Below are 72,089 nucleotides of genomic sequence, written 5' to 3' on the forward strand. Positions count from 1 at the left end.
TCTGACTTCTTAAGTATAAAAGAAATACTAACAGAATGTGCTCAAATAAATGACCCGGTGCAGAAAATCATTGAGGATTTGGAAACTTTTGAAGACACACCTTAGGGTATGGAAGACAAAATACTGAACATTCATGGTGGTACACTGGAATGTAAGATCACTGAAAGCAAGAAAGCAAAATCTGGTGAAATTAATAGATGAATATAGATCTGAACTTTTATGTTTATCGGAAGTCTCTGTGAACTCAAACAAATTATTTTAAAGTAAACCATTATCACACGATTTATGAAAAGATTAAAGGGGATAGTAAAGGAGTCGCAATTATGATTCATGAAAGTATTCCATTTGAACCTATATCTTTTGATTATAAATTGTCCATATATGATACATACAAAATCGAAGTCCTATGAATTAAAATTGCTTTTAAGTACCATAAAGTTAGTATTATATCTATACAGGGTAAGTCAAAATGATGGACCCGATTACAGAAATTTATTCTGTGAAATCTAATAAACATATGTTATTGTGAGACATGTGCTTCGAAAGGTTAACTTTCAAAGTTTAGTTTCCACGCAGTGTTTCCACTTTCTACCGCTAGGACTCAGCAGGGAGCAGGAAAATGGCGTTGACTGGACAACAGAGATCTTTGTGTGTGCTTGATTATCATGTGAACAAGTCTGTGATTAGTGTGCAATGGCATTTCCGTACCAAATATCGGAGAGAACCACCTACGAGGAAGGACATTCGTAAGTGGTATAAACATTTCAGAGATTCAGGCTGCATCTGTAAACTAAAATCGACTGGCCGTCCATCGACTGGGGAAGAGACAGGGGAACGAGTGTGCACATGTTTTGTGCGGAGTCCACAGAAGTCCACCTACCGGGCAGCGAGAGAACTTCAACTTCCACAGAAAACTGTCTGGCGGGTTCTCCGGAAACGTTTACAAATGAAACCCTACCGCTTGCAACTAGTTCAAGCCTTAAAAGACACTGATTATGCTTTGCGCACGTCCTGTGTTGATTTCCTCGCATTAATGGAAACGGATGGATTCTCTGAGAGGTTAATTTACAGTGATAAAGCAACATTTCACCTTTCAGGGAAAGTGAATAGACACAATGTAAGGATTTGGGGAACTGCTAACCCCCATGAATTTGTGGAACACGAATGCGATTCTCCCAAAGTGGATGCATTTTGTGCCATTTCCCATGAAAATATTTATGGGCCTTTTTTCTTCCATGAACATACTGTGACAGGACTTGTTTTCCTTGATATGCTGCAACTATGGCTCCTTCCACAGCTTGCAGAGGATAGCGCAGATTTCATTCTCCAATTGGATGGTGCCCCTGCAGCTTTCGGGACCATCTCAATGGGGCATTGGAACAACGTTGGATAGGCCGTGCATCTCCGGAGGATCAACCTCTTCTTCATGTTTACGTACCACTACTTCCAACAACATTGGATGACCTGCGTACCTGCATCACAGCAGCCATTGCTGATATTGACCGCAACATGCTACACAAGGTTTGGCAGGAGATAGAATAACGGCTTGATGTGTGGCGTGTTACGCGAGGTGCTCACATAGAACACTTGTGATTTGTTTGAAAAAAAACTGACAGTTTACCTTCTTAGCACATGTCTCACAATAACATTTGTTCATTAAATTTCACAGAATAAATGTCTGAAATCGGGTCCACCATTTTACTTACCCTGTATACATACCTACAGGTGCAGAGTCACAGAAACTAAAGACAAATACATTATCGCAAATTCAATGCATAGACGAGCTGTTTATAATAGCAGGGGATTTCAATTCCCATCACACAATATGGAGAGATCAGCAAGGAGATAAGCTGGGTGAAGTGTTAGTAGAATGTATGGATTTGTACAACTTTACTGTAATTAATGACGGGTCTGCTACGTATATAGGAAGATTAGGTAGTCAACCAACAGCTATAGATTTAACATTAATGTCAAATGATATATGTGAACAATTTCAGTAGGAAACAGATAGTGATCAAAGAACCAGTGACCAATATCCATGTTTCTTTTACACTGATACCAATACAGTGAGATCTTTCATCATTCCAATCAGAAAATGGAAAGTTAAAGAAACTGATTGGAATAAATATTCTAAATTACTTACAATCTTATTTAAAAATACAGATTTAAATAATATTGATAAGAGTACATATGATTATTTTTTAGATTCTGTGAGTATAGTTATGGACAGATCATGTACAAGGGCAAAAGAGGATGTTCTAAAAAAGTATCCAATAGTACACTGGTGGAATAAAGATTGCTAAAAATTTAAAATACATAGAATCGAAGCTACAAAAGTTTATAAAACAATACCAAATCAAGAAACTTGGATTAAATATAAGAAAGCAATTGCTCAGGCCAAGAAAAGTTATATCAGCACAAAAAGACAATCGTGGGCAAAGTATTGTGAAGACATAAATAACAAAGGGTCTATCAGTACTGTGTGGGCTAAATTTAAATCAATCCGCAAACCACATACCCCTCGATTAACACCACTCAAGGAAACTTGGAAAGATGAATTTATTATGAAGGTAACATGTAATAACAAACATGAACCTGCAGATGCCCCTGATGAAATTCTCTCTTTTAGTCCTAAAGATATCCCAAGCATTATATAACCAATTCACGATCAATGAAATAAGAGACAATAATTACAGCCGATGACACAACTCCCAACAACTCCAGGAAAAGATGGAATATACTCAATGATACAACATTTGCCGGAATGTGGTATAATATACCTTTGCATCATATACAACTATATAATGAAATCAGGAAATGTACCGCAATTGTGGTACACTCAAATAATTTTACCAATATTTAAAAACGGGAAAAGCCCACATAGAGGAGAATTTTATAGACTGATAGCTTTGACTTCAGTACTGGGGAAAATTTTTGAAAAATTAATTCTAAAGACAATAAGTTGGCATATAGACTGACAGGGATTATTTTAATGGCAACCTCATGTTAAACAGTTAGTGAAAAAGGCAGAAGCAATTTACAACGTCTTTCGTTCTATGGCTACAACAAAATGGGGATGTCATCCAAGTACCATGATGATTTTTTACAAAAACTATTACAAACCAACAATAGAATACGGAATGATAGCCTTTAATACAGCCTCGGAATGCGTATTTCGACCTTTGGAAGAAATGCAGGAGAGTTCTTCAGATGTGTAAGCCTGGTGAAGAGTACTCCCAATGTTGCAGTATACATGGAAGCATGCGAATGGAACTTATGTTATAGGAAAAGAGAAATATCCACTAAATATCTGTTAAAAACAATGTCAGAAGTTAATCATCCGTTTAACTACATTCTATTCGACTTGGTTGAATTATATGATACAGGCAAAATTAACAACTGTGAAGATATAGGATGGGTGCAATTATATAATGAATACTATGAGGATCATCAAAAATTATTGAAAGTTGTAATGCACAGATTGGCAAAGAAGAGACATTTAAACCCACAATTGGTAAAGGAAGTCTTCATGAATTAAGTAATGATAATGGTATAAGATTGATTACTTTTGCAACCTCAAAGAATTTAATTGTGAAAAGTACCACTTTTAAACATAAAGATATCCATAAATATACCTGGTCTTCTCCAGATGGTAAAACTCATAATCAGATAGATCATATTCTCATTGATAAGAGAAGGCATACTAGTATAATTGACGTTCGTACACATAGAGGTGCTGACTGTGCCAGTGACCATTATTTAGTAATTGCTAAATTAAGAGAAAGACTCTCAGTGATAAATCATAAGCAACAAAATCTAAAAGTTATAAAATTTGATACAGGGAAGTTTACTGATGAAAGAATTAAGAAAGATTACCAAATTAAACTGTCAAATAGATTTGATGTTTTGCAGGATTTAAATGATGATGAAAATATAAATGAAACAGACGTAAATAAGAATTGGGAGCACATACGTAATGCAATAGAATCAGCAGCTAAAGAAAGAATAGGATACCATAAACCGAGAAAAAGTAAGCCATGGTTTGATAATGAATGTCATAATCTAATAGAAATAAGAAATCAGGCTAGACTTAGGTGGTTAAATAACTCTGATGATACAAATCTAAACAATTATAATAGAATAAAGCGAGAAGTTAACCGCACGTTTAGAAGTAAAAAAAGAGATTACTTGTAAAGCAAAATTAACGAAATTGAAACAAACAGCAAAAATAAAAATATCAGGGAATTATATAAAGGTGTAAATGAGTTTAGAAAGGGGTGGCAACCTAAAGTAAACTTGATAAAAGATAAAGATGGTGATTTTCTAGCTGACCCAAGCGATATTCTAAATAGATGGAAGAACTACTTTAATGACCTTTTAAATGTTCATGTAGGAGGTAAATCAGAAGCAAATGAAGTACACACAGCAGAACCTTTAGTTCCAGAACCTAACTTGACTGAAGTTAAAGATGCTATTAAAAGGCTAAAGAATAACAAAGCACCTGGCATTGATTTAATACCAGCTGAGTTAATTAAATATGGTGGAAATTCATTAATATGTCAAATTCATAAATTAATTTGTTTAATATGGAATAAAGAAGAAATACCTCAACAGTGGAAAGAATCCATAATTGTTCCTGTGTTTAAAAAAGGTGATAAAATGAACTGCAATAATTACCGTGGAATTTCTCTACTCTCAACAACATATAAAATATTATCTAACATTCTTTTAACAAGACTAACCCCATATGCTAATGAAATTATAGGTGATTATCAATGTGGATTTAAACGTAATAGATCAACTACAGATCAAATTTTTCACATCAGACAGACACTTGAAAAAAAGTGGGAATATAATCAAAATGTCCATCAGCTATTCATCGATTTCAAAAAAGCATATGATTCGGTCAAAAGAGATAAATTATATAATATATTAGGAGAGTTTGGAATACCTAAGAAGCTTGTTAGCATGATAAAAATATACACCAGTGAAACAGAAAGTAAAATTCGTGTGGTTATTAATATGTCTGACAAATTTACAATTCATGATGGGTTAAAACAAGGGGATGCATTATCCCCATTGCTCTTTAATTTTGCCTTAGAATATGCTGTAAGGATGGTAAAAGAAACTAACGAAGGACTAAAATTAAATGGTGTGACTCAGTTGTTAGCATATGCAGATGATGTAGACTTACTGGGGGATGATGTGAATACAATTAAGAATAATGCTAAAATATTTTTCAAAACTGCTAAAGAGATGGGTTTGGAAATTAACAAAGAGAAAACTAAATATATGCTTACAGGCCGAAACCAAGTGTTAGGAAATAATCAAAATCTAATTATCGATAACAACTCGTTTGAACCAGTTTCCAAATTCAAATACTTAGGAGTAATATTAACAAATGAAAATTATATTAAAGAGGAAATAAAAAGTAGGCTTAATTCAGGAAATGCATGTTACTTCTCTCTCCATAAACTTTTGTCTTCTAGTTTAATATCTAAGAAACTAAAAGTTAAAATATACAAAACAGTAATTTTGCCTGTAGTATTATATGGGTGTGAAACTTGGTCCCTTACATTGAAAGAGGAACATAAATTGAGAGTATTTGAAAATAAGATCCTTAGGAAAATATTTGGACCTAAAAGGGATGAGGAGACGGGCGAGTGGAGAAGGTTACATAATTTAGAACTACATAATTTGTATTCATGTCCAGATATTATTAGAACCATTAAATCAAGAAGACTTAGGTGGGCAGGCCATGTGGCACGAATGGGAGAGGAAAGAGGAGTTTACAGGATTCTTGTTGGGAAACCTGATGGTAAGAGACCTGTAGGAAGGCCAAGAAGAAGATGGAGGGACAACGTTGAGATGGACCTAAGGGAAATCGGTAGGGATGGAAAAGAGTATATAGAACTTGCTCAAGATAGGGAAAGATGGAAGGCCTGTGTTGCTGCAGCTATGAACCTTCGGGTTTAAGAAGGCTAGGGAGTTAGTTAGGAGTAAACCCATTTATACTCGTTTATACCCATTTTATTTTCCTGTTTGTGAATATAAAGATATTTATTTTCCTGAACAATATACAAAATATGATGACATGGAAAGATTATTATTTTATATACAGATGGATCAAAAAGTAGTCAAAATGTAGGATGTGCTATTTATGATGTAGACAAGAAAGAATCAATTATGATACATTTACCGGAAGATTTATCCATTTTTACTGCTGAGGCTTATGCGATTTATAAAGCACTAGTTTATATATATATAAATTGCAAGATAAAAATATATTAATATTAACAGATTCCAAAGTGGATTACATTCAATTCAGTCCAATTACAATTTATTATTTAAATGCTCCCCATACATTATAAACTGTGTAAAAGCTTTACAAAATTCAAGGAACAGAGGAAAGATAATTCATTAAAACTCATTATCAAAATTTAGAAAATGAAATGGCAGATGTGTATGCAAAACAAGCTAGGGAAATTCAACCTGTCCTGGAGCTGAAAACATGGTACACACCTATTACCGAGGGTAAAGAAAAAGTTGAAGGGAAACTGGAAGGAATGGTGCAAAGGTGAATTTCAAAATGCAGGAAGCTTTTATCAGAGGATAGCTAATTTCAATAGAATCAGGCCCTAGTTTACAAAAGTTCAAGGTACAAGGAATGTGATAGTATTGCTAAATCGTATTAGGTCAGATCATACAACTACTAAAAGTCATTTACAAAATATTCAGATTGTTCAAAACCCAAACTGTACATGTGGCAATAAGGAAGTTATACACCATATTATATTCGAGTGTAATAGATGCACACAAGAAAGAGAGAGATTCTACAAAACACTTATAAACTGTGCAATTCCTCTTCCACAGTGTTTGAAATCTTTGATTTGTGAACCTAACCTTACAGTTGGATATATATCATCATTTTTTAGAAAATGTGCCATAACAATTTAGTAGGAAAATTTCTATTAATAGTGTTTTTTTAAATAATAATGTACTCAAATTAATAAAGAAATGCAAGTTTATGTACAGTACATAGATATGGGAAAAATTGCTAATAGCGGTAATACCAAATAAAAGTAAATAAAAAATAAAACACTGCACTACTACGCCAGAGGTCCCAGGTTCAAATCCTGACCTGGGCACCTGTTAGCCTCATCAATTTCATCACTTATCCTGATCATTGTGACTAGCCAAAAATTGGCAGAAATGCTAAGTGAAATAAACCAAATCAAGCAATTAATCCATACTTCCATGTAGTGTAAGAGAAAGCTTACATGAATGTAAAGATTATTAATGATTTCGTTCACACTGAAAAAAAATAATAATATGTATATATACCGTGCGTTCATTTCGATCTTCAGCTGAGAGATCGGGAGAAGCGTGGCGGGCAGCGCTGACGGAGATGCCAACATGCCTGCTTATTTTTATGAACATATGCAGACATTTATATAAATATTGCAAAACGAGCACTAACCTGTATTATAACATGCAAAAGTTCTTCTGTAATTCATCCAAGTTTTGCCCTTATATACACAAATAAATACGCTTTAGAAACGATGTTAAGAGCCACAGATAATAAAACATTTTAATCATAGTTTTGACCAGTAACGTCCTGCTTAAGTTTATATCCTTGAAAGAGTTTTGTGTCGATGGGGATCGTTTAGAGGTTTCGAATGTGCAACACTGTAACAAGATTACGCTGCAGACGAAACCGTTAAAAGTCAATGGTTTTCGTGAGCTTCCTTGCAATCCGAAATCTCCGAGCTCAAGTTTTTTTGTTCCTTCGCGACTAGATGAAGACAGAGCTGTGAATATAGTGGCGAGCAGATGTAAACCAAGAGCGTGTTAATTTCGTACTGTGTGCAAGAGTGTTATTCTTGGTTACTTGCCATTACTTGTTTGTGTTATTGCAGTGTGTATGTGTTGTCAGTGAGACGATTGGAATGCCAGCCGCAAGCTTCACGTTAGGAGGGTGGGCTGATAAGTTCTTGGCCAGACCCAGAAGGACTTTAGCTACAGGCACGAAAGTTTCAGGCTATTCAACGTATTCTCCCCGAAGGTATACACACTTGGCACTTTGTTGCTCCAACTTCTCTAACCCCTCCAAAAAAGAAAAGGTTTCTCCTGGTCTGCAAAAAACTGTTCGGCAGCTGCTATAACCTCGTTATCACTTCTAAATTTCTGTCCTTTCAGAACTTTTTTCAGTCTAGGGAAGAGATAATAATCAGAGGGCGCAAGGTCTGGTGAGTAAGGTGGGTGGTCAATGCACTGAAACCCTAGGCCCTTCAGAAAATCCGTTGTTCTTTCAGATCCTTGTGAACGGGAGCATTGTCCTGCAGAAACAACACACTTCTTCTCAATTTTCCCCGGCGCTTTTCTTTAATAGCGTCTTTAACTTAGCCAGAACACTGCAGTAATACTCTGATGTTATGGTTTGTCCCTTTGGAAGGTAGTCTGATAACAAAACACCACCCTTATTCCAGAATATTGAGGCAAGCAGACCTGCGGACCTCTGTGCTTTGAATTTCTTTGGCCTGGAAGATCCTGAGTGGCGCCACTCCCATGATTGCTGTTTGGTCTCAGGATCAAAGTAGTGGAACCAACTTTCATTCTGAGTAACAAGCAGATTCATAAAATCGTCCTTAGAGTTCGCAAAATACCGCAAAATCACCTGAGAAGATGCCACATGTTTGAGTTTCTCATCGGCGTTCAAATGTTTGGGCACCCATTTCGCAAAAAGCTTGTGCATGTCCAACTGATCATGGATTATTGACCAGACACATTCTTTGGATATGTGCAAGGTCTCAGCTATCACTTGAAGTCAAATTCGTCTTACTCAAAATCAGGTCATGAAACTCATCCACTTTTTCCAGAGTTGACACTAACACTGCCCTCCCACACCTTTCACCATCTGTGAAAAAATTACCACGCTTAAAGTTTGAGCACCATCTCTTCACAGTGGAATGTGAAGGGCAATGCACACCCAATGTGTCTAGCATGCAACCATGGATTTCCTTCGGCGACTTCTGTTACAGGAAGAAGAACTTCATGACACCTCGCAACTCCTCCTTGGTAAATTCCACACTTGGCTGCACCATGCTTCAATCAATGGCCTGTAAAGAAAAAATCGTTAGTGATACGATCATCCCAGCTGGCACTTAAACTTCCAAAAGATCAATGGTTCAAATGCAATGCATGATTTCAGGATGACATGTGCTGAAGGGGGTCAGGTCGAGAACTTATCAACCCCCTCGTAGAACAAAGAATTTTTATGTATGACACTTACGTGAAAACAGACGCATGTCGAGACGTGTGTAGGCAATTTGTACAGAAATTCCCAGGCGTATTACCTCCACATAGAGATATGGTTAGACATCTTGTCCTTAAATTACGAGAAACTGGATCGTTAAATTGTAAAAAACCTAAGCAAAAACGACGGATTCTAACTGAAGCAAAACTCGATGAAATTGGTGCAGCGTTAGAACGTTCTCCAAACAAACCTCTACGCCGTGTTTCACAGGAGATGGGCAGCACATACAGCCACTAAGCTACTAAAATTAAAACCGTACAGAGTTTATATAGTGCAAGAATTACGGCCCCCTGACAACGTAAGTAGAGTAAATTTCTGTAATTGGGTTTTGCAGAATATTGTAGATGGTATTGTTGATCCACAGTTAATAATTTTTTCGGATGAGGCATGGTTTCACTTGCGTGGTCATGTTTGTTCAGAGCACTGGATAGATACTGGAGCACTGAAAATCCCCGAATAATACACGAAGTTGCAAAAATTGGTGTGTGGTGTGCAAAAAGATATAGAAATAAGATATAGGAAATAGAATAGAAATAGGGCCTATATTTTTTGAAGAGACAATAAATTCAGAGAGGTACCGCACACAAATACTCGTGCAGTTTTTTCAGTTATCAGATAATGAGAGTCAATATGGGTATTTTCAACGAGATTCGGCCACCGCTGATTCTTTGGATGCTATAAGGGAGGTGTTTGATGACAGAATAATTTCTAGAGCTTTATGGCCTTCACGTTCGCCAGATCTTACCGTATGTGACTTTTATTTGTGGGGAACCTTAAAAAATAGAGTCTACCGAAATAACCCTCATAGCATCGACGAACTAAAAGACAATATAAGGGCAGAACTTGGAAGAAGAACTTACGCGTGTGTATCAAAATTTCATCAAACGATGCCAGGAATGTGTGAATATAAGTGGACATCACTTTGAACCACTCTTGTAACACAGGTTATTGCTTGTTTTGCAATATTTATATAAATGTCTGCATATGTCCATAAAAATAAGCGGGCATTACAGGCTGCAAATGTCGGCATCTCCGTCAACACCGCCCGCCACGCTTCTCCCGATCTCTCGGCTGAAGATCGAAATGAACGCACGGTGTATATATATATATTATATATAAACGAGCGGGAACAGTCTGTTGCCATTTCTCAAGAGACTGAACGGAATGGTTCCAGGTATTCAAGAACCGGAACACCGCTCCGCCGGCCCATTTCGAGCCCTGGTTATTGTTATTATGACATTCTTAATCTGATAAATTGATAACGTGAATAAGTATAATTTGGCCATATACATATTTTTCGCCGCAAGATACGCATTCAAATTTCCACAATGTTCAAGAACATTCTCATTGAATGAACAAAATGGTTTGTTGGCCAAAAAAATAAAATTTACATTTTAACACAACAATACATCATTTCTTAAAGAAATAATAAGTGCTTCTGTTTTACGTGTCAATGTGATGCACAGTAACTTTTCCAAGAATCAGCAGCAGTGAAGGACAAAATAATTTTCAATGTGAATTTTGCTGCTTAGTATTAAGGGCGTTCAGAAATGAATTGGACAAGCGTTATATAATCCACATTTGTTATATTTTACCTGCAATACAAAGATATACATTACGAATAATCTCCCCCTGACTGAATGCACTGCTCCGATTTATCGGGAAGTTTCCTGATGGCTGCAGAGAACCACTCCCTTGGAGTAGAGTTGCACCACTCACGGACAGCGGTCTGGAGTTCTTCATTAGATTGAAAGTGTCCACCACGAAATGCATCCTTCATTTTGTCGAACAATGCATAATCCGAGGGGGGCTAAATCCGGTGAATATGCAGGATGTGGGAGCACCGAAAATCCCATTGTTGCCAATGCCTCCTGTGTTTGGCGGCTCGTATGCGGCTTCGCATTGTCATGCTGAAGAATCACCCCAAGAGCCCATTTTTCTTGCTGCCTCTGCTGAATTCTGCGTCGCAGCTTTCGTCGAGTTTCACAGTAGCTGTCGTTGTTTACAGTTTGGGTAGTGGGAAGCCAGTCCACCAGCAAAATTCCATCTTCATCCCAGAAAACTGTACCCATTTGCTTCTTGGGAGTGAGAGTCGATCGAGGCTTTTTGGAGTGTGGACTTCCAGTATGATTCCATTCCATGGATTGCCTTTTTTCTCTGGAGTTTCGAAGATAAACCAAGATTTGTCAAAAGTCACCAGTCTTTCGAAAAAACGTCCTCTGTCTTGGTTGTAACGACCCAACAATTCTCTGCACATGTCCACTAGCTGTTGTTTCTGTTGATCCGTCAGATCGCGAGACACCCACTGAGCACAAATTTTCCTCATTTGCAGATCCTCATGAATGATTGCATGCAGAGTTGCTCGCCTAAAACCAGTTTCACGTTGCAGTTGTTTAATTGTTACATGTCGATCTCCCATAATCAAGTTAGAAACACTTTGGATTGCTGCTGGGGTACGCGTTGACCTTGGGCAACCACTGCTGATGCCTTTGTCCACACTTTCGTTTCCCCTTTTGAAATTTTGAACCCAGTGAAACACTGTACTCCGTGAAGGCTCTGACCCACCACAAACGGCCACAAGTCGGCGATAACTTTCAGATGCCGAAACACCCTCTTTAAACAGGAACCACGTAGTCCACCTCTGACCATGAGAATCACCTTCCATTTTGTAGCTTGTCCACGTATTCACTCACACCCGTTCACGTTATGAGTCAGCAATTCTCTGGTAGACCCATCTTGTGGTGGAATGTAGAACTATGTCCGACCGTTAAGCAAAACAAAGTTCGCTTGACAGATGTTAATTGCAACAATGCAGTGTTGCCAATCCAATTCATTTCCGAATGACCCATATATGAGATGAAGTGAAAGGTGATGGCAGAGGCACAACCTCATTTTTTTTATAGGGGGCAAGTGTCAGGATAAACGTGCGAATAATAATAATGCAATTACATTATTATTATTATTATTAGCAGCAGTAGTAGTAGTATCAAAGACGTTATTATCCTCGTAAATCATGCAAAAGTGGGGTAGAAGTGTGTGCTAAAGCATTTGTGTTGGACAATCGATTTGAAAAATTTTTTCAACACGTTCAATTTCACATTACCAAATAATGGAAAAAAAGCACTCAAGCTGTATTTTTTAAAGACAGAAAATGCACGACAAATATAATTATTTTTGTACATACGACATTAACTTTCACGTACAATATATGTTTTATACATATGCAACATGTTAACGCTAAATTCAGAGGCAGATGCAGTGATAAGTGATGACTAGGGCTCGGAAGTTGAGGAAAAATCCTTTTCTTTCCTAGTGTAAGTCATCACCTCTTCAATGTCCTTTCTGTAGTAAAGATATAAAAATATATATATACGAGGGTCACTATTTATATTTTGAGCCTAACAATGAAAAAACAGGAATTTGGCATTGAAAACTGCTTTATTGTTTTTCGAAGTATTCTCCTTTATGGTCAATACACTTCTTTTGCATTCGTTCGAACCATTTGTCATAGCAGTTTTTCCAATCTTCTTGAGACACCTCCATAATATGGTTTTTGAACGCATCAACGGCGTCTTCCGCCGACGAAAATCGTTGTCCACGCAATTTATTCTTGACATTCGGGAACAAGAAGAAGTCATTGGGTGCCAAATCAGGACTGTACGGTGGATGACCCATCAATTCGATTTTTTGACTGTTCATAAAGTCGGTTGTTAGACGAAATGTGTGACAGCTGGCATTGTCTTGATGAAGAATGATCCGACGGAGTTTGTTTGTTTTCCGTATTTGACCGAAGACCTCTGGCAAACAAATTGTTGTGTACCATTCAGAGTTGACCGTTCTACGTTCCTCCAAAGGCACAGTTGCCACATGACCAGTTTTCCCGAAAAAACAGGCGACCATTTGTTTCAATGTGCTTCGAGCACAAACAACTTTTGTTGGATTGGGTTCATCTTGAAACACCCATACAGTCGACTGCTGTTTACGTTCCGGCTCATATGCATATATCCATGATTCGTCACCTGTTACAATCTTATATACGTCTTTTGAAGCACCACGATTGTATTTATTGAGCATTTGTTTGCACCAATTGACGCAAGCGTCTTTTTGAGTTTTTGTCAAATTGTGTGGGATCCAACGAGAACATACCTTTCTCACAGCTAAATGATCATGTAATATTTTATATATGCTGGTGGAACTAATGCCTATGGTTGCCTCAATCTCACAGTATGTCACATGACGATCTTGCAGTATTAGGTTTTGCACAGCATCAATGTTTTCTTGAACAACAACTGATTTTGGACGACCTTCGCGAATCTCGTCGGTGAGCGAATGGCGGCCACGATTAAATTCGTTATACCAGCGTTTCACAGTGGCAAAGGATGGGGCTTCATCGCCAAATGTGGAAGTAAGTTGATCGATGCACTCTTGTCTTGATAATCCACGTCGAAAATCGTAAAAAATCATCGCACGAAAATGTTCACGAGTTAATTCCATTTTATTGTTGTCGCGCAATTTCCAAGGCAACATAAAACATAAACAACACAAATGAAGCTATTGACAAAACATTTGAAGTACGTTATGGTCAATAATGCCAGACGATTCCGTGCAAACGTCAAATCGCGCCCAACTTCAATCAGTGTTGCCAAGGCTCAAAATATAGTAACCCTTGTATATATATATATATATATATATATATATTAGGGATGTGACGAAGCTGAAAATTTACCGATGCCGATGTACTCACCGATAATTTTTGGAACCGATACCGATGCCGATATTTAACCGATTCCGATACATAAGATTATTAAACAGAAATGGGATGTTATTTTCAGCATGACAAATATAAATTTGCTATGTACATTTCTATTACATATCATATGTATATGCATATATATTCTCAAGAGATGCGAATGTACATTTGCATCTACAAAATGTTATGTGAACCTTTAAGAAGAACATGGATTCTCAAGAGATTAAACATTAGTACACAGGCAATTCTTTGAAATGCAAAATGAATTCCTGTTCTGCCAGATTCAACTTCAGAAATACGAGATTTGGAAACACTTCAAGAAGTAACCTACTTCTTCTCTTATCACAAATCTGTTCAGCAACACTGAACACTCAATCACTGAATACTGATGCAGCAGGTATGCCCAAGTATTTTCTCAGGACTTGCTTCAGGTTTGAATATTCATTTTTGAATTTCCAATACAACTTCAGATCCTGGTTCAGCAATGTACTGTTTAATTTCCGATTTATAGTTAGGTTGATCCTCTGAATGAGTTTGCAATAATTTTATTACAAAAACTCCACAATAATGACGAATCATAACCAAATTTTCAATAAATCTTACAAAACTAGAATATAAAACTTATTAGAAGGTAAAAACACTAGTATAATCTGTTCCGGTTTAAATATCGGATTTTTGCCGATTCCGATACCGATGTGTCAATTTCGGCCGATTTTCATACATCTGTAATCGGCTTCGGCACATCCCTAATATATATATATATATATATATATATATATATATATATATATATATATATATATATATATATATATATACATATATATATATATATATATTTGAACCTTCCCTGAAAAGAGCGAAACACATTTTTGGACAACTGAAATAGGATCCGAAGTCCTATTTCTGTAACCCGTGTGTGGTTAGGCCAAATATGATTCTTCAAATATGATTTTTCAAATTATGTTAATCTAAAAAATATATAATGTCTGGAAGAAGATGCATTCCATTCATATAGTTTTTTTTCGCACTGTGTTTTCCATACCTCCAGAATTTTGAATTTTTTTATTCATTAAATATGTAATTAAAACTGAAGTTATTAATTAATTTGGATCACATTTATACGTCCTTTTTTCTGTTTTTAGATCCTTTTTTTTTATATTTTTAGGTCTTTTTATAGGTCCTTTTTTGGCAATTTATAGGTCTTCAACTTCCGAGCCCTAGTGATGACTCAGCAAAATAATAAAAATACTGCATCTTAAATATTTTAGAGAAGAAGTAAAAAATAAGTCAGAATATTCTCATTTATGTGTGAAATAAGCCAAGTGACATCATGAAACAGCTAGAAATACACAAGGGATTCGCTAAGTTTAGCACATCGGAATGAGAGCCCAGCACTATTTCCCACGACCAACACTCGTGCTACGTTTCCTATTGAAGGCAATGGTATTCGCTGGCCCAGGTTATCACAGAAAATCTGCGAATCTCTCTACCTGCTCAGAAGAGACCCAACAACCGCTTGAAGGTCTGGTCACCTTTTTTTTTTTTTTTTTTCCAGCTCCCATGTTTACAGCAGCATTTCTCTGATATCATCAGGAATGAATTTTTTCTATTTCAATCATTGTAAAGCTTGCAATGCAATGATCTAAAAACTCACTTTCTTTAAATTATGTTAAGACGAACCATCTAATGTTAACAACAGGTCTCAATTGTCAAATGTCTTGAGATCTGTGCATAAGGAGGAGGTTTTATTGGTTTTACTGATGTGAGTGCCGATTGTATATCTGACGGGTTATTTGTTCATGTACCTAGTCATATCATAAATTCTGTTCCCAAGTTAATAATGAACTACAGGCACAGTTATCAAGCTAATGTATTAATATTTGAATGTTACAAAGGTACAGGTCTTGCCAACACAGAGCACCAATCACTGTTCAAAATTGCCACCTCTGGCCTTCACACACGCCCAAAGTCTCCGAAGCCAGTCATCGTTCGTAGCATGCACGGTCTCAAGGGAAATTCCACCACTGCCTTCACAAGAGAACGCTTGAGACTCACAAGGTTTGCATGGCTCTTCCTACAGACCATATCCTCCAAAACGGACCACAACCTGTAGTCCAATGGTCTGAGGTTGGGGCTGCTGAAGAGCCAATCAGCCGGAGAAATGAAATCAAGCACATTCCTCTAAAGCCACTCCTGTGTGGTCTTTGCCTTGTGGGCCAGTGCTGAGTCCTGCTGGGAGCTCCACGGCTCGTTGTTGAACATGGTGCAGGTCAACGATTTCACAACGATTTGACAAGTGGCTCCAACACTGTCTCTTGGTACACTTTTGCAGATGTTTTCACACCATGTTAACAGAAGTGGAGGTCAGTTGTGCCATCGTACAAAACCACCCACCAAACCATCACTGAGGTGGGATGATGGCCTCTGAGGAGATCCGTGGCGTGTTTTCACGAGCTTCCTGGGATGTCTAGGCATAAACACAGTCGTCTTGGCGATTGTAAGACTCCTCAATTGTGAAGATTTTTTCGTCCCTGAAAAGGATCCTCCTGTGGCCACCATTTGCGTAACGCTGAAGGAGTCTTTGTTTTCTGCTTCCTCTGGACCGTAAGCTGTGGAGTGAGGAAGTGACCAGTACTTCGCCGATAAGCACGGAGTCCTAGGTCACTTCGGAGCACACGCGACATCGACATTTTCGAAAATATTCAGCTCTAGCATCACTGCTTGTTTCCTGACTGGATTTCATCAAATCTGAACCGCCACTGGTTTCACGAGCTTCTGGCTCCTCACGCTGCGAGGTCTACCTTTCCTGGGGCAGTCCTCAATTGTCCATGTGTCACAGTTGAAACGTTCTATGCAATCAGACGTACGCGTCGTATTATTATACTATTAATATTAACTTAATAATACTCAGCGGTGAACGATGAGACTCGGTGAAGTACACAGACTCCTCTCAGGTACAGGGATAGTGTTAGGCAAAGACAATATTCACAGCACAGAGAAATAAAATCACATTATTGCAGTATATATAAACTGAAAGGTTTTATTCTTTATTCATTGCAATTATAATGCAAATATACTTGAGACGAAAGCGAGGATTTCGCTTTGTCGATGAATTGACTCAACTAAAACGCATAAACTCAATGCGTGGCTATCGGCAAGCCTATGATCACATAGACCTAGCTTGCGCCCCGAACTACCATACCAGGATGTATGCACAATACCGAGGAGTTCTTTTTAAGTTTAAAAGCTTCGACGATCCGTGGCGAAAGTGTGATGATCCTTACGCGATATCCTCGCTTTTATACTATTTTTGAGAACACAGATTAAAGTACAGATGAATCACTCACTATCTACAAAAGGATACTACAACAAAACTGACATCTATACATGTTTAGAAATACAAATTCGTATAGTGAACTCTCGCAAACATGAAGATACATTAAATTACCCATAATGTAGCATAAAATACAATAAACATTAAACAAAAGATATAAATTACTAATAAGGTGCAATATTACATAGAATAACAAGGAAGTTACGCTTTCTTTCACAAAATAAATATATTAGTGACACATTTTCTACTGATGACGTCACACAAAAAATATGGATCATATCACAGTATCTGTTGATGGTCCCATGCACGAACATCCTGCTGATATCCAGCTTTTCCAAGGGGTTGAAAATGTCAATTGGTGATTTGCCAACTTTGTGCAGTGCGATTACTGCCACACGGTTCTCGTATACACCCCGCTCCATTCGACTCTCAGTGTCATTCACCTTTCCACTACCACAGCCAAACACCAAATGATACTGATTGTTGTTTGTTCCAGCATTGCGGGGTTACCTTGCCAACCAGTGTTGCCATCCCTGACTAAGCTTTGTAACAGAATTTATTATATGTCAATAAGTAGAAACTGGAGGATAAATTTATTATTGCTCAAACTTACGATGGGTTGGCAGTTATGTCGGGGTATTTAGTATATTTGCACAAGAAGGCCCAGGACGAGTACCCGAAAGCGTTAGTTACGCATTGCTACGCTCAAGTATAGATTTAGTGCTGTCCCAGGGAATGAATGAAATATCATGTATTCTTAACCAGAGATGGCCATTTGACATCGGCCTCACACGACCTTAGCCTCCGATCTCCATCTCTGCCTCCGGCCTTAGCATCCGAACTCCAACTCAGCCTCAGCCTCGCAAGGCTTCTGGAGGACGAGGCTGAGGCCGGGCTTCATACTGGACTGACAAGAAGTTGGCCAATTTCTTCTACAGTTCATGGGAAATCCTGTGTGTGTTAAGAGAAGGGGCTAATGATTACACAATATTAATAATCATGTTAGATTTAACATAGAATTTCACGAGGCATGGAACATGTCTATATTTTCTCTTTTTTCAGAACGTAAGCACCTCAGTTATAGTCTGCTGTCCTCGCATTTCCTAACAAAGGTGTTCAACAGGAGCATACTTTCCTTCTCAGGAGGCATGCGACAAAGACTGCACAATTTCTAAATGTGGTTTCTAGATAGTCCAGCAGTTACGGACTTTATCCAGAACACCCTCGACAACATCTGACAAAAGTAAAACTCTGAAAAAGGAACAGACTGCACCCTAAGAAAAAGAGAGATGCCAAATAAAGGAATGCAACCTACTCTCGAGGCCAAAAATCACCTCTGACATGGCTCATATCAACAACAGGTAGAAGGCGGGCTTCCTTTCTGAAGGACAAAGACAGTTTCACAAAGTTTGAACTTCTTAAAAACTCCCGTAGTACAATCCATTGCAAGACAGATGCAGATCGGATTGTGTTGTCGTGTAGTGATAGCTGTTCATTTGATTTGCTTGTGAGGCTCAACCTCCAGCCTCACACAGCCTCAGCCTCCAAGGTCAAGGTCAGCCTCCGAATTCCAACTTTGCCTCTGCCTCACACAGCCTCAGGAGGCTGAACATCTCTGTTCTTAACCACTTTACTACACAAGAACGTTAAAAGAAAACCATCCCATCCTTTTCACAAACCAGGGGCGCAATTCACGAAAATTTACTACATAACTGAGTCCACAACGATGTTGTAGTTTTTTGTGTAGTAAAAGATTTAGTAAAGTGCGATTCACGAAACAGTCTACTAAGAATCGACTATATCTTTAATTGTCTACAGCGCACGGCTACAAGGAAAGTGGTAAACATGCAAAACTAAGCTATATCTATGGAAAGAATCAATATTTTTATCAATTGTTGTGCTATTTCCTTAACTTTATTGATATATCCTGTACTTAGAGATTGCGAGAGTTGTTTGTTTACGCAGAATGCATTGAAAACTGTACAGCTGAGTTGCTTGTTAAAACTGCAAAGTAATCGTAATGTATGCGTAACCGTAAAGTAATTTGTATAAAATGAAAATACTTGTCGAATGAAAGCAATTGTGTGTAAATACATGAAAACTAATAACAGATTCTGTTTTACCTTCTACTGTATGTCACTGTTGAAACTTACACGGCAGTACTAGGGAATACTATTTTTGATATTTGCAATTGAATGATACAACAAAAGTGTAAAGCCAGCTGATTTTTCATGTATGTAAAAAGTGGAGGATAATATGTGGTTCACTTCAACAGAATTCCAGTTTTTAAAGCAACATATGACATACTATTATTTATGCTCTTGACTGTACATTAGGTCTACTGTAGGTGTTTTGTAGGAAACCATTCAGTTTCAGTAGATTTCCAAGAAAACAGAAGAGTACAATTGATAACAGTTGTAAATAGAAATTTCCAGCTAATCGAGCCACTATGTACCTCCACTGGGTATCGAACTCAGCAAAGTAGAATCTGAACCATTGGAATCCCTAGCGAAAATTAAGTTCAAGGTTTACGGATGAGAAGTGTCAATTATTAGAATGCACTTTTGAATGTTTTTGTGCTCAAAAATTGTTCATGCCTTGAATTTGCCCCAACTTCTAATTGATGAATAAAATATTGTCATTTTACATGCTACATTTGTACATACCAATTTGATTTCTGACTGAATGCACAATACTACAGAAACAGAAAAGATAGGCCTACTTGTTACTTTCTTTTCTTCTTTTAGAACGATTTTCATGTCCCATGTTATACTGTATGGCTTTCTTAGCAGACAGTTATTTATTGTCTGTTGCCAAGAAGATGGACTGGTTGGTACTGTGACCACCTAAAAAAAGAAAAAAAAGAATAAAAAAAAAAGGATTATCTATGAGCAGCTAGCGACAGCAACTTGGAGTATGCTAAAAGCACCAAACCCTGATGTACCTAACAAATGTGCATCTGAAAGCAGAAATAAATCAAACTTAACCAGCCTAACCTTTTCAGATATTTATTTCTGCTATCAAATGCATATGCGAGTAGGTTTGGTGCTTTTAGCATGTAACATCAAGCTGCTATAGCTGTTGCTAGCTGCTCATGTATTATCTACGTATAAAACAACCACCCGCATCACATTAACAGAAATTTCATCCAATGAGAATGTCAAGAAATGCTTACAAGTTACACACATCACAATTTGACACTCCAGAATATACCATGCATTCCTGTAGATAAAAAAAATAATTACATTTTTAACCAATTTGGATTAGAAATCACACAATAATGAAAGAACCATATGGGATTATAGATTTAAAATAAAAATCAGGATGGCTACTCAAGAACCTTGACAAAATTCAAGTATAATTCCTGGTTTTAAAGGCAAACTTTCTAAAAATTCAAGGGTACAAGATGTTTTCTCAGTTTCAACCTTACATATTACCGCCTCTCATCAGCCACACACACCAATATATTAATATAAAGGGTATGTGTGATTCCAATTTATACAAAAATTCTAATTCAATTCAATTAAACTATATACATACAGTATGCGCCAAAATATACAGTACTGAAATTAAAAGACTAACATTACATTGTTGTCATCTGTGAGTTTATTTATCCTGAAAGAAACACTACATACACACTATTAGCGAGTTATAACTTCCTTTTCACTACTGAGAACACGAGCGGCTGGAGGTATGCCCCATCGACAAACGCACATGCACGTTCGAGGTGTGCGAGTTTCAGTACTGTATATTTTGGCGCATACCGTATTTAATTTAAGGTGCGGAGTTTACATTGCCATTTCACATACTCAAGACTCAAAATACATCTACAAACACAAGTCACAAATGCTATGGGATATACTAATCTATGAAAAATTGTTAATTGTACAAAAATTTCATTCTAATTTATCTAATCAACTTCAAGATATCTTGCAATAATCTTCCGTCTGTCCTAGATTGTTCTGCAAAGGACACCAACAAAATAAACAGATTGAGAGAATTCTGTTCTATTTTCCAGCTAGCTCTTTTCTTTTTCTTCCTCGATAAAAATAAAAGCTAAACTGAAAAACTTGTGTCAGGGCATTAATAAATATGTATAAATTCAATGGGATTGGAATTAAATAAAGTTGTCATTTTTCAGGTCTACGGAGAAAAATTCATGCATAATTCCCAGAGCTAATAATTCACGCAGAATTCCCGGTGAGTAGCCACCCTGAAAAATGTTCTGTTCACATAGTCTTTACCTATTTATTGATTGATTGCATTGCTCTTCTGCCACTTTTGGCTAATCATGAAGATGGGGATGAGGAATGATATTTAAATTGACAAAAGGTTACTCACAATAACATCCATGTCCTGGCACGGCTTTGAACCCTTAACTCCTGGCATCATAGCATACTTTGCTAACCGCTATACCTATTTACACTAGAATGCTTTGGTGCAACAAAGTAATTTTAAAAAATCATGTTCTAATGCAATTTCCTTTCATGTATTAACTATTTTGAAAGTTGTTTTACAATAATTGTTACCACAAATATTTAACCCTTAAAAAATAAGTAGTGTTACATAATTAAACATGAATGTGCTGAGGGGTTGCCAATACAGGAAATATAGTGCTTCTTTATAATAGTGGTATCCCTAATATTTTACAGGCATCGAAAGATGTATTGTGCTGGCTGATACAGGATTTGAACTGAGAAGTTTTATGTACAATACACTTCCCAAGCACAAATCCCATACCATGCCTTGCATTAATGCTGGATCCCAGGGAAACCGCAATGAACTTGAAGCCTGAGAAAAATTAAAAAATATAGCTTGCACATGGTAATGAACACAATCACAACAACAAAGTAAATGTTTACATGTGTTCGTGTCAGTTGCTGTGTGGTTTTTACGCACACAGCTGGAAATTGGAAAGTATATGTACGAATTCATTTCTTTGTAAATGCTCTGGCCAAGGTTGCTTTTGCCCACTAGTCGGGGAAGCCAACGGTTCCTTTCCCCCAATGTCTTCCCTGTTTGAAAGGTAACAATAGGACCTTGCCTCTGTGGTTGGGTCGTTTGTCGGAGGTATAAATACCAGTTCCGACTTGTTACTCTCTCTTATGCTCTCAAATTGCAGAAAGTGGCCGTTCCTCAATGGATTAAGACAGTTTTTTGGATGCAACGATACACAGAGTGTAAGCACCGAATGCGTAGGGAACCCTGCGTGATAAACTGCAGGGGCAGGTTAGCACTATGGTAAATAGTGCGCCCGTAGAGTGAAGTTTTGATAAGTGCAATTCTCTGTGTTGTGGGGCAAAAGGCAACCGGGAGCAGTTGATATTGAAATTGTTATGAAAAGATGTATATGCGGCAAAGGGTAGAAGTGTAAATGTTGTACAAAGAGACTTTATTCTTATCAACACAGTACAGTGTACTGTTAGGAGAATTCCAGCGTGGCGCTAAGATAGGAGAAATTATGCCCTGATGTAGTAGTTTCTTGTTCCATGATTGGAAGTATATGGGGTAGTAAGTATCCTGTGAGGTCGAGTGTCCACTGGATGCAAATCTCCTGTATCAATCTCCAGTTCATGGAGGGTGCAACTTACTATGTCGTCATCTTAAGTAAAACGAGTAACTTCCAAAGTTAATCTATATATATTTATGACTGCTTGATGTTTTATTAGAAAATCATTGCCTAAAATGTTGTGGTTTCCTGACATTTCATACAGAAGTGTCGTGTGCAGAAAAGGTTGATCAGCTAATATGAAGTGCACGTCAGCTTCTTCGGATATAGAAAATTCTGAATTATTAAAAGCTCTTAAGCGATGACTTATCCGTTTTATCTTGATATTTCGAGGCAAGTCTTGCCTGTTCATAATAGTTGTGGTACTACCTGAATCTAAAAGCATTCGGATTTGCTTGTTTTCTACAGTTATGTTAACGAAGAAATGGTTGTTGATACATATTAGAGGAAGTGAAATTCTAGTGTCACCTTCCTGTGCACTAGTAACTGAAGTAACAATATTACGATTTTGTTTTTGTTTCTTTCTCGCACATCGTCCATTCATTTCATCTTTACATTCACAAAACGAGAACAGCTGTTTGAATTCACTTTCAAAATCAAATATCTGCTTGTCATAATTTGAATCAGTGCAAAACGTGATATGGTCTATTTCATTATAATGTTGTTCTGAAAATTGCTTCGCACATGAAAGGGCTATTTTGGCTGCGGCTGCTGAATCAAAGCCGAAAGCGCCTCTGGCTAGATGTGGGAAAGCAATGGATCTTTGTCCTAAATTTAAAAGTAAATTCAGGCACTTGGCATAGCAATTTCGCAACATTTCAGGGTTTTGGTTGTTTTCAATGATGAAATGAAAAATAAAATTAGCAGGTAGATTGTACGCCAAGCTAACTCTGACATCACCAGGTTGTGTATTCTTGAAGGTTTTAAGTATCTTGTCCAGTTGTGGTCCGTATGTTCTAAAAAACGCTAAAGCGACTCTGCCGATAGGTTGAAAGTCAGGGTTGCAAGCCAAAACCACAACATTTGCTTCTGCATTTGTGATATCAGCTAGTTTGATCTTAATCTTGCTTGTGTGCAACCTGTGTTGGACATTGACTGTGAAGGGCCTGTGCTTCATGTCTACCTGAACTGTAGGGTCATCAAACTTCTTGCGTATGAGACACTTTGCACCTGCACAAAAGAATAGCCATGTTAGGTTTTTTATTTAACATTAACATATTGATGCCACAATAGAAGAAAAAATACTGGGGCAACAATATTTTTTATGATAATATAACATTGAATGCCATGTTGATTGGATGGAAAATTGCTATTTTTAATTTATGTGCATGAATCATATGCAAATAACGCAGTGCTAGAATCAATTATTATACTGCACACCATCGTTAGCTCACAGCATACTGTTTATATCAAGCATTGTTATTGCTTTTTCTGAGAATGGAGTCTTATTTGCAACATGACCGCCGTATACTAATGTATTGATATTGTTAAGAGAAGCTAGCCAGCAATAATTCAAGCCCAAACGCACAATCTGAAAAAATAGTTCATGAATGAAAATGTTTTTTTTGTTTACTTGACAGATTTAACTGAAATTTAAATGCAAAAAATAATATAAAAAGTTGTACTTCTATTCATTCGATCCATACTTTTTAAATTGTTTGTTTTAACTAACTAGCAGCATCACTAAACATTTTCACGAAAGCAACATTTTGTCCACGGAGCCACTCTTCACATAAAATATATGTTATAGCATGGTAGATACATACACGAGGTAAATATGCTTCACAAGGCCCCGGGCATAAAACTAGCACGAGTTAAATACAACTCATGTGGCTGTTAACATGTTAAGTATGGTTCAGGAAAATATTGTAAAAACTACAACTAGGGTACAGATTGATTTTTAAATATTCTATTGTATCTTCATTTTGGTTGATCCTAAATATAAAAGATTGTTAAATGTTGAAGGAATACTTTTAAAGTAAAAAGTCCTTCTACAGGGTAGAAGCCTCAACATAGGCATTGAACTTCAAAAATTGATTATAGGCATTATATAAGTGCATTACCAAGCTTCAAAATCTGAAAATTTTAACACTGGGCATCTTCAGAAAGTCTATAATTGAGTAAGAGGAGACAACAAGACCTCTGTAGGCACTTGCTATTTCAGCCAACTACCTGCAATCAATACAATCTTCTGGCTGTTGCAATATTGGCAATGGAAGATTATGTATGTGTGTAGTCAAAAGTTTGAAGATATAGCATGATTGTGACCTTAGCTTGAACATGCCTACCTAGCTGTGCATCCAGGAAAGGCAGCTGTACTTCCGAATGTCCTACGCATTAAGATACTGTGAGAAACTAAACTATCAAGAACGCATGTTCAAGTACATTCAAAATTGGATACATAAAGTGAAAGTAGAGCACAAGAAAGCTGAACTTTTCAACATACATTTTACATAGACTTTGGGTTTAAAAATGTATTCATTTTGATTGTATGCAATCCTGAAGCTTATTTTGGCCTAAATTTGGCTTAGCACTGGTTAGCACATGTTAAATCTCATGTTAATGGTAAAAACTGACTTTCCTGCTTGAAAGAGTATGCTAATATTGCATTGCACAAAGACATCAGGTTCAACACTTAAATCTTACCTTCTTTAGAAACCTGGAAAACCTACTCAAAATTAGTCCATTGGGTCATTCCATGTCAATTCAACCAAAAAAAAAGGGGGTTTGGGAACCCATGCTCTCAGATTTTGATGAAACATTTAATCCTTCCATGCTGGTGAGACCCCACACGTTATTACTCAAGGATCAGTACAAATTTGCCCATCAAGTATCCAAAAGAACATAAATAAAAAGTCACCATTTTGGCATACCGGACTATAATTATGGGACTGAGGGAGTATTCAGAAAAATAATTCTTATCTCCCTTATAAGTTATTCAATCTTTTTGAAACTTCACAACAATGTTGTGGATGGACGTAAAGGAAGGAGGCAAATGTCATTCCCATACCTAAGAAACAGAACCCGAGCTCTGTAAATTACATTCGCCCCATTAGTATTTTGCCGGTACTCTCAAAAAGCATTGAGAAAACAGTAAACTATCAAGTTCGTAAGTACATTGGCGACTATAACATTCTTCCTCCGCAACAATCCGGTTTTCGTCCTCACTTTAGCACGCAAACTGCTCTCCTGAAAGTGACACATGGGATTTGTTCATTGCATGGAAAATATAGTCTAACAATGTTAGTTTTACTTGACATCAGCAAAGCTTTTGACACGCTACCACAAACTACTACTTGTAAAGCTACAATATTACAAATTCTCTCCAATAAAACACAAATGGTTCGAGGCGTATCTCCGTGGAAGACAACAGCGTGTATTAACAGATGAACTGTCATCACCTCTGCTAGTGAGTGCTGGCGTCCCTCAGGGTTCAATCCTGGGTCCTTTGTTATTCACGTTAGCAGCTGCTGACTTGATTACATCAGTGAAATATTGTAATGTGCACTGTTATGCCGATGACATGCAATTGTATATATCGACAGATATATTTAATTTACAAAATGTGATTGCACTATTAAATCAGGACTTGAAAAATATTAGCAACTGGTGTGAATCAAAATGACTTAGTTCTAAATTTAAATAAATCTACATTTACTATTATCGGAAACAATAATCTCCTGAAACAAATTAATCTCAGCGAATGCAAAATGTTAATTGAAATGCAGAACAACAGTCTCACAAACAATACGAAATTTGGGCTTGACCATGGATCAAAAATTAGACTGGTCTGAACATGTACTGAAACAGTGAGGTAAAGGATATTCAGTGCTAAAGAGCCTTCACACACTTGTTTTTATTTCACCCAAAATTAAATTAAATTTGGTCCAATCTTTAATATATCCTCATTTTGATTATTGCGATGTTGTTTACGGGCCAAGAATCACAAAAAGGTTCTCAGACAAAATTCAGAAAGTCCAAAATGCATGCATGATGTATGTCTACAGATTTAAAAATCACAACACGTTCTCCCTGTGCTTAATCAGCACAAAATTCTCAACATGGCAAGACAGAGAACTGCACATGACCTGCGTTACTTGCAATGTTATAACTAAAAACATCCCGGACTATGAGTGTAAAGCTTAAAGCAAGGAGTGAAACTCACTCTTACTCCACCAGAAGCGCCGCTAATCTCCATATACCTCGCTGCAGAACTTCTGTTTCGCAATCTTCATTCAGTTACATGGCACCTAAAATCTGGAATGCACTCCCGAACGAAATAAAGCAACTGAACTACAAACACTTTCGTAGGACAGCATATGATTCAGATCAGAAGCAAAGTAAGACCACATATGATTAAAAATTGTTTCCTGTGAATTATTGAAAAAAAACTGGACCGAAACTAATAATACATGTCAATGGCTTATTGCAGAAAGGGACCCGAGTCACTTTTGCACAATTCTGAGGAAAACAAGAAAAATCGTATAATATTGAGAGTGTAAGAAAGAAATCTGCTGCAGTATGCTGCTAGAGACAGTGGAGATGAAAAAGTACCATTATCTCAGATACCTCAAAAATGTGACTCAGGTCCCTTTCTGCAATAAGCCATTCATGTATATTATTATCTTTTAATTTATTGGCACACACGCCTGTATATATTTTGTCATCTCTTTTCTTTTTGTGATTTTCTTTGTGTAGGAGTAGTTTTTTTATAGTTTCTTTTATGTTATTTTACTTATGTAGTGTCTTATAATCTTCATGTATAATAATGTACCTAGGTACTTTGCTACATTTTTCTTTGTCGGGTTAGGGGGTAGATCAGCATTTGCTGAACCTCGCCCAAGAATAAAGACCATTGAACTGAACCAAACAATAAGGATTCCAGAAAAAAAATAGACCAACATAGCATATTTATATTTTAGTACACTGATAAATTAATAAAATATTATTATCTGATTTGCTTGGACTGAAAACATGCTTTACTAAAATTTGAATTATCATTGAAAAGAAAAGATGCAACGCCAACTCAAATATTTTTAAAATGAACTTAGTTACATGATTTAACTAACCCAGAAATAAAATTGATGGCTTTTTCATTCCCTCTGAAAATATGACAACTTATTTCTGAAAATTTTTAAAAAAGGGTACCGGATTTTATATTTTTGAAATTAACTCAAAATCTAAGAATCTAGCTTCATAATATCATAAAGCATAAAATTTTAAACAATGTTTGCAGACAGAAGGCCAAAGGGGGCCATGAGTCCTTCCCTGGAAAATGAATAAACCTAAAAGTATATATTTCACATACACAATTTTAATTCAGTCACAGTTCTGGGCGTTTATTATTAAAATAAAATTGTAGGAACATATATCAACAAAAGGGAGGACACTTATGGGGAAAATGCCTTGTTTATCCCCCCCCCCACACAAATCCTGTATGAATGATTTGTTGTTAATGATTATTTTACTGAAAGCATATACTTATACTAGTTTATTTACATTTATTAGGAAAAAGGCACATTTTAAAAATTTTAAAAGTAGTGGATACTCTAACTTTTTAACACATGGAATGAACTTTGTATTATAAGTTGTAGATTTGATCGCTTTGGTGACGGATGCCAACAATACTTACTGTCTGATTAAAAATCATGGATACTAGAGTTTGGTCTCTATTTAAAAAATAAGCCAGCAGACCTACATAAAAACGAATTACATCAAAATTTAACTTATTCAATTTTGCGTTAATCTATGGTAACCATTTTTTTTTCGAAATGAGAAACAATGCTTCTTTTTTAGTTTTGCAAATTATCCCTCTTTGAAACTAGAAATAAATCCAATCATGATGAAATTTTAATATTGTGCAGGCAGAAAGGTTTTATAAGCAATACTAAATTAGTAGAAAATTGAACTTACGTGTGAGTATAAAGTTTAGAAAACAACATTTCATGATCCCCCTTCATTATGTTCATAGTTTTTCTAGGCACTAATCATAATGCTGCGTCACTAAGTGTTAAAAAAGGATTAGGTTAGAGGTTTGGTTAAGAAACACTTGAAACAATCACTGCCAACATTCCTGTCTGAAAACAACCAGGTTAAAAATCCTGTTTTAAAAAGTTCCCCATTTTCCATGAGACCTCTTAGACCTGGGGTCTTAAAAATCGGTAAAACGCGTTCAGTTGCACATTGGCGATCAACTCCAGTTCGAGAAGTGAAGGATATTTCCCCTCCTTCACTGTTCCACCTCCCCCCCATTACATCACCATTCCAACTTGAACTCCCGTTCCACCCTGGCCCCTCGGACAACTTCCAGAGTAACATGGAATCCTATCTTTCGTTCCTTTTTCATTGCTCTGTCCCATTTTTTGAAAAGTTTTACCCATACTTCCTCCAAATTACCATCCCTGGTTATGTTTTATATTTCTCCCAGTGCAAATGTTCGCGGTCTCGTAGACGTTTCTATTCAATTTTTTCAAACAGTAAACCATCAACAAAACTTCATAGATCTCAGATTTTGATAATTTTATTGTCAAATTATAGTACAAGCACATAATGTTCCTGCAACTTTCATACACAATGCTCAAAACTATAGCTCATTCAAAGGTTCGAAAATGTAAAAAATGATCAAAATATGAAAGTATACATTTGCACTGTATTTACTTGAGTACCCTACACCCTTAAAAAGAAGGGGGAGGAAGAAAAACTGAAATTGTGGTAGATTTACATGGGTATAGAGCTCCTAACCAGACATAAATAACAGTTCCCTTTATGATGAGAAATGAGAAAAATCATTTAAAGAATGTTCAGATTTAATTATGCCACAATTAATGACATTTCAATTAAATGTACTCAATTCAAGTTTTTAATGCTTAACATGCAATAATGTATTGTATCAACTGATCATCATATGATGTGCCGCTATTGTTTCCCCCCACATAAGGAAATGACAGACTGATAACCAAAATTCTACCACAATTCAAATTTATAAGCTTCGTTCAACTATGTTGTATCAATCAACACAAACGTTTTATCTAAAATTTTCTGATACTTATACTTTTTTGTTTCTTGTACAGGGTAAGTCAAGATGATGGACCCGATTTCAGACATTTATTCTGTGAAATATAATAAACAAATGTTATTGTGAGACATGTGCTAAGAAAGGTAAACTGTCAAAAGCTTTTTTCAAACAAATCACAAGTGTTCTATGTGAGCACCTCGCGTAACATGCCACGCATCAAGCCATTAGACTATCTCCTGCCAAACCTTGTGTAGCATGTTGCGGTCTATATCAGTAATGGCTGCTGTGATGCAGGCACGCAGGTCATCCAATGTTGTTGGAAGTGGTGGTACGTAAACATGATCCTTGATAAAACCCCACATGAAGAAATCACATGGGTCAAGTCGGGGCAACGAGGTGGCCAATGAAGGAGAGGTCGATCCTCCAGAGATGCATGGCCTATCTAACGTTGTTCCAATGCCCCAATGAGATGGTCCCGAATGCTGTATTGGTAATGCGCAGGGGCACCATCCAATTGGAGAATGAAATCTGAGCTATCCTCTGCAAGCTGTGGAAGGAGCCATAGTTGCAGCATATCAAGGAAATCAAGTCCTGTCACAGTATGTTCAAGAAAAATGGCCCGTAAATCTCTTCATGGGAAATGGCACAAAAGGCATTCACTTTGGGAAAATCACATTCAAGTTCCACAAATTCATGGGGGTTCGCAGTTCCCCAAATCCTTATGTTGTGTCTATTCACTTTCCCTGAAAGGTGAAAAGTTGATTCATCACTAAATTAACCTCTCAGAGAACCCATCCGTTTCCATTAATACGAGGAAATCAGCACAGGATGCAAGCAAAGCATAATCAGTGTCTTAAGGCTTGAACTAGTTGCAAGCGGTGGGGTTTCATTTGTAAATGTTTCCGCAGGACCCACCAGGCAGTTTTCTGTGGAAGTTGAAGTACTCTCGCTGCCCAGTAGGTGGACTATTGTGGACTCCGCACGAAACATGTGTGCGCTCGTTCCACTGTCTCTTCCTCAGCCGACAGACGGCCAGTTGATTTTTGTTTACAGATTCAGCCCGAATCTCTGAAATGTTCATACCACTTACGAATGGCCTTCCCCGTGGGTGGTTCTCTCCGATATTTGGAACGGAAATGCCGTTGCACAACAATCACAGACTTGTTCACATGATAATCAAGGTCACACAAAGATCTCTGTTGTCCAGTCAACGCCATTTTCCTGCTTGCTGCTGACTCCTAGCGGTAGAAAGTGGAAACACTGCGTGGAAACTAAACTTTGAAAGTTAACCTTTCAAAGCACATGTCTCACATTAACATGTTTATTAATTTCACAGAATAAATTTCTGTAATCAGGCCCATCATTTTGACTTACCCTGTATATATATATATACAGGGCTAGCATAAATGATTCATTCGTTTTGAAAAGGCTATATTTTCAAAAGTATTACACATACACACATGAAAGATATATGAAAAGAACCACAAACTCACCAAGTTTATACACCCTCTACAAATGTTCGATATGCGCCCCTTTGGTTACACGACACACGTCCAGACGATACTCGAGCTCATTCCATACATTTTGTAGCATAGCCCTGTCAATGGTCTGCACTGCAGCATTGATACGTTCTTTGAGCTCGACTAAGGATTGCGGTAGTGGGGGTACGTAAACAAGGTCCTTAACGTACCCCCACAGGAAGAAGTCGCAGGGCGTTAAATCAGGAGATCTGGGAGGCCAGGGGAACAAAGCTAGGTCATACTCACAAATACGCCCAATCCAGCGATGCGGAAGTTCATTGTTTAGGTAATCACGAACTGGGATGTTCCAATGCCCCGTCTTGTTGGAAGACAAAATCCCTGAAGTCAGCACTGAGTTGCGGGAACAACCGCAACTGCAACAAATCCAGGTAACATTTACCGGCCACAGTTTGCTCAGCGAACAAAAACGGCTCATACATCTTTGTTTGTGACACTGCACAGAAAACATTCACCTTTGGCGAATCTCTTTAACTGTCACGACTGCACGTTGATTTTCCGTGCCCCAGAATCTCACATTATGACGATTCACGTTTCCGGATAAGTGGAACGTTGCTTCATCGCTGAATATCAACTTGGCGGCGAAATCCTCGTCCCCCAATGCTTCCTGCATGTTGATGCAAAATTCTAGTCGACGCGCGAATACACAATACAAACTTGGTGAGTTTGTGGTTCTTTTCATATATCTTTCATGTGTGTACGTGTAATACTTTTGAAAATATAGCCTTTTCAAAACGAATGAATCATTTATGCTAGCCCTGTATATATATATATATATATATATATATATAAATCAAATAAGGTAAAAGGAAACACTCACCGGACAGTAGGAAAATTCAAAATTTTCGCTAATTTATAGCATCATCGGTGTGAGAAGAAACAGAAGATGGAACCGGAAGTTGGGGTCCTGCAGAGTTGCCAGGTCCCCATTGAAGAAGAACCGGTGCGTAAAACGAAAAAAACACTGTTTCGTCACCAGGCTCGTCGTAAACTGTGAGTGGGTAGGATGAGTTGGGAGGGAGGGGCGGGAGGGTGGGTGAGGGTTGGGCATTACTGGGTGGCCTTGTTCAGGCCAGGTGGAGTGGTTGCACTCATGGCCGATATATAGGCCCTCTCCCATCTTTTGCGAACAGAGGTGTTGGCTGGTTGGGGTAGGAGGTGGATGATCGCTACCCGGAAGCAGTCGTTGAAACTGATGTTGTGGTGGTTGGTGTGGACGGCGACAGTGAAGTCCAGGTTGTGGGTGGAGGAGCGGTGGTTATTGATGCGGAGGTTGAGGGCCGTTGATGTTTCCCCCAGGTAAAAGAGGGTGTGAGAAGTGATGAGGATGGACAGGTCTTGCACCTGGGTCGGTTGCATTTATGGGCAGGGGGGTGTTGGATGTGTGGTGAAGGAGTGTTGTGGACCAGGATGTTTTGGAGGTTAGGAGGGCGTTTGAAAACCACCCTGGGTTTGTCGGGAAATATGTTTTTGGTTTCGGGATCACTGTGGAGGATTGGGAGAAGAGAGTGCAGTGTGTGCCTGATTTTGTTGAGGTGGGGATGATATTGGGTGATGAGTGCAGGTGGGTTGGTGGCAGCAGGTTTCTTGGTGGTAGTGGTATGTGAGGCAGCTCGTGATATTTGCTTGGTGACCAGGATGGAGGGATATCCACGGTTAACCAGGGCCTGGTGTAGGCGGAGGTTATAATTCTGGCGGGAGGTGGGTGAAGTGTTCAGGCGCTGTCCCCTGAGGGCCAGAGAGAATGGAATTGCTTTTTTGGTGTGGAACGGGTGGGAGCTGGAGAAGTGTAGGTATTGCATGTGGTTGGTGGGTTTTATGTGGATGGAGGTAGTCAGGTGTCCTCCCTCGATGTGCACGTCCACATCCAGGAAGGTGATCTGGTTGGGGGAGTGTGTCCAGGTGAATTTTAGGGAATGGAAGTGGTTAAGTTGGTCCAGGAAGGCTGACAAGGATGGTTCTCCATGTGTCCAGAGCATGAAGATGTCGTCGATGAAGCGGAGCCAGAGGAGGGGTTGGAGGGGTTGGGTAGCCAAAAACTCTTGCTCTAGTTGACCCATGAAGAGGTTTGCATAGGATGGGGCCATTCTGGTACCCATGGCTGTACCTCGGATCTGTAGGAAATTTTGGTTTTCAAAGGTGAAGTTGTTACAAGTGAGGACAAGGTGGGCTAGGTGGGTCAGGAAGTTGGTGCTGGGGTTGTGAGGTTTGGGTCTGCTATTGAGATAGAATTCTATGGAGCGGAGGCCATGGGAGTGAGGTATGTTGGTGTAGAGGGAGGTGCGATCATCCACCTCCTACCCCAACCAGCCAACACCTCTGTTCGCAAAAGATGGGAGAGGGCCTATATATCGGCCATGAGTGCAACCACTCCACCTGGCCTGAACAAGGCCACCCAGTAATGCCCAACCCTCACCCACCCTCCCAACTCATCCTACCCACTCACAGTTTACGACGAGCCTGGTGACGAAACAGTGTTTTTTTCGTTCTACGCACCGCTTCTTCTTCAATGGGGACCTGGCAACTCTGCAGGACCCCAACTTCCGGTTCCGTCTTCTGTTTCTTCTCACACCGATGATGCTATAAATTAGCGAAAATTTTGAATTTTGCTACTGTCCGGTGAGTGTTTCCTTTTACCTTATTTGATTTTTACTTAGCCCTTTTGGCCCTCCTTGCTTTTATCCATTATTATCCACTTTTGGTATGAATCCTTTCACGTATAACTCCTATCAACTGAACCGCCTGCGATCTCTTATTGTTTCCTACACCAAAGCTACGTCCCATGCACGCTTCCTGCACTCACGTTTGATATTAGGCCTAACACCCAAAAGCCTCACACCCAAACTGCCGTTTTCCGCCATGCCCCCAAGCATAAAACCCACGATTTTCCCACTAGCGAGAAATTTTGCTATTGAACTGACCCACGCCATGTACCGATCCCAGCTAAATCGCGCCCGAGAACTGTCCATTTCTATTCAATCCCTTACCAAAATCCTGTTGCTGACCCCAGGTAACCACCATCACAAAATAGACTCCTTCTGGCACACCGCCCATTCCATTGCCAGTGATCTTAACACTAAACACCTCCAAAAACTCTCCAATCTCTGCCGTCAAGCTTTTCAGACTGGCTGCACCCTTCCCCTTCCACTGCCGCCCAATTTCAGTCCCACACCAACATGCCCGCTATTACCCGACCCCCCTCTACCATTGCCCACCCCTCCCACACCACCACAGACCCCCCCCCTGAAAACCAAAACTGCACTCCCATACATCGCACCTTGGGAAACAACCAGTCCACGGACAAACCCACCCCTACCAGATCCATGACCACCAATGACCCTAACCCACCTAAAAACAACCAGACTGTACTCAATTTATCCAGCCATAAACTGAGCACTGATGAAATAGCTGTTTTATCCAAAGGCCTCACCTTCTCCCCCACAACTCCCCCCAACCAATTCCGCCTACTTTTTGACGTACACACATTTGCTCGCAGCCTCCGATGGCAACATTTCTGGGCCAAAAATCCCTCACTCCAAACTACTACCAGTGAAACCCACCCGAGCCTCCTTCAATTTAGCCCCCCCTCCTCCCAAGATCCACCCCCCCTGCCCACCAACCACCCCTTGGAAAGATACATCACTGCCGTCATTTCCACCACCTCTGACAGCTCATTCTTAAATAACTTTCACAACCAACCTAACCTAAATCCCCCCCAACAGAAAGCTCTCAGAGACCTCCGCAACAACCACAACATCAAAATCCTCCCAGCTGACAAGGGGTCCACCACGGTGGTCTTGAACTCTCAAGACTACCTGGCGGAAGCCAACCGCCAGCTGGCTGACCCCTCCACCTACAAACCCACCACAGTTGACCTATCCGCCGAACACCTCACCAAAATCCGGGACTTCATCTACACCCGCGGCCCACCTGAAGGCCTAACAGCTCGTACCACCGCCATGTTAATACCCGACAATCCCCGCACCCCCACCTTCTATCTATTGCCCAAAATCCACAAACCTGGCAACCCAGGCAGACCCATTGTGTCCAGCTATAACTCACCCACAGAACGAATCTCAGCCTTTGTTGACTCCCATCTTTGTTGAAAGCTCTGCCCTCCTACCTCCGTGACACCAACCACTTCCTCCAGAAAATCAGCACCCTCCCACCATTGCCCCCAAATACCACCCTTGCCACCATTGATGTCACCTCCCTCTACACCAACATACCTCACTCCCATGGCCTCCGCTCCATAGAATTCTATCTCAATAGCAGACCCAAACCTCACAACCCCAGCACCAACTTCCTGACCCACCTAGCCCACCTTGTCCTCACTTGTAACAACTTCACCTTTGAAAACCAAAATTTCCTACAGATCCGAGGTACAGCCATGGGTACCAGAATGGCCCCATCCTATGCAAACCTCTTCATGGGTCAACTAGAGCAAGAGTTTTTGGCTACCCAACCCCTCCAACCCCTCCTCTGGCTCCGCTTCATCGACGACATCTTCATGCTCTGGACACATGGAGAACCATCCTTGTCAGCCTTCCTGGACCAACTTAACCACTTCCATTCCCTAAAATTCACCTGGACACACTCCCCCAACCAGATCACCTTCCTGGATGTGGACGTGCACATCGAGGGAGGACACCTGACTACCTCCATCCACATAAAACCCACCAACCACATGCAATACCTACACTTCTCCAGCTCCCACCCGTTCCACACCAAAAAAGCAATTCCATTCTCTCTGGCCCTCAGGGGACAGCGCCTGAACACTTCACCCACCTCCCGCCAGAATTATAACCTCCGCCTACACCAGGCCCTGGTTAACCGTGGATATCCCTCCATCCTGGTCACCAAGCAAATATCACGAGCTGCCTCACATACCACTACCACCAAGAAACCTGCTGCCACCAACCCACCTGCACTCATCACCCAATATCATCCCCACCTCAACAAAATCAGGCACACACTGCACTCTCTTCTCCCAATCCTCCACAGTGATCCCGAAACCAAAAACATATTTCCCGACAAACCCAGGGTGGTTTTCAAACGCCCCCCTAACCTCCAAAACATCCTGGTCCACAACACTCCTTCACCACACATCCAACACCCCCCTGCCCATAAATGCAACCGACCCAGGTGCAAGACCTGTCCCATCCTCATCACTTCTCACACCCTCTTTTACCTGGGGGAAACATCAACGGCCCTCAACCTCCGCATCAATAACCACCGCTCCTCCACCCACAACCTGGACTTCACTGTCGCCGTCCACACCAACCACCACAACATCAGTTTCAACGACTGCTTCCGGGTAGCGATCATCCACCTCCTACCCCAACCAGCCAACACCTCTGTTCGCAAAAGATGGGAGAGGGCCTATATATCGGCCATGAGTGCAACCACTCCACCTGGCCTGAACAAGGCCACCCAGTAATGCCCAACCCTCACCCACCCTCCCGCCCTCCCTCCCAACTCATCCTACCCACTCACAGTTTACGACGAGCCTGGTGACGAAACAGTGTTTTTTTCGTTCTACGCACCGCTTCTTCTTCAATGGGGACCTGGCAACTCTGCAGGACCCCAACTTCCGGTTCAGTCTTCTGTTTCTTCTCACACCGATGATGCTATAAATTAGCGAAAATTTTGAATTTTCCTACTGTCCGGTGAGTGTTTCCTTTTACCTTATTTGATTTTTACTTAGCCCTTTTGGCCCTCCTTGCTTTTATCCATGATATATATATATATATATATATATATATATATATATATATATATATATATATATATATATATATATATATATATATATATATATATATATATATATATATATACACACATACATACAGGGTGTCATTTTAATGGCGCCCACGGACCACGGAAAAGTATAGAGGACATCAAAACAAACAACTTTTTTCAGTAACATTTTTCTCATTGGTGCGTCGTTTCGGCGCTACAGTAGTTCAAAAAAGCCCGTTTTGCCGCCTGAATGCTGGCAACTACCCACAACATTTGATTGCATTTGTGACGTCGTAACCAGTCGTGAAACGATGCGTTCCAGGGTTGCCAGGAACACACATACTCTGTGAAAAATGACATAGCTACAATCAGCCACATTATGTACCGTAACAGAAAACGAGAAAACACGTTCTGTAACCTAACAGGAAGAAAAACAAACGATACGAAAAATGGTAGAAAGAAAATGGAAATCAAGTGGAAGTAGTCATATTGAATTTTGTCTCAGCTTACATGTCAAATATTTGCAAATCTAGTTATCAAGTTGGTATCTACAATTTAGTCTATCCACTTCGTCCTTCTGATACTAGTTGTCTGTGACACACTGAACAGATGACAAAATAGAAATTAAAGAACTCAAGATTTCAAAGGTAAGCAACAGATAATATAATGTATATTCAGAGCATTATGAGGCAAGTGGCAGGAATGATTGAAAATACAGAGATATAAGTAGTAGTAATACAAGCTCTAAGACGACTGTGTTTATCTATGCACCAGATACACATGTAATAGTTTGCAACTGTGAACAGGACAGTATATTCGCTACTGATTCATAATTAGATTGTTACTGTGGTTGTACGTGTTAGCCGTAATGTAACAACGTAAACCTCGGATGCTTCCCTTATCAGCACAAAAGTACCACAAGGCATCTGGACACAAACCTGTAGATATCAACCTTGCAACGAGATTTGCAAATATTTGACATGTAGTTGGGCGTAAACAGCCACGTGTAAGCTGTAAGTCCAACAAAATTTATTGTTCTTGATATTTTAGATGTAGGCTGAGACAAAATCCGACATTGACACTTCATTTTGAATACGTTCTTTACCATTCCTCATATCGTTGGTTCACTTCCCCCTTAGCCTGAGATGACTGCTGATCTTCTGGCTGGTAGGCTATGATGTTCGGTCTGCTGGACGCGTTTCTCACTCCGTTTTACAGCCAATAATGTGGTTGGTAGTTTGTCATTTTCACAAAATTTGTGTGTTCCTTGCAACCCTGCTGTGCGCTGTTTCGCCGCAGGATATGACGTCACAGGTACGATCAAATGTTGTGTTGGGTTGCCAGCATCCAGGCGGCAAAACGGTCTTTTTTGAACGGCTGTAGCGTCGAATCGACGCACCGAGAAAAAGTTTACTGGGAAAAGTTGTTTGTTTTGATGTCCTCTATACGAATCTGTGGTCCGTGGGAGCCATTAAAATGACACCCTGTGTGTGTATGTATGTATGTATATATATATATATATATATATATATATATATATATATATATATATATACATATATACATATACATATATATACATATATATACATATACATATATATACATATACATATATATATACATATATTTACATATGCATTCAATATTTTTATTATTATAAGCTCTGCTAAGCCTTTTCTTAGCAAGTTTTCCAAAAAAAATGGACAATCTTAGAACCTCATAAGTATTTAAAGCAATAATTTACAAGTTTTTTTGAAAAAAAAAAAACACATTGGGAAAACTGGGCTGGGCCCACCCAGTCCAACCCTGGTACTGTACCATGATCTGATTGAACTGACATGGAAGGACTCTATTCCCACAATGTTCATGCAACAAATCCATTTTCTCTGAACAAAGTCTTTTAAATATCTCCTTTTTAAAAAAAGTATTACCAAAGTAAAAGTCCAACAAAAAAAAAAAAATCAAACAAAAGCAGGTGCTTTGAAATCTGTACCTACCGAAAATTGTGGCTGCATCCCCTATCAACCTCTCAGTATCTGTGTAAGCTACATAACTTGGTTTGGTTCTGTTTCCTTGATGGTTGGCAACGATATCATCCTTGCCATGTTCAAAAACTCCAACACAGGAATACGTGGTCCCAAGATCAATGACAATATAAGAGTCTATTGCTGACATATTTGTTTACTGAAACAAGAGGAAGAAAATATTAAAATATTGCATTAACATCCAATTAATTTACTAAATAATTCCTACCATAAGTGTATCTTGTTCATCTGGAATTGAGTCATAATGCAAAATAAGTTTGGATCAGTGAAATCTGGTCAATGTTCAAATTAATCCTGACCTAATCATAGTACACACTATTATACAAGGGTCACTATTTATATTTTGAGCCTAACAATGAAAAAACAGAAATTTAGCAATGAAAACTGCTTTATTGTTTTTCGAAGTATTCTCCTTTATGGTCAATACACTTTTGCATTCGTTCGAACCATTTGTCAAAGCAGTTTTTCAAATCTTCTTGAGACACCTCCATAATATGGTTTTTGAACGCATCAACGGCGTCTTCCGCCGACGAAAATCGTTGTCCATGCAATTTATTCTTGACATTCGGGAACAAGAAGAAGTCATTGGGTGCCAAATCAGGACTGTACGGCAGATGACCCATCAATTCGATTTTTTGACTGTTCATAAAGTCCATTGTTAGACGAAATGTGTGACAGCTGGCCTTGTCTTGATGAAGAATGATCCGACGGCGTTTGTTTGTTTTCCGTATTTGACCGAAGACCTCTGGCAAACAAATTGTTGTGTACCATTCAGAGTTGACTGTTCTACGTTCCTCTAAAAGGCACAGTTGCCACATGACCAGCTTTCTCGAAAAAAAAAGGAGACCATTTGTTTCGATGTGCTTCGAGCGCGAACAACTTTTGTTGGATTGGGTTCATCTTGAAACACCCATACAGTCGACTGCTGTTTACGTTCCGGCTCATATGCATATATCCATGATTCGTCACCTGTTACAATCTTATATACATCTTTTGAAGCACCACGATTGTATTTATTGAGAATTTGTTTGCACCAATTGACGCGAGCGTCTTTTTGAGTTTTTGCCAAATTGTGTGGGATCCAACGAGAACATACCTTTCTCACAGATAAATAATCATGTAATATTTTATATATGCTGGTGGAACTAATGCCTATGGTTGCCTCAATCTCACAGTATGTCACATGACGATCTTGCAGTATTAGGTTTTGCACAGCATCAATGTTTTCTTGAACAACAACTGATTTTGGACGACCTTCGCGAATCTCGTCGGTGAGCAAATGGCGGCCACGATTAAATTCATTATACCAGCGTTTCACAGTGGCAAAGGATGGGGCTTCATCGCCAAATGTGGAAGTAAGTTGATCGCTGCATTCTTCTCTTGATAATCCATGTCGAAAATCGTAAAAAAAAATGGCACGAAAATGTTCACGAGTTAATTCCATTTTATTGTCGCGCAATCTCCAAGGCAACATAAACAACACAAATGAAGCTATTGACAAAACATTTGAAGTACGTTATGGTCAATAATGCCAGACGATTCCGTGCAAACGTCATATCGGGCCTAACTTCAATCAGTGTTGCCAAGGCTCAAAATATAAATAGTGACCCTCGTAACATGGTTCAATTTCCTGAAGATTTTTTTTCCTCCAATATATTCCCTTATGCATGTGTTAGCGATCAGCAATTTAAATTATCGCCATGTATCGAATGTTGTTGCCATTTAATAATGTGTGTGGGGTGTGAAGGGGTTTTCCTGCTGTGAGCATTATTTTATGGTATGCCAAGTTTAGGGCTCTTATGTGCATTAAAATAATGTTCCTAAATGATTCCACAGCTTACCACATGGTCCGTCTAAGTAAAAACAACTTCAACACACGTGTAAATATGAGTTTTGTATGATCAAGACAACAGTAACAAACGAATGGCTAAGTACTCATGCAAGCTGCTTTGTACATTCTTCCGATAGTGATTCTGAAACTCTGCACCAAATATTTCTTCAAAGCTTCACTATGATTTCAGCTTAAAGAAAAAAAAAAAAAAAAAAAAAAATATGCTCAGTCGGTAACGCGTCTGACTACCATGCTAAAGGTCCCGGGTTCGAGCCCCGGCCGGTTCAAATCCGGGAACTTTTCTAACGGTGGAAGCGGCCCCGGCGCCCACCCAGCGTCGAATAACATGGGTACCTGGGGGAAACCCTGGGGGGTAAAGGCGGTCAGGGGCGTGATGCTGATCACATCACCCCCACTCACGACCGGATCAATAAAGTGTGGGGCGTTACCCCCACACCCCCTATACGCCTTCATGGTGTGGTGCTATGCACAGGGGAACACTTTACCTTTTTTTTTTTTTATATATATTGACAATGGTAGTCAGGATTATATGGTAATCAGTCAACTGCCTTGCTACGGTGGACACTTCCAACAGAAGAACCAGACTTTGAAATGCTATCAAACATGAAAATTGTTAAACATTCTGGGCAGTTCCCCAATTCTGATTCATAATGATTGGTACAGAAGGATTTTCATGTATAGGTTTTTGTTGACTGCACCCTTGAGTGTTATTTTTTTTTCCTTTCTCATGTTCCATTTAGACTAAAATGTAATTATTCGCACTCCAATTTTACACTACAATAAGTCAAGCTGCAAAATGTAAAAAGCATGTAAATTGTTTGGTTGTTTATGTGCACCAGTTGATAAGATAAAGCAGGTTAATTTGACTACAAAAGAATGATCAAGAAATTTCTAGGTTAGGTATTCAAAATATGTCTAGGATGTGTAATTGATAGCCATTCTACTAGATGAACCATCTGGTGGCAATTGCATTCTTTGTTTATGCATTTCTCAGTGAATATAAAATCGTGTGAAGTGCATGGGAAACCAAGATCAATCATTCATCACCCAAATTCATGTATACAGGCAGTGACGTGTGGTGATGTCGACACTTGGGGTAGCAATCAGTGGCATGCCCAAGGGAGGTTGGTGTGAGTCATAATCCCCCCCCCCCTCCCTTTAGGGCCCAGTATTCCTAAAAATAGAAAGTCAAAGAAAGGAAAGGATTGCAAAATGATGAAGGACTACTGAAAAGAAGCACATGTTAATCCCACCCACTTTCGAAAATCCAAAACTTATTGATTTGACTATTAAGCCGGAGATCCCAGGTTCGAACCCCGACCCGTGCATGGGTGTTATTTGTGTTTGTCCCTTCATCAATTTTATTGTACCATCTTGACGATTAGCCAAAAGTGTAGGAAAAGCGAAGTAAAACAAACCAAATGAAACAATCAATCAATGATTTGATTTGATTTATGCTACTTAGCGTCACTGTCACATTTGGTTAATCGCGAAGATGGTACAATACAATTAATGAAGAGAGAAACAAGAAACACCCATGCCAAGGTTGGGGTTTGAAACCAGAACTCCTGGTGTCATAGCATGCAGTGATAACCACTCCCCCCCCCCATACAGCACAACATGGTTTCAGATATGTTATGGATACATAACTCTTGAAACATAGTAACATTGCGAAACATTGCTGTGATGTTTCAGGTATGTTTCAGCAATTTAAAATATGTCCGCGAATATAACAACATTCGTAATGTTACAGAAACATGTTGATTTGTTGTTTAAGTCCACTTTATCTTTTATTCTCCTAATTTTGGGAAAAGGCTTCTTCTTCCTTCCTATCTTTGATTTGGGAAAAGGCTTCTTCCTTCCTTCCATTTTGAGAAAAATGCTTCTTTCTGTTGTTTGATTTAGGAAAAGGCTTCTTTTCTTTCTTCTATTTTGGTAAAAGTCTTCTTTCTATTTTTGGAAAAGGCTTATTCTTCTTTTCTTCTAATTTATTGTCCTTGCCTTTAAAGCATAATCTCATTTATTACATGTATGCGCTCGTTTTACCCGCTTCTTTGGCATTATACAAACGACACAAGCTATACTTATAGAAAGATTAGGGGCAACTAAACTGACAGTAGCGCCACCTCCTATGTAAGGACCAAAAGGGGAATAGCCCAGGACCGGTAAAAGCAAGCGCTGCCTATGGACCAGTGCGTCTAATGAGCGCTACCGTAAGTGCTTCGGGGCGTCTAAATTGTACACAGCACCACCGAGGGACGGACAAACACACAAGCTGACAATCTTCTCCTCGTCAGAGGTATTAAATCAAATTTTGATCACTAGGATCAAAAAGGAGACATTTCTGAATTCATTTGCTCACTTATTAACTTTCATAATTGTTTCATATACGAGCATATTCTTATTTATTGTAATTGGCTATATACAACATTTTACTCACTCCTATAATTTTTATACTCTTCCTTTATGTATTTTGCATTTACTATAATACTCCTAGTTTCTACAATGAACTCTGCTCTTCTTTACATGGCGTGCTGCCATCTATCATTGCTCTCGGAAAACAGTTCTTCCTTGCATTTTTCATTGTGTCGTCGGAACTGGCACATGAGAATATCCTCCTCCTTGAGGATGAAAAATTTCTCTATTGGAAAATTATTTTGGAAATAGATAAATTTTTTCACTTTCATTACATATCATTGGACTCTTCTCATTTCTACTGCTTACATTCCTTTTCACTATCTCTGTGCAATTATATCTCCTGGCATGCAGCATTTTTCCTCATCTCTCTATTTCTCTCTTCTTTGTATTTTCGTATCTAGATATCTTATCACCACGTTCCGGAAATATTCTTGACCTCTCAAGTTATGTTTAAATACCAAATATAATTCTTCAATAGTTCATCTCCTGCAAGTCTACTAGTCTAATTTTCTCAAATATAGTCTTTACCTGAGGATGTCCTGCCAAAATAATAATTTTTGTTTCACCCTTTTCTTCTCTCAGCAATCTCTCTACAGATTATCAGTTAGCTCAGATTTTTCTGTTTCAAAGAACACTCTTCTCTAAGCTGACCATCTAAGTGTTTCCATCAGCTACAATAATTCTTCAGCCTTAATTTCATATCAGCATGTATCTAGATATATTTATTTTCTGGGATTACAACCCAATTCTCGGAATACAACCAATTCTTTTTTAACTTCTGGGATTACAACCCATTTCTTTTGCACTTTTCTAAATACACGATGACTTTTAATCGTCTAGGCTTACCAAGAATTCATTTAATTATACTATTCGATCTTCTTTCATATTGTCTTTTTCCTGAGAGTTTTCTTCGTAATTAACTTTCTTCTGTGCCTAACTGTTCTATCTTCTTTCTCTTCTGTTCGTACAATTGTTGTTTCCATTTTCCATATTACTTTCTTTGGCATCTTTCCTTTTACAGGTTTGATCTTTCACTATCGGTCTCATTGTTCAATGGAGTGGTGACATAAATTAGCAGTCATTATTCTTTCTTTAGATATAACTTGCTGAATAGATTTTTCCTCCAACGATGGGTATTATATATCTTTTTACAGGAACTAACATTTAAGAACTAAAATTTCTTCTTTCAAATAGATCATTACTAATATTTACCCCAACTAATAATTCCACAAATTTTTCTTCTGGTAAACTGGAACTTTTTCAGACAACTTTAATAATTCTAGAAACGTACGCCAATATATATATATATGTATGTATAATTGAAATGAAATCATCTTTTCTTCTAATTTTGAGGAAAATGCTTCTTCTTCCTTCCTATCTTTGATTTGGGAAAAGGCTTCTTCTTTCCTTCCTTCTATTTTGGGAAAAAGGCTTCTTTTCTTTCTTCTATTTTTGTAAAAGGCTTCTTCTTTTCTATCTTTGATTAGGGAAAAGGCTTCTTCTCTTTCTAATTTATTGTCCTTGCCTTCAAAGCTCAATCTTATTTATTATATGTATGCGCTCGTTATCCCCGCTTCTTTGGCATTATACAAACGACACAAGCTATACTTATAGAAAGATTAGGGGCAACTAAATTGACAGTAGCGCCACCTCCTATGTAAGGACCAAAAGGGGAAAAGCCCAGGATCGCTAACAGCAAGTGCTGCCTATGGACCAGTGCATCTAATAAGGAGCGCAATCGTAAGTGCTTCGGGGACGAACCGAGGGACGAACAAACACAAAAGCTGACAATGTTCTCCTCGTCAGAGGTATTAAATCAAATTTTGATCACTAGGATCAAAAAGAAGATACATTTCTGAATTCATTTGCTCACTTATTAACTTTCATAATTGTTTCATATACGAGCATATTCTTATTTATTGCAATTGGCTATATACAACATTTTACTCACTCCTATAATTTTTATACTCTTCCTTTATATATTTTGCATTTACTATAATATATATAATCGCTCTTCTCCGCTCCTAGTTTCTACAGTGAACTCTGCTCTTCTTTACATGGCGCGCTGCCATCTATCGTTGCTCTCGGGAAACAGTTCTTCCTTGCATTTTTCATTGTGTTGTCGGAACTGGCACGTGACACACCGGCTACCGATATGGGACATCTTGCACTACCCCACGGAGGTCGGCCGACAACAAAGGTGAGTGGAAAGCTTTAAATATTCGGATACTTGGGTATCGGTAAAGCAAACTGCGTATTTACTCAATGGTACGTAAATTTCAATTTGATTTTTGAAACACCATATTTGTATATGATTAACGTTTTTCCAAAAAATTTGCATTACTCGATTTCCATAATTTCTCCATCTCACGATCTCGTTACTGAAGGATCCGTGCTGGAGCTCTGGCCTGTGCATGAAGTGTTCCTTGTAACCACTTTTCATCCATTTAATTTAATCAACGTTCATCGTCGTGGCAGAAGTTAGATAAAATGTGAAGGAAAAGCGACGCTAAAGAAAGGAAAAAAAATACAAATACTTTCCTCCCAGTACATACTCAGGGCACTGTGAAATCAGGAGTCCTGAGTTCTCTGTTTATGATTGTCCCTCGTGACTTTCATAAGCTCATTATAGCTACTTATCGCAATTAAATCTATACTGCTAGAAAAAGTGATGGAAGGTGACAAAAATTAAGCAGTTTCTTTTTTAGTAATTTTTTGTAGTTTCTTCAAACAATATTCACTTGGATTCTTTAGTACTGGGATACATTCTACATTCCAAATTATTTCATTATTCCCTGCAGAGTACAAAACATAGGAACAAGAATGCACGCTCGTCACGGGTTCAAATCCCGGCCTGAATCGTTCTTTGTGAGGTCCTTTCATCAATTTCATTATATCATCACTCATCCTCATTTTCGCGATACCAAATGTGGCAGAAAGGTGAACTAAAATAAACCAAACCAACAACAACAATTAGAATGCGCGCTTTCTTGCCCAAATTAATACATCCTTATTTATGACTGTTTAGCTTACCCATTTTTTATTGGAGGCCAAATTATTAGTATATTTAAATAAAATACTACTAAAACAAGAGCGAGCGCGAGTAAATATTTGTTATTTAATCATTATATATTCCACATTTGAAAAAAGAAAAGAAAACCACAACATTTTTCTCTGCACATAATACAAGTACATTACCATCCATTTACAAATAAAACTACATCCCATATTATACATATATATTGTACAACGTTTAAAAGGTTGTGTAAATACAGAGAACATAAGTACTGCAGAAAATTTTCCCCTAAGATCTTTAGAGGATTTACAAAGGAATCGAAGGGAAACCAACCCCCTATCTATCCTATAGGAGATAGAAAACCACAACCATGGGAGCGGAGGATGAGGGGGCGAGGGAGGTACAGGCAGAAATCTTCCCATTCCCTTGGGGCGGTTGTCTATACCTGGATCTGGTAAGGCGGAAGAAGAGCCAGCTAGGGTATTCAGCCTTGCCAGCTGATCACACCGAGGGACGAAAAGCACGTGGAAAGAAGTGTTGCATATGAACTGAGGCTTCAAGATAATAAATATTGTGATTTGAAAATAATTAGAGACGTGAGATCGATTGATCTATCTCTGCTAGACTAGCTACTCCTCAGTGCACGTCACTGTATACACGGATTTACGAGACTAACTTTTGAAACCTAATCCTAAAAAAAAAAATTGCAAAATTCAGTCAACTATGCTAGTTCCTTCTTTCAAACTAGCTTCGAATGTTGAATAAGCACACAATCAACTGATTCAGCACTACAGTGGTTAAGATATCTAGAAATTCCAATGTAAAATCGATAAACTGAACGACACCACTCCCAGTTATGTTAGTCATGGAACTGATGATAATCTAAGCACGCTTTTCAGTCTTGTGCTAGAATGTTCTCCTTTCCCAAGCAGGCCCGTAGCCAGGAATTCTTTATAGGCGGGGCAGTCAAACCTAGAGAGGGCAAATTTTTAACATACAGTGTCGCATTGGCAGATATAGCAGTGTAGACAGAGGCACTTGCCCCCGCCCCCAAGAGAGATAAGTAAAAAAAACAACCTTAGAGCAACATCAAATAGCAATATTTCAATAAAGACCTTTCCAGATTGCCAAAGAATATAAAGTTTAACATAAATAGGCTAATCTACTGTAGGGACTGTATCTACTTTATATTTAAAGGTCGATAATGTTAATAAACAATTAATATGTTCCAACAGCTTTGGGTATTTCTGCAGAACTGATTAAGGGAGCCCTTTATAAATCATGCTTCATATTGATTCCCCCTAGATTCCAGAATGCAAGATTTTTATGCACAAAGGAATCTAACGAGAATCCAACAACACCATTGTGTTGTGTTATGCAAGAAAAATCGAATTAATTAAATAATAATGGTTACATATTACTTTGATGAACTGTGTAAAAATTTGAAATACATTTTTTGTACATACTAAAACATGGGTCCCTCAGTCCACCACAGACTCTATTTCCTTCAAAGGGGAGACTCTTGAATCACTCTACAGACCATGTTTGCCTACTGGTTATGTTAACCATTTTGCAAAATATTGTGCGAATTATAGGTGAAATACATGTGTTTCACACCTGACAAACAAATAGAAAACCCTTGATTGATCAATGACTTCTTAGATCAGTGTCATCATTAATATTTCATATTAAGTTTCATCTAAAGAAATGGTTTTAATAAGACGCAAATAATTTTAGGGGTGCCATGGCCTTCTCTTTAATATTTTTCTTTGAGACAGATTGTTTGGCTCCCATGGCCAACTCCCGCCACCCCATAGCTATAGCTCTGAACTTTGACTATAAGAATAGCTGACAATGCGAGCGGAGCGATCAAGAAAATTTTACGAAATTTACTTTTACTTGCACAAAATTAATCGAGGAGGGGGGGGCAATTGCCCCCCTGTGCCCCTTGCAAGTACTTTGGCCGTCTGGAAGAAAAATGCAAGGAACACATGAAAACTAATTCCATCATGAGTAGAGCCTGGACGTTTGGCAAAATGCCTCTTTTTATCTACTGTATATATTGATAAAATTTTTCAGAATATACATTTTTTATGTTGTTTCGATTGTTTTAGAAGCCTTTTCATTTTGCCTATTCGGGACCCACTGCCTATCTTTGCCTTTCTCAATGAAATTTGACCATTTTTTTTAAAAAAAAAAATATGTATATAAATTATTTTTCTCCCAAAAAAAGTTGTTGGTACTTATTTTTCTTCAGTTTATGTGAATAATTTTCGGCTTATTTAAGTAATATTGAACATTGCTGAAGGAGAAAAGTGCGAGAAAAAAATATTTCATGCTGAGTTAGGATACTGCCTTTCAGTTAACATTTCCTTGTGCATGATTGACTGCTGAAAACCTGTTGCAGAACACCTGCACAATTACGTCATGTCCAGCATCCGTGTCAGGAGGTAATTGACAAGAAACAGCACTAATGCCCAAGGGCCTTTGCATGGATTCCAAAATCACGTTCTCTATCTTTAGTTTAGTTCTGCACTTCGGAGGGAAAAGATCGTGTAGTTGTCATCATGCCGAAATTTAGTGTGCCATCAAGTAGTAAGTTACATGGTTACGTGCGTGAATTTGGTGAAAGCTCATCTACAGACAGTACTATTCTTCTTTGCAAGATATGTGAAAAAACAATCAACCATGAGAAAAAATACTTTGTATCTCAGCACGTGTCAACAGCAAAACTTAAATCTGCAGCTGCTAAACTGCTAATTTCAACAGTGGCCACTTATTCCAACAGGCAATCTCAGTTTTCTCTTGAACTGTGCAAAGCTTTCATGGAAGCAGGAATACCTTTCTGGAAAGTGGAAAACAAGTCACTGAGGATATTCCTGGAGAAATACACTAAAGAAACGATGCAGTCTGAATCTATGCTGCAGAAAACATATTTAAGCATCTGCTACAAAGAAGCTCTGCAAATAATTCGTGCTGAAGTTGGTGGAAAGAAGATCTGGATTTCAATATATGAAACCTGGTGCTATGGGACGCTACATAGCCAACGTCATCATTGGAACTATGGAACCAACATGCAGAGAATCTTGTCATTTCTTCTCACGTCAGAACAACTAGAGAGCCAATGGTTCGTCAATAGCTCAGTTATTCTCAAATTCCCTACTTCTGCTCTGGCCAGATGGTGTACATCATGATGACGTGTTACTTTTTATCAGTGACGCAGCTCCCTATATGAAGAAGGCTGCCATAGCATTGAAAATTCTCTTCCCGAACATGCTTCATACCGCATGTGTAGCCCACGCAATGCACAGGATTGCCGAAGAAGTTAAGTGTGTTGCACCCAGAAGTGGACAGGTTGATTTCGAACACAAAGAAGATATTTCTGAAATCTCACTCTCGAACCTGAAAAATTCAGGTAGATGGGGAATCTAGATATCAGCACCTATATATTATGCTAATAACCTTGAAAAAATCAGTGAGGTGATCGATGCTCTTCCAGAAAATAAAGTGGCTTCAATTCGCGAAGTGAAAAAAATTCCTGTGCTATTCAGAACTGAAGAATGAACTGTAGTTTATTTTTGCACATTATGGTGCATTGCCAGAGAGACAATTACAAAGCTAGAGAAAAGAGGTGAGACTCTTATAGAATCCATGAAAATCTTCGAGGAATCTATGCAGCAGATGGAAGTGCCAGGAGAAAAAGGGTTAGCTGTTGCGGAAAATTGCAAACGGGTAGTGAGTGCAAATGAGGACTTGAAACAATTGAAAACAATATGTGATATTCTAAAAGGTGAAAATGATGTTACCGAAATGAGTCCAGCTACATTAGCTTGTTTCATGTATGCTCCAATAACTTCTGTCTGTAAGCCTTGTTGTGTGTGTGTAATTTCTTAACTATACATGCACAAGACATCCAAATACCTAGGTTCAAATTAAACATAATGCATGGAAGCCATTCACGTACATCTTACACACTATTTCTATGACAACCAACATGCTATAAAATACAAATTCTTCTTCCTCTTATCATGCATCTATCATCTCCTCCTGGAGTTTCAAGTGCTAGTCTCACCATATCTATCAGAGGATCTTCTAAGTCTATTCGATCTTCTGAGTGGCACGTGCCCAGCATCTGCATTTGGTTGGTTTTGGTTATCTTCTTCCCTCTGCATCCTTAGGCCTATTGGTAGCTCTTTTAGCTATAGTCAAGAACTGGTCTAGATCGAAAGGATAGTCTTCATCTTTCTCACACTGAACAGGTCCGCTGCGGGCTGCTCCACGGTCAGTGCCACTGAATTCCTTGTCTGGGACAAATCTGTTTGTTTTCATTATTTTCTCTAGGGATGTGACGAAGCTGAAAATTTACCGATGCCGATGTACTCACCGATAATTTTTGGAACCGATACCGATGCCGATATTTAACCGATTCCGATACATAAGATTATTAAACAGAAATGGGATGCTATTTTCAGCATGACAAAAATAAATTTGCTATGTACATTTCTATTGCATATCATTATGTAGATACATATATATTCTCAAGAGATGCGAATGTACATTTGCATCTACAAAATGTTATGTGAACCTTTAAGAAGAACATGGATTCTCAAGAGATTAAACATTAGTACACAGGCAATTCTTTGAAATGCAAAATGAATTCCTGTTCTGCCAGATTCAACTTCAGAAATACGAGATTTGGAAACACTTCAAGAAGTAACCTACTTCTTCTCTTATCGCAAATCTGTTCAGCAACACTGAACACTCAATCACTGAATACTGATGCAGCAGGTATGCCCAAGTATTTTCTCAGGACTTGCTTCAGGTTTGAATATTCATTTTTGAATTTCCAATACAACAGCAGATCCTGGTTCAGCAATGTACTGTTTTATTTCAGATTTATAGTTAGGTTGATCCTCTGAATGAGTTTGCAATAATTTTATTACAAAAACTCTACAATAAGGACGAATCATAACCAAATTTTCAATAAATCTTACAAAACTAGAATATAAAACTTAGAAGGTAAAAACTCTAGTATAATCTGTACCGGTTTAAATATCGGATTTTTGCCGATTCCGATACCGATGTGTCAATTTCGGCTGATTTTCATACATCTGTAATCGGCTTCGGCACATCCCTAATTTTCTCCAAATCATCTCCATACACATCCTTGTCCAGATCACTCACCTTCTGAGCCAACTGACTCAGATGCTCTTCTTCCTTCTCCTTTTTTTTTCTAGGCAAGTTTCTTCTCCAGCTGCGCTCTCAAACCTTCACTTTCAGTTATTTTAGTATTAATATCTGTGTTATCATTTCGTCCGGACCACGTATTTGTCAACATTGTGTTACATTGTGCTAACAAGTTCCTCCAACCTGGATGAATACTGTCAACCATGAACATCCAATCAACTGATAACACAGGTCATCTTCACACAATATAACCGGTAATTTATACATCATTCAAAGATAAATCAATGAAAGCTTGACCTTTCAACTTCAAAGTATTATTATTTACACCTTGTAACTTTAGTGTAGTGAATTGATTCGCTGATGAGGAAACATTTTTTTGAAAGACTTGCTAATGAACAGTATCTAGTTCACATTGTACAATTAGCTTATCAATACACAGATCAACTATGCACGGTTCCGCTGACACAAGAACATTAGTGCCATCTACAACTTGTTTTTGGCATGAAACTAATGCTCCTTACTTTTGAACGAGTGAGCGTAGCATCTTCCACTTGTGAATTGTCTGTGCTTGACAAAATAGTGCAAGTATTATCTTCTGGCGGATGAGAATCACTAACTTCAACGTGCAATAAAGACAAACCATGAAATACGTTATGTACGTTTTGTTCACTAACAATAGCGTCTAAAGGTTTAATATTAGACTTAAAAGTTTGATCCAGGGTAATTGTCTTACTCGTAAGTTCATCGTTCTTTGTCCTATAGTTGCATTTTACATGCCAATGACCTTTCTTTTTTGAAAAATGAACATATCGAATATCTTGCTGGACACTGTCCAGGATCATGTCTTCTGGAACATCTATCACATTCTTTAGTTCTTTTATTACTTCTATCCTGAGGATTAACAAAGTTCTTTTTGTGTGCTTGCGAGGACTGGAAACCTGGTTTAAATTTCTGTGTTCCAGCAAATGCAACTAGATTAGGACTAGATTCCTTTTCACGATGTACGAACATTGAGTTTCCCGTTCAATTAAGTCCATTTGAAGCACATCTTGACATTTTGCTGGAGTCAATATAGGTTCAGACAGTAATTTCTAACGGCATCAGACTGAATGCCTTCAATTGTTTGGTCTACAATTGCTTCCTGTAAGTACTGCCCAAAACTACATTTAAGTGCTTGTTGCTTAACATGTACCATAAATTGTGTTGCATTGTGTGCCACTTTCTTGCATGCATTGCCTGAACATGAAACGTTCCACATATTTGTTTATCATCTGGCCATAATGTTTAAGCAGATTGTCCTTGAGGGTCGAATACATTTGACGTTCAAGTGGTTCAGGTGCAAGGATAGTTTTCAACACTTTAAAATTTTCAGACCCTGCAATCAGTATGGGTACTTTTCTGGCTTCATTAACATGAGCTAAACAAGACTGTTCAAACCTCGTTAAATAATCTTGTATTTCTTCCGCATCTGGCCGGAACTCTGAGAATAAATTCAAACCGAACATTCATAATTGTGGACAACTTAATATCACAATATCAGACACAATCTGTATCATATGATTTATACTCTGTTCTTGTACAATTATTGTAAATAATACACAAACCGTGTAATCTTGGTTGTTACCGTAGAAATTGATTAAGTCTATAATATTTTCTTGCATAAACCTATGCTGGAATGATGATCGTCGCGTACTCCTCTTGACGTCTTCATCCATAGTTCTCACCAAGAATATCCTGTACGACTGTGCCATAGATGTAAGCCTTGTGTGTGTGTGTAATTTCTTATCTATACTTACACAAGACATACAAAATACATAGGTTCAAATTAAACAACATAACTTAAAGCATGGAAGCCATTCACATACATCTTACACCCAGTTTCTATGACAACCAATCAATAACAGGCTATAAAATAAATTATTCTTCTTCCTCTTGTCATGCATCTATCACTGTCGAAGTAGAAAGATCATTTTCTATTATGAAAAACAGACTACTATCAATGAATGTTGAGAACTTAAAAAAACACCTTGTAGTTATGTGCCATCAACAAAATTGAAAAGCTCTTCCCAATGTAGATTTTAACATTTTACCAGAAATTATAGATAAAAGTAAGATACTTCCAAATGTGCCTTCTTTCATTTTTAGTGCCTATTTTCCACATTATAAATGCCTAGTAAAAATTTACTATTCCCCGGACACCTGTAACTTCTTAGTTTCATCAATTTTTGACATTCGTACTTACCTATCTGCTTCGCAGAACATTCTTTAAGGTGTATTCACGTTTTTTTCATGTAAGTAATGTCAATTTTTCACATTACGTGTGCTTTTTTATTTGCATTGTCTCGCTTGCGTATCACACAGTATGGCACGTACACCTACCTTCGTGTGTCGTGCTTGTGTTTTGTCTATTTTCACTCGTTATGCAGTGTTTCAACCTTCGGAACCCAAGAAATACCCGTGAACAAAGCTGATTTAATGTAATTTTTTTAAAAACATTTTTGCATTGATTTACGTGGGGCTATCTGTGAATGGTTTGTGGGGCTTCACATTGTTATACGAAAAAAAAATTAACTATGCTTGCCTAACCTACCTTTGCCGGAAATGGTTCGTGGGGCTATCCGTCAATGGTTTGTGGGGCTCCCGGTATGAATTTTACCACGCATCCACGACAGGTCATGTTTCTATTTTTGGTTGGAAACACAGAAGGTTGAAACACTGCATCCCAATGAACATCAACAAAACAAGCACAATGAGTGATGTACGAAGGTGTAAGCGCCAAAGCCTATTGTTCGTCTGAGAATTAATTTTCAACAAAAAACATGAATTTCCGCTATGATGCATTCCCACATCAAAGATTGATTGATTTAGTTTATTTTACTTCGTGTTTTGTGCCTCTTGGCTAATTTGCGAAGATGGGGATGAGTGATGAAATTGATGAATGGACATTCACAAACAACCAAGCCCGACCGGGATTCGAACCCGGGACCCTTGGCACCGCAGCGCGATGTGCTAACCACTCGGCCACAGGCCCACATCAAAGAAAACACCTTCCAGATGTTCGACAATGCTACAGGAACTTATTAAGTAGTTTCCTCTGTAAAAATGAAGAAATCTGTCCAGGGAATAGTAAATTAGTACCCCAACACGGTACTTGTTTACTATCCTTCGGACACAATTATTTATTTTTACAGAAGAAACTACTTACCGTAATAAGTTCCTGTAGCATTTTCAAACATCGGGAAGGTGTTTTGTGTGATGTGGGAATGTTTCATAGCTGAAATTCATGTTGTTTGTTGAAAATGAATTCTCCAACGAAGAATAGCATTTGGAGCGTACACCATCACGCGTCGTGACTGTATCATGACGCGTTGTGATTGTGTTTTGTTCATGTTCATTGGGTATCCAGTGTTTCGAACTGTCTGCATTTGCAACGAGAGTTAGAAGGATGACGTGTCCTGGATGCGTGGTGAAGTTTGTACCAGGTGTGGAGGATCCAGTGGATTTTCTAATTGAACATGGGGTCGTGAAGAAAGGAAACCATTGGCGCTAGCCCCACGAACCATTGGCACGTGGATAGGTTAGTTCTGTTAGGTTAGGAAACATAGTTAAAATTTGGTGTCGTGTTAGTATCAGGATCTAGAAATTGGAAATAATTGCGAACCATTGGCGCTAGCCCAATGAACCATTGGCACGTGGTTAGGTTAGGCAAACATAGTTAAAATTTGGTGTCGTGGTAGTATCAGGAATATATGTATTTGGTTGTGAAACAAAAAAATTCGCGAAAATAGACAGTTTCCATTCCGAAAACTAAAGCCTTATTTTCACTTATTTTGCAAATTTACTATCCTTCGGATACATTTATTTATATTTACAGAAGAAACTACTTACCGTAATTAGTTCCTGTAGCATTGTCGAACATCGGGAAGGTGTTTTGTGTGATGTGGGAATGTTTCATAGCTGAAATTCATGTTTGTTTGTTGAAAATCAATTCTCCGACGGAGATAGCGTTTGGCGCGTACATCTTCCTACACCATCACGTTCGTACACCTTCGTGACTATCACGACGCATCGTGATTGTGTTTTGTTGATATGTAGTGTTTCGAACTGTCTGCGTTTGCGACGAGAGTTAGAACGGTATCGTGTAACACCGGGAAGGTGTTTTGTGTGAAATTCAGGTAAGTCTTCCGTATCCTGGAAACTGATTTCTTCAAATTTAAAAGTTTGGGGCTCATTTGGGGGCAGGTGACTCCGGCCAATTTCTAACATGCCCTTAAAGGGAGTCTATAGAAACAGGTGGTTAGCCGGAGCAGAGCGGAGGCGGGGCCGCGATAGCGGTTGGGGGCGGTAGGTCAATTACCCCAGGGGCGGAGCCCAGAACCGGTGGGAAATTTCGACTCGAAAATTTGAAACGCAAATAGTGAAGATTCAATTTATTTGATCAAAAAAACGTTAATACACCTTAAGGAATGTTCCGCGAAGCTGATAGCCGCACAAAGCATTGGCACGTGGATAGGTTAGTTCAGTTGAGATAGATAGTTAAACTTTGGTGTCGGGCATTTCTTGGGTTCCGAAGGTTGAAACACTTCATAACAATTGAAAATCGAGAAAAGACAAGGCCGACACGTCATTATTTACGAAGGTGTCCGCGCCATATTGTGTGTGAGGGAAGCGGAAATGTAGGAGAAAGAAGTACTCGTAATGTGAAAAATTGCTCTTACTTTGATTAAAGCATCGTTAATAAACCTTCAGGAATGTTCCGCGAGGCAGATACGTAAGTAAAATTTGACAAAATACAAGCACGACGTGCGATTATGTAGGAAGGTGTACTCGCGATATTGTGTCTGAGGCAAGCAAAAAGACGTAAGTACGAATGTGAAAAATTGACGAAACGAAAAAATTAGAGGTGTCCAAAGGATAGTAAATTGTTACCGCAATTTCTAGATGTTTCCCACTTATTCCAGGAAGGATAGCCCCAAAAAGGATTCACGGATAGCGCCACGAAAGATTCCAATTTTCTTCGTAAAACAAAGCGAAAAAAAAAAAATCAATAAGAAATAGATCTGATGAACTTTGTTCACGGGCATTTCTTTGGATCCGAAGGTTGAAACACTGCATAACAATTGAAAATCGAGAAAAGACAAGCCCGACGCGTCATTATGTAGGAAGGTGTACGCGCCATATTGTGTGAGGCAAGCGGAAAGGCTAGGAGAAAGAAGTACTGGTAATGTGAAAAATTGCTCTTACTTTCATCAAAACAACGTCAATACACCTTCAGGAATGTTCCGCGAAGCAGATACGCAAGTACGAATGTCAAAAATTTGACAAAAGACAAGCAATTATGTAGGAAGGTGTACTCGCCATATTGTGACTCAGGCAAGCGAAAAGGCCTACCAGAAAGACGTACTGGTAATGTAAAAAATTGCAATTAATTTCATCAAAACAACGTTGATACACCTTCAGGAATGTTCCACGAAGCAGATACGTAAGTACGAATGCAAAAAATTGACGAAACAAAAAAATTAGAAGTGTCCGAAGGAAAGTAAATTTTTACCGTATTGTCTAACATCCGGAAGGTGTTTTGTGTGAAATTCAGGTAAGTTTTCCGTATCCTGGAAACTGATTTCTTCAAATTTAAAAGTATGGGGCTCATTTGAGGGCAAGTGACTCCGGCCAATTTCTAACATGCCTTTAACAAGGAGTCTATAGAAAAAACTGGGGAGCCGGAGCAGAGCGGAGGTGGGGCCACGTAAGCGGTTGGGAGCGGTAGGTCAAGTACCCCAGGGGCAGAGCCCGGAATCTGTGGGAAATTTGAGTCAAAAAGACAAAATATTTTTAAATTTTTGCACTGATTCCGGGATGGATAGCCACAAAAACCATTCACGGAATGGTCCGCAAAGCAGATAGGTAAGTACGAATGTTAAAAATTGATGAAAACTCAGAAGTTACAGGTGTCCGACGGATAGTAAACTTTTACCATGAAGGGTACATGGGGCTATTTATGAATTGTTGGTGGGGTTATCCATTAATGGTTCGTGGGGCTATCGGTCAATGGTTCGTGGGGCTATCCGTCAATGGTTCGTGGGGCTATCTGTCAATGGTTCGTGGGGCTATCCGTCAATGGTTCGTGGGGCTATCCGTCAATGGTTCGTGGGGCTATCCGTCAATGGTTCGTGGGGCTATCCGTCAATGGTTCGTGGGGCTATCCGTCAATGGTTCGTGGGGCTATCCGTCAATGGTGCGTGGGGCAATTTATGAATGATTCGTGAGGCTATTTATGATTGGTTCGTGGGGTTTTCGAATTCGAAAAAAAATATTTTTCTAATTTTAAAAATCAAATTTAACTGTTTGCCTAACCTAACCTTGCCGTGCATGGTTCGTGGGGTTTTCGAACACGAAAAAAACTATTTTTCTAATTTTAAAAATCTATTCTAACTATGTTTGCCTAACCTAACAGAACCTAACCTAAGCTTGCCGTGCATGGTTCATGGGGCTATCTGTGCACGGTTCGTGTTTTTCGAACCTGGAAAGAAATACAAAATGAGTAACACGAAAGTAGGTATTATGCTATGAAGAAGGTTGCAACACTGCATAACCACTGATCATGGACAACGCTAGTCAAGATTTCTCAGCCATATCGCGTGTAACGCAAGCGAAAGAGAACAAAAAAAAATACTCGATATGTCTAAAATTGAGACTATTTGCGTGGAAAAAACGAAATGCCACCTTCAAGAATCCTTAGGATTGCAGAATACGTAAGTATCAATGTGGAAAATAAGGGAATTAGAGACGTTTGTGGTTACTGAAATTTTACCGAATTTACATAGCTACGAAAGAGAGGGGGAAAAAACAAGCAAAATGCTTCAATAGCTAAGACTGAACAAACCACAATGCTTATAACGATAAGGTGTGGTATTGAATATGGATTATCCCTATATCCACGTGCAGGTTTCGGCACATTTATATTCCCCGATATTCACGTGCAGGTTTCGGCACATTTAAATTTGGGTAAACCGTTATCACATTAATTATATCGATTTTTACAATTTTTGTCCTTCCAACCGCCAAGTGTGAAAAAAGAAATAGTGAAAAATAAGTGTTTCCCTACATACATTTTCCAGTTATAACATCATACCGTAATTTGTGAATGTATGAACGTTCTAAAAAGAATCAGAACTATTTACATACCTCTCTGGTTTGAAATATTAGAGACGAAACTTGATGTTTTCACAACGTCTACACTGAACAAAATCCTTCGACAACTGGACTGTCAGCAGGGCAGAGTACAGGAAGGAGGAAATGAAAAACTACTAACGAGTCGAACACGTCACGTCATCTAAATCCCGCGCACATTCTGGAATAGTGATGGGTCGTTCGTGAACGAGTCGTTCAAAAGTAACGACTCTCTCTTGTGAGCGGTGAACGACTCGTTCACCAGAATTGAACGACACGTTCAAAGAGTCGTATGTGTGCCACGACTCCTCCGCCCGCCAAGCAACTATTATTCCATTATTCCCTCTCCTTTCCACGAATTTTGCGAGGAAGGCGCATGCGCAAGTGCCTGGCGGCCGGAATTTTTGAAAGAAAGCAAGTCGATTCTGCGGGCAGCAAATGGGGACTGGAGAGGAGAGGGAGGGGGGTCCTCTCTGTTCCTTTTCCCTACCCCTAGTTGAGTAAAGCTGGCTGAAACGTGCCGTGTACTACGATGAGAGGGGAAGGAGCATGCTCGCGAGTCGACTCTTTCCTTCGTTCAAAGAGTCGTGGCACACTTTAGCGACTCTTTGAATCAAAGAGAATGGGCTTTGCTTTGAACGAAGGAAAGAGTCGACTCGCGAGTGTTGCTTGCAGAGAGCGCGCAAACTCCTCTATGCCTCAGCCCATGACGGGCAGCGAAGAACAGCCAACAAATTTGTCCTGTAGTTTCAAGTTCGGCCAAACCATTAGCGCTAAAATTACAAGAAATTAAATGTTAGTAAAAAATATTAGGGGAGTCTTGTAAAAATTTTTGGAAGGTGTTAGGCAGAGGACTCTTGATTACAATATTCCGATTAGCCTATTTTGAGTTGTTATTGTTTAAGTCCACTTTATGTGCAGATAGGATAGTCGGGACTGGACCTACAGTTTAAAGTGGGATCCGAACCTCCACTTTGTATTGAACACGGTACCCCTTGATTCCCAGCGACGTTATCACTACGACATCGGGGAGACCCGATTAGCCTATTGGAGCATAAAAATGGACTTATAACAATTTTTGCAAGCAAACCATTTTAATACATGACAACGTTAACCACTATGCTATTAGGGTGAATCAGAAAAGGGGGGCAGTAATTTATAATTTGCAACACAAAATACTTAGTGTGGAAAGCGATTCTTACTTTTAATTATTTTCTGAAGCGCCGGCCTCCATGGTGGAGTGGTTAGTACACCTCATTACTCATCCTGATCTTCGCGATTACCCAAAAAAAGTGACAGAAAAGCGAAGTAAAATAAACCAAATCAATCAACCAATCATCATTTTCTAAAGCAAGATCAAAGACAATAAACACCTTTTGTTTTCTGTTACTCCAAATCCAAAAATGACGTAATAGAAGCAGCAAGCACAAGTTCAAATGATAAACCTTTAGTGAAAATAAGAAACATGTATTAAAACAAAAATTATAACTTACAATTTTTTTATATTCAGTTAAGAATTACCTAATAGAACAAACCACATGATAATGAATTAATTATAAGTGGACTCGTGAAATGAAGGTCTTTTTATATTTGAATACCACATTATGTTCTGTTTTTCTGATTTTTTTTTATAAAGAACCTGAGAGACAAACACACGCTCACACACGCAGTTATACATAATTTCTTATAATCCGATCTATAATGGATATTCAATTTGTTATAACATTAATTTAATATATTATGAGACGTATCCGCCAGTGGAGGGGTCTTCCCTACATTCCACCGCGTGACAAGAACCACCAACTAATATTTCAACCTTGCCCGAAACTCCCAACTAAATTCCTAAACCATTCAATGTGTTCTCGTACGTCTCGCCAGTAGCGCTAGAAGCTATGACTGGAGAGCCACAAGTTAAACTTATGTTCATATAATGTGATTCCAAATAAATCTAATAAACTTCCCACGAATCCACCTTTCGTTGTTGAATAAACGCTCGTTATAGGTAATGTGGAGCCTAACTTCCACAATAAATCACAAAGTCTTTCCTTTATTTATTGACAAACTATACCTTTCCTTTAGATACACCCTGTACGTTAAGTTAAGCCAAACCTGATTAAGTCTTCAAGTTGTTAGTTATCAAATTTCATAACACTATGTGACTTTCTCATTTAACTAAAATGTACCCCCTTTTTTAGGCACACCCTATATACTGAATTAGACCAAACTCAAATAATCCCTCTGAATATTCCTACGAAATCTCATGCTTTTGAAATTTCATTTCTTAAAGTGACAGGTAATACTAAATTGGTATGCCACCTGGGATCAAAACCACTGACAATTCCCGCGAGAGATTAAACTAGAACTTTACTTAAGGCCTATGCCACCATACTAGATTCCCTTGAAATTACCATGGAACTATCATTCCGATGATTGAGAACACCATTTCAATGTAGTACTGGTTAACAACTTAACAGTAATGTATGCCCCTAGATATCCTCATGATTCAATTATTACTGACAAATCTCAGGATGAAAAGTGGGAGGTGGGCTTCCCCCCTTCTGGAAAGAAACTGGTATTAGTACACAAAATGCTAATATGTTCTACACACTGAGGTACCCTTTGGGTTAAATTGCAACACCACGAGTTAACAATAGGAACTTTATTCACCAATTAACATGATAAAGAATTCGTATATTAAGGTTCACAATTATTAATTAACGCTGAACAAAGGCCATATGTTAATAACAACTACTACGTTTTACTCGTGTCGGTATGAAACAATTAAATTGACCCTGTTCAAAACTTTCTGGAAGTACACCGATCTGTGACAGACAACACTTTAATATCACTCAAAGGATGGCGGTGTACCTTTTATTCAATCTTTCCCGACTTTATGCATCTCTTACAGATATGGATGCGTAATAAAATAAAAATAAAAAAAAAATCAGCCGGAGTTCAAAATGAACATATCATAAGACTTTTGTTTTTAAATGAGACGTTGGTTACATAAACAACGAATTTTACTGAGACATCAACATCTACTTTGATAAGAGCTAAATCATATGATATCATGCGTCACGTGACCTTGACCTAATTACGCCTTTGCGCTACATACAAGCCAATGCATGAGAAATCAATACTCTTTACAGTCAATATGAATAGATTACCTATGTTGTTCATAAATGTTTATTATGACTAGTCAACGATATTTTTTCACATAGCTATTCTTAGAATCCTTTGTTACCGACCACGTTTGGCGGTATTGCGTTATCGCGAATATGTTATGGCCATAACCCGTTGCACACGAATGCTAGCATAATACAGAATGCGATGATTGGTGGTTTTCTCAATTATCCTTACATCAGCATCTGGTAGTCACTTAGATAAAAGAATTTTACGTACTTACATAGTCCCTGTGCATATCAACCATCAATTCCTGTAAGCCGAAAAGAAAATTCACTTATCCTTCGTAAAAGCGTCCATCGGCTTCATATTATCATCAAATCGGCAAACATCATCTTTCGTGCTCCAATCTTTCTATTTAGATCAACTCGTACGTTTATGATTGAGCGGATATCCCTCGATTTCCATCATCATGTCCAATTTACTCGTCCATTTCGTTCTCCATCTTCCCTCCAGAATCCTTTCGTTCCGTCCTTTTTTCCGGGTTTTCAAAACACTCCGATCCTGCCGTACTCTCCACCTCAGATCATATGCACATTCATTCTTCCCAAGATGAATGCATAAGTCCCAGATGATTTCGTATTAATAGTACAATTTGCATAATGTCATTACTTAATTAAATTATAATTCACAGAAGTATTTTTATAACAAGCGACTAAAAAAAAATAAGAAAGAAGACTATTTCTTTACAAAGTGTCAACCGAGGACATCTATTGAGTACAAATGGTATTACTAAAGAACTTCAAATGTATTACCGCCTGATGCTGCCATCTCACGTGCAAACAATAAATTAGGTAACTTGTTACGCTAAATAAGCAATTTGAGGTTGGCAGTCCTGAATTAAATATCTTACAAATACTCACTTGAGTATATGGCAAATTAATTCACAGCAGAATGTCGCTTATGACAAAATTTGTCATAAATGGCGCCCAACAAGGGCTGAACCCATTACACTAACATCCCTTCTTGAAATTCAACACCTTACAAACATCTCACTTCAAAGTACACACATAGACATTAGACATACTGCACAAGATTTACATAATAGCTAATTATGAATTATAATATACATTATTTACACGAATCTGATCTTGCTACAAGATAAAGTTGCATGCCTTCTACCAAAGAGTAAGAAGCCCAAGCTCGCACTTGTCACCCTTTCCTGAAGTACCTCAAACTAGATACTGACTCCTGAATAACCCCTTCAATCATATGTTGACCTGCCGTGAGATTATGCCCACTTGACCAGACTGTCCGCCGCTGGCATAAACTCACGTGGCCGTCGCAATCACGAACCTTCCTTCGCCACTAACCCTTTCAACTGAACTACATCTTTATTAGAATGATCAGTTTTGCACAAGTCTAAAAGTTTAGGCTTAATATCTGTAATAATATCCAATCCCATAGCCATAACCTTCTGCAACCAAAATCTTAATTTCTCCTCAGTGCAACTCCACACTTTACAATTTTCAATGGAATGATTTTCCAATATTTCTCCAGTTAAGCAATCTACCAAATTTAACGTAGAATCATTGGTATTTTTTATACATAAGTACGGTCCTAAGTAAAGTTCACAATACTTTTTTATAACCTTGTCACTCAAGTTGCCAAGTTGATGGTTTTTAACAAAGACTAAATTCCCTATTTTAATAGCTGGTCTGTTGAATCTTTTCTCATTGATTTGATTCAGCTTATTTCGTCTTTTAGAAGAACTCGACCAACTTGCCATCAGCAATTTTGAATCCCAAGTGCCATTCCCAACATCGTTAAGTATAGAATGGAAGTCTACAAGTTTTCTACTCACATTCAGTCTCAGTTCAGCAGGAGTGAAACCTGTTTGCGACGATACTGAATTATTCAAAAGGAAGAGAGCTTGCTCAATTCTCAGGCCATTTCGCATGATTATCGAAACATAAGACCCTCATAAGCCTATTTAGTTCACTATGGTAACGTTCTACCATATTCGAGGAAGGTTGATATGTTGGAGTATATGCAACCTTTACTCCCCGCTTCTCCATCGCCTCCTGAAACAACTTTGACCTAAATTGTGGTCCGTTATCTGTAAATACCTGCATAGGTATGCTAAGATGTACAAAATAAATTTTTATCAATTTCGCGATGACAGTTTGAGCATTACTATTTACAACTGGATAAGCAACTAAGTATCTGGATGCGGCATCCAAAACCGTGAACAAGAATCTTTCCTTTTTAGGCCCCGACGCGAACGGTCCTTGTAAGTCCAAAAACAAAGTTCCACCTGGTCTATCAATTATATGAGACCTTGAAACAAATTTTGACGGATGCTTATTGGGTTTCGTTCTTTCGCAAACATCACAGTCCCTGACAAAATCTTTGATGTCATTCTTCATGTTCTTCCAATGAAAACTTTTGAAAATCAGAGCGAGAGTTTTAGCTACGCCGAAATGTCCCGAGTTATCATGACAATGTATTAAGATCCTACCGATCAAATTTATTGGTACACAAATCCTCAATTTACTCGGATCATGAAAATCCTTGATATATAAAATTTCGTCCTCTACAACATAAGTTTGGCCCCAAGACCTTGAGCGAGACACACTGGACTGTACCTCTCCCAATACGTGACAGATAATTTCTTTCAGGTAGGGATCTTCCCTTTGCGCCGAAACCAATTCCTCCTTGGTTAAGTTTAAGCTACCTAAGGACTGAGCACCTGAACAATTAACGTTAAACTCTGAGAGGGTCACACCAGGAAAACTACGACTAAGAGTATCAGCCACAACGTTTTCTGATCCCTTACAGTACTGCACCACAAAAGAATATTCTTGTATCTGTATAAACCATCGGGTGAGTCTGGCGTTCCAGGTATGAGCGGTCTCGAGCCAGGTAAGTGCCTTGTGGTCAGTGATTACTATAAACTGCCTTCCTTTGAGAAAGGAGGAGAATTTTGATATCGTAAAGAGTATTGCTAAAACTTCTATCTCAGTCGAAGTATAAGATTTTTCGTACGATTTCAGCAACCTGCTTACAAACCCCAAGGGTCTGATGTGATCGTCTACCATCTGATAACAGAAACCGCCTATGCCCACCAAAGACGCATCGGTCTGAATGTAAAATTTTTTCTCAAAGTCCGGATAAAACAAAGTAACCTCCCTTTTTACTACCTCTTTTAAGTCTTTAAAAGCAACATCTGCTTCAACACTCCATTTCCACTTACTTTTCTGTTTGAGAAGTTCATAAAGGGGGTGTGCCAACATTGAATAGTTACGAATATACTTGCTCAACCAATTGAAGCAACCCAGAACCCTCTGTAATTGTTTTAGGTTCTCCGGCTTTGGTAATTGTTCTATGCTTATCACATAGGCTGGATCTTTATGATAGCCTTGAGTGGATATGACATGGCCAAGAAACTTTAACTCTTGCACCACAAATTTGCACTTTTCCACTTTCAATGTAAATCCTGCACGTTTCAATCTGGACAGCACTAACCTTACATGTTCAAGATGGGACTCGAAATCTTGGGATTTAATGATTATGTCATCGACATATACAACAGTGAAGTCGCTAAAGGATCCAAGAACACGGTTCATCACATCGACAAACACTGAAGTCCCATTAACTGACCCAAATACCACTCTCTTGAACTGGTATAATATCCCATCAAACGAAAAGGCCGTAAATTTTCTACTGTCTGGATCGAGAGGAACTTGCCAATAGGCATTTCCCAAATCAAGGGATGTGAAGTATTTGCACCCCTGGAATGATGTAAGTAACTCATTAATCTTCAGCGGTGCAAGTTGCTTGAGTTTGACATGCTGATTGATCTTTTTTAGATCAACACATAACCTGATAGCACCATCGGGTTTTGGAACAACCAGCAAAGGTGAATGGTATTCTGAATCAGAAAGTTCTATTACGTTCCATTCAAGCATCTGATTCAGCTGTTCCTTTACCTTTGCACGATACGCATATGGAATGGGATAGTTTTTTCGTACAATGGGTTCGTTCGTGTCTAGCTCCATCCTATGCACATATTCCTTGCATAAACCCGGTACTTCAGTAAACATGTCTTGAAACTCTTGTAACATTGCAATTAATTGCGAAGAATGAGATTCGTCTAGAACTAAGGATCGTTTAATTTGGTCGCCGAATTCAGAAAAACATTTGCTCGAGGAGTCTTGTGAACAACAAACTTCTCTTATACTTAAATCTTGAGGACTTGGATCGACCTGTTCTAGTGGAGTAAACCTCAGGAAAACCTTACCATTGGGTGTATTATAAAAAAAGGCATTTAAATCAAAATTTAGCTCACCGTGAATTTTGTAGATAACATCTAAACCCAACAACAAAGGTACACTTAAACTCCTTACCACCACTAATTGAACAAATACGTCATGCCCACCTAAACTAATCATTAACTTAGTGAGTCCATCTACTGCTTTTGATTTGGTTCCAGTATAATCAAACAACCTGATGTGTGAAGCAGGCTCCAATCTTGGCCTAGAAATAATGGAAGACAATTCTTTCCACGCATCATAGGACAGCAAGCTCAGTTCAGCCCCACTATCACAGAGTGCGGTAAATTCCCTATCAAGAATTTTTACTTTTATCAGGGCAGAACCTTTATCATGAAAATCTACATTAATCGGTATTTTAGAACTAATCTGATCACAAAAATCTGAATCAGAATCACTATTGTACATATTTACAAATCGAATGGCAGGAATGGTTACTGTACTCCCGCCCCCTGCGCATGGACGAAAGTTCCCCTGACGTTTTCCGAACCTCTACTAACAACCGACTCCCGGGATTGCACACCCTCATACTGGACCCCTGACTCCACTACACGTTGAGTTTCACTATTAGGTTGACTCCTACCTAAATTCTGTAAGACCCCTACTTGTCTCAAATACTCCAGCGCTAGAAACATGCCATATCGGTTCCAGTGCACTTTGTCTATTCTCCTATGAGAAGGATTGCCTAAGAAACTTTCAAACAGCTCCTCACGAATATTAGCATTATCTATCAGAAACAACGAACTCAGGTCATGTACCTTGACAATATCACCCTCCTTAAGAGAGCGAATGAACTCGTTAATTTCGTGCCATTTACGCCAGACAATACTATCTTTGGATTTCATAACTTTCGGAATGGGTGGAAGGCAAAGAAGTGTAATATCCTTAACTCTTTCCTTTAAAAGATCAACAATCTCCTTCAAATTTCTTTTAATTTCATCACCAGGCCTAAATTTTAATATATCATTTGTGCCCACCATGACCACAACAGAATCAGCCAATCTAGGAGCAGACCTTATACGTGCTTTTAATTGTTCGGAAGTTTGACCACTCACTGACAAACCGATTCGACGGTTACCGTCCTCATCAATACTGACTTGATGATCACCAAACTTTTGTGCTAATCTGACAAACATGCTGTCACCAATGAACTGTTTGTCTTCCAACATGGGTCCAGACAAGTCAATCCCAGAACCCCTCGCACCCCTATTTACGGACGAGCTGGTATTTACAGGAGGATTACTTTTATGATCACCCACATCACCCCCTACGATGTGAGATCTGCTTCGTTTCCCTGCCACGAGTTCTCAGGAATGAAGGTGGTACTAGATCGAAACATTTTTGACTTTGGACTAGTCCGCCCATCTTTCCTGACCGCCAACGGTGACCTTTTCTGAATTTGAGGTTCACACTTAAGAGAAGCATCAGCATCCTGAGAATTTATAGACACCTTATTTACCCCTACCTTGTTGCTCTTTGGCTTGGAGAAAGGATTCGGCTCCCTTTTCAAATTTACCTCTTTTAAGGATTCGAAATTCTCGATTGCATGGATCGCATCAGAGAATGAAGAAAGGTCAGCCATTACAAAGTGTTCTCTCAATTTGTACGGTAACAACGTACTGAGCTGAGCAATTATTTGTGTCTCCTCTGCATTAGGTTGGATTGATCTAAGTAATTTATAGTTCTTAGAGAAGAATTGCAAGACATTCTCCTCTGAAGAACGAACATAAGGGGAATTCAAGATCTTAGCTAGGCAAGAGCTACGCCATCTCGAACTTTCATAATGGCCAATAAACTCCTCCTTAAAGTGCTTGTATGAAAGAAGGTCTGCCTTTCTTCCATTGTACCATACTTTAGCACTATCTAGTAATAATTTTGGGACATAATTAAGATACTCATTTTCGTCTAAATTGTACAAACTCAACAGTTCCTCGACCTTTTCTAAGAACTCGGTTGGAGTGACATCTGTGATAATACCGTTGAATTTAGGAAACTTCAGTAAGTCTTGCGGCTTAACCTGAACTACATTCCTGGGTGACGAACGACGAACCTCTCGAACACCTGAATTATCCTGATCACCACCCTCTCCTAGGTCTACCTTATCCTTATGCTTCAAAGATTTTCTGTAGCGGGATTTCATGGATCTCCTTTTACTACTAGAAGAAGCCCCTTCCCCTATTTCCACGTTACTACTCGAAGAATCTCTACTTGTTGCCCCCCTCGCTTGGTGAGAGCCAAGTTTGAACATAACATGGTTAACCTCAGCATCCGAATCCTCCGTCGAAGTTGCCTTATCAACCCCACGTTTTCGGGAGATCAAACCCCCTTTCAAAAGATACCTTTCATTTTCCACTGTATCATGATTCGTCCCCAAAGAACGTCTATCTTCTAAACAAGTGATCATGTGATTGAATTTTCCCAGCGACATATCTAATGATTTGAGGGTAGAAAGTATTTCTGTTGACACCATGTCACCACCCAGATTACAATTCACCCCACACTGGGTTGCAGCTTCCTGAACAAGCAATTGAGATGAAGAAGGTTCGACCCTCTCAGACTTCACGCGATCTACTAGCTTTTCAACCTCTTCCCTCGTTTGCAGCGCCACCGGTACTATTTCCCCTTTACTATCCTGTACTCTATCTCTGAACTTCTCATCTATCTGACCCTTAAAGATCTCAAACTGTTCCATCTGCCCTATTTTCAATTGATCCAAAACTTCATGAACACCCTGTACCTCATCATCTAGTCTGCTAGATAATGCATCATATTTTTTCTCTACCGCCTCTGCCCTGGTCATACACTCCACGCGATACTGGGATACGCAACGCCGAAGTTCTTCAGTTTCAGATTTCAGCTTTGAAATATGATCCGCGGTATCTCTTTGCATTTGAGCCAGGTCTGATCTGAGTAGCTCTGTAGTCTTTTCATGACTCGCTTGTAACTCAGACCTGAGCGATTCGTTTGATTTTTCAAAGTTCTCTTGAGTCTCTTTCTTGCTCTGCATAACTAGAGCAAAGAGGGCTTCAAGAGTAACTGGTTCCTTCTCAGTACCCATTTTACTAGTCAAAGAAAATTATATAAAAAAAAATCAAAATTCAATTTTTTTTTTTTTGTAAAGTTACAACTGTAGCCACTCAGCCACTGAGTCTCATAATCTTATATGAGACGTATCCGCCAGTGGAGGGGTCTTCCCTACATTCCACCGCGTGACAAGAACCACCAACTAATATTTCAACCTTGCCCGAAACTCCCAACTAAATTCCTAAACCATTCAATGTGTTCTCGTACGTCTCGCCAGTAGCGCTAGAAGTTATGACTGGAGAGCCACAAGTTAAACTTATGTTCATATAATGTGATTCCAAATAAATCTAATAAACTTCCCACGAATCCACCTTTCGTTGTTGAATAAACGCTCGTTATAGGTAATGTGGAGCCTAACTTCCACAATAAATCACAAAGTCTTTCCTTTATTTATTGACAAACTATACCTTTCCTTTAGATACACCCTGTACGTTAAGTTAAGCCAAACCTGATTAAGTCTTCAAGTTGTTAGTTATCAAATTTCATAACACTATGTGACTTTCTCATTTAACTAAAATGTACCCCCTTTTTTAGGCACACCCTATATACTGAATTAGACCAAACTCAAATAATCCCTCTGAATATTCCTACGAAATCTCATGCTTTTGAAATTTCATTTCTTAAAGTGACAGGTAATACTAAATTGGTATGCCACCTGGGATCAAAACCACTGACAATTCCCGCGAGAGATTAAACTAGAACTTTACTTAAGGCCTATGCCACCATACTAGATTCCCTTGAAATTACCATGGAACTATCATTCCGATGATTGAGAACACCATTTCAATGTAGTACTGGTTAACAACTTAACAGTAATGTATGCCCCTAGATATCCTCATGATTCAATTATTACTGACAAATCTCAGGATGAAAAGTGGGAGGTGGGCTTCCCCCCTTCTGGAAAGAAACTGGTATTAGTACACAAAATGCTAATATGTTCTACACACTGAGGTACCCTTTGGGTTAAATTGCAACACCACGAGTTAACAATAGGAACTTTATTCACCAATTAACATGATAAAGAATTCGTATATTAAGGTTCACAATTATTAATTAACGCTGAACAAAGGCCATATGTTAATAACAACTACTACGTTTTACTCGTGTCGGTATGAAACAATTAAATTGACCCTGTTCAAAACTTTCTGGAAGTACACCGATCTGTGACAGACAACACTTTAATATCACTCAAAGGATGGCGGTGTACCTTTTATTCAATCTTTCCCGACTTTATGCATCTCTTACAGATATGGATGCGTAATAAAATAAAAATAAAAAAAAAATCAGCCGGAGTTCAAAATGAACATATCATAAGACTTTTGTTTTTAAATGAGACGTTGGTTACATAAACAACGAATTTTACTGAGACATCAACATCTACTTTGATAAGAGCTAAATCATATGATATCATGCGTCACGTGACCTTGACCTAATTACGCCTTTGCGCTACATACAAGCCAATGCATGAGAAATCAATACTCTTTACAGTCAATATGAATAGATTACCTATGTTGTTCATAAATGTTTATTATGACTAGTCAACGATATTTTTTCACATAGCTATTCTTAGAATCCTTTGTTACCGACCACGTTTGGCGGTATTGCGTTATCGCGAATATGTTATGGCCATAACCCGTTGCACACGAATGCTAGCATAATACAGAATGCGATGATTGGTGGTTTTCTCAATTATCCTTACATCAGCATCTGGTAGTCACTTAGATAAAAGAATTTTACGTACTTACATAGTCCCTGTGCATATCAACCATCAATTCCTGTAAGCCGAAAAGAAAATTCACTTATCCTTCGTAAAAGCGTCCATCGGCTTCATATTATCATCAAATCGGCAAACATCATCTTTCGTGCTCCAATCTTTCTATTTAGATCAACTCGTACGTTTATGATTGAGCGGATATCCCTCGATTTCCATCATCATGTCCAATTTACTCGTCCATTTCGTTCTCCATCTTCCCTCCAGAATCCTTTCGTTCCGTCCTTTTTTCCGGGTTTTCCAAACACTCCGATCCTGCCGTACTCTCCACCTCAGATCATATGCACATTCATTCTTCCCAAGATGAATGCATAAGTCCCAGATGATTTCGTATTAATAGTACAATTTGCATAATGTCATTACTTAATTAAATTATAATTCACAGGAGTATTTTTATAACAAGCGACTAAAAAAAAATTAAGAAAGAAGACTATTTCTTTACAAAGTGTCAACCGAGGACATCTATTGAGTACAAATGGTATTACTAAAGAACTTCAAATGTATTACCGCCTGATGCTGCCATCTCACGTGCAAACAATAAATTAGGTAACTTGTTACGCTAAATAAGCAATTTGAGGTTGGCAGTCCTGAATTAAATATCTTACAAATACTCACTTGAGTATATGGCAAATTAATTCACAGCAGAATGTCGCTTATGACAAAATTTGTCATAATATTTTGTGTAATACAAGGAACAAATTTGAAATTATGCGGGGAACGGTGGGGATTTCCCCTCTAACGATCATATCATGCAATTTCCCAATACAATTGCTCTCTCTTTCTGTATGCATGTGTACATACATATACTTACATATTATACACGTGAGATTAGAAGATTAAAATTTAAATCACATTGGAATGATAAAGTTATTAGAG

General features: G+C 38.6%; 1 protein-coding gene across 1 annotated transcript; it reads right to left on the reverse strand.

The window, feature by feature from the left end:
* Positions 1-20,199: 20,199 nt before the first annotated feature.
* On the reverse strand, positions 20,200-59,001 carry LOC146005516 (heat shock 70 kDa protein II-like). Its single transcript, XM_083144761.1, has 4 exons — positions 58,917-59,001; positions 39,211-39,397; positions 22,144-22,194; positions 20,200-20,249 (listed from the first exon to the last, which is right to left on the reverse strand). Exons 2-4 carry the CDS (start codon positions 39,386-39,388, stop codon positions 20,200-20,202), a joined length of 279 nt encoding a protein of 92 aa, XP_083000887.1. The 5' UTR covers positions 39,389-39,397; positions 58,917-59,001.
* Positions 59,002-72,089: the final 13,088 nt, after the last annotated feature.

The sequence above is a fragment of the Lepisma saccharinum genome, chromosome 23, assembly GCF_977018435.1.
Source record: "Lepisma saccharinum chromosome 23, izLepSacc3.1, whole genome shotgun sequence".
NCBI classification, from domain to species: Eukaryota; Metazoa; Arthropoda; class Insecta; order Zygentoma; family Lepismatidae; genus Lepisma; species Lepisma saccharinum.

What these genes read in the sequence shown, in the direction of transcription:
- LOC146005516 (XM_083144761.1), bottom strand. Translation starts at nt 39,388, where the DNA reads ATGTCAGCAATAGACTCTTATATTGTCATTGATCTTGGGACCACGTAT. An exon ending in GGATGCAGCCACAATTTTCG is followed by an intron (nt 22,195 to 39,210) that starts GTAGGTACAGAT and finishes AATTTTTCTCAG; the next exon opens with GCTTCAAGTTCATTGCGGTT. An exon ending in CAGCATTAATGCAAGGCATG is followed by an intron (nt 20,250 to 22,143) that starts GTATGGGATTTG and finishes TTCTTTTTTTAG; the next exon opens with GTGGTCACAGTACCAACCAG.